This window comes from Quercus lobata, chromosome 8 (assembly GCF_001633185.2).
Source record: "Quercus lobata isolate SW786 chromosome 8, ValleyOak3.0 Primary Assembly, whole genome shotgun sequence".
Lineage (NCBI taxonomy): Eukaryota > Viridiplantae > Streptophyta > Magnoliopsida > Fagales > Fagaceae > Quercus > Quercus lobata.
Genome location: NC_044911.1, coordinates 14,345,339 through 14,417,427, shown reverse-complemented (window position 1 = coordinate 14,417,427; position 72,089 = coordinate 14,345,339). Strand labels below are relative to the sequence as shown.

The following is a 72,089-nucleotide window of genomic DNA, read 5'->3' as shown; positions in this document are numbered from 1 at the left end:
TTGATTTATGTTTAGATGCCAAGTAAATACTGAGAATGATTTTTATATTTTTAGTTTATTTTTTTTTTAGATGGAAATTATTTAATTTTATATTATTAGTTTATATATGATAAACTAAGAATGTATTGACCCCTTGTGATAAATTAACCAATTAATTAGCCAAGTGAATTAATTAAGTTAATTAACATGCAATACACGTGGTAGCACAAACAAATCACCAACTAAATTAATATGCAGCTAAAAATAAAGTTGACACGATGATTTGTTTACAAATGGGGAAAACCTTCCAGGCAAAACCCCACCAGGTGATTTTAAGGTCACCACTCTCGAGAATCCACTGTTATCACAACAAGCGGTTACAAGTAAAAGAATCCCAGTACCTTATACCAACCTACAGTTGAACCCTTACCCCAATACCCAATTGGACTTGTTCTGTAGTGACAATCTCTCATTTTTAACGCATGGTTCCCAATACGTGACTAACCAATCGATGCACGGATCTAAGTACGTGGCTAACCACCAACTTGAGAAGGATGTTGGCTGCAAAGTTCTTCAGTTCATCAACATGATGAAGATCACGAAACTCCTTGGTTACAAAACCCTACGGCGTATAAACGCAGCAACTACCTGAAGAGAAAGATGAACTAGGGAAAATTGTCTTCGGTCACAATATGCTTGTGAAAAACCTTTGCATCAAGTTACACTCACTTGCATCAGTTGTGACGGCCCTTAAAATAATCCTTATATATGTTTAGGGTTGTAAGAAAAGAAAGCCTAAACAAGCATATATGGATTGGAGTGAAATCAAAACTGAAAATCTGATTTTCTTAAATCTTGATAGATAGGTTATCTATTGAGCAGCTGTCGAGCATCGGACAAAAACTGCCTTTTAAACCTCGATAGAAGCTATCTGTCGAGCTTTAAAATGTAGCACTTCTTTACTTGTTTCTTGGACAAACTTGCATGGCTTTAACACTTGGACTTGAATTCTTGTTCCTTGAAGCATTAAATACATCCTAGATCTACCCAATTACAAGTAAAGTGCGTTTTGTCAAAGGATTAGCCAATTTTACATTGACATATGTTCCTAACATGATTCACATTTGTCCTAACAATCTTCCCCTTTGGCAATCCATGAAAAAACCACAGCAAACAAATGAACATATGAGAAAAGTCATAAATCACTCAACTCATACTCATTTGTTGAATACAATAAAATCTATCCTAACACAAACTCTTGAAAAACTTTGCAAGAAGAGAGTTCATTGCAAGAAAGATTTTGACAACCTGTATTTCTAAAATACTTTAAACAAAACTCATTACGGCATCTTAGTGTGAAACATAAATAAAAGATTGTATACAATATATAAGAAGCATGTGCACAAGGAGAGAAAATAAACAATACATGAAGAGATAGGTGAAACTATAATAATAACCTCAATATATATAAACATAAAAAATGAGTACAAGGTTTGCTATTACAATGTAAGAACAATGTATCTGAAAAGTAAAGAAAAGAAAAGATACAATAAGTCCTCACTACATCCCTCATAAAAAGAAAACACTCCTCCTAACAAAAATATCTATCTCCTATACTAACTCTCCCCCTAAGAACATGACTACTCTCATACTCAAAACTACTTCCCCTTTTTGTCATGAATGACAAAGGGCAAGTAACTCAAGCAATCATCTCGTTGTCATCGAAAGAGCTAGCATCCTCATCCTCATCATCATCATCATCATCGTCGTCAGAGTCACCATCATCGTCCTCGTCCTCAGATGCCTCTGGAGAAGAAGAGGGAGATGCCATGAAGCCACCAAGGTGAGCTTGTTGTCGAGCAATACGGTCGACAAGGGTGTTCACCTGACATAACTCATCACTGAGTTTGTTAAGGTGAGCATCCATATGCTGAAGCTGTGCCATGACCGCCTTGAGGGTCACACCACCCGCAAATGAAGATATTCGGATTATGTGAATGTTCATAACTGTGACCACTCAAATAAGTTTGCTAATGGGTTTGTACGCAAACCATCTCCTAAATACAGCTAATCAAGATTCTACAAATAACAAAATTGGGGAATTTTGTGAATTTCATTATATGGAGAGAAAAATTTGACCCTCCCCTAAATATGGTTTTTTATTTATAAGGAACGAAGAGTTGTAATAATAATTAAAAAAAAAAAACATATTTAAAAGGTGACTTATACCTTCATTGCCAAAGAAAATACACATTTGAAAGGCCACTTATATTGAAACAAACACTCTAAAATGTTGCCAATGCTCTCTTGTTGTTCTACAAAATTTTCTAGTAAACATGTTTTTTTTTTTTTTTAAGAATTGTTTCTTGAGTGAATGACCCTTCTTACTCAAGTAAATTCTTCAATAATAGAAAAAAAAATTCAACAAGGTCTTTACAGAAAGTTTGCTTGTCCTTTGTTGGAGTGGAACTTAAATCGCTTGAACAAAACTAAATTTTGCTAGAGAAAATTTAAATCTTGATCAAGTGAGATTTTGAAAATTTCAATTTAATTTTACATTAAAATATTCTTTATTCTTTTAATTACAACCATGTGTAACTTCAACGTGGTAAAGGGTAGGAAATATCTATCCAGGATAGATTATAGTATTATACAACTCTTTCATGTGATTACATAATTAGCATGCATTTGAAAATAAACAGAAGAAAATTACAAACTACATTACACTAAATTTATCATGGTCCATCCCAATAGATTTGATTACAAGGGAAGAAGTACATTGTTCATAATCAATGACAATGCAGATGCCATTGCAACAAATTCTAGAAGCAGGACTGAGTTTACTGAGAGACTCCCAGCAAGCCAACATGTGAGGCCAGTTGTGATAAACCCAACTAGTTGTCCTGATATGATAATGCTAATGAACTAAGAATATAGGCAATTTTAGTTTGTAGCATGTCACAAAGAAGTGTTGTAATGCTATGGTGTGGAACATGGTGTATTAGTTCAACAATCAGTAGCCTAGTGTTATATTTATACATGTAATCTTTTCAGTTACAACTTTGCTTATTTCTTTCCCTGATACTATCAATCATCAATTAATAAAGAAGCCATATAGCGCCTTATTGTTTCCTTGAACTCTGTTTATTGTCATGCTATTATGAGAAAGCCCACACTTCTGCACTACCAAGCTCAGGCAACAGATTGCACCTTACAGCTTCAATGTACCTGCCACATCCATTCACCTGGATGGAACAATATGATATTGATTTCCAAGTGACAGACAAATAAGACAATGAAAAGTTTCAAATTCCAAACTGTCAACAAGAAATAACTTACGCTTTATTTTTCTAAATACAACAAACATAAAAATAAACCAAACAAAAAAGTTGGGTCCCTTCCCCATGTTTCTTAATACATTATTCTTATTCATCAAACAAAAAAGTTGCATTAGTTTAACTATTGATTTAAATGTGTCTAACTTCACATATTTATTGAAATATAATAGCATAATGAAATTCAAGGTCTATTGTATTCAACAAGAAAACTTTTCAAATAATTACATCACCTTTTTTTACAATTTAAACCCCCCAAAGCGCGCACCTAGTGCAATAAAAATTAATTAGGAGAAGCAAAAGGAAAATTCTCTTGAATATACCTTTGAAAGGATTGATGAAGTGAGGAAAAAAATACACAAAATACCAAGAGAGCAACCTCTCTGGTGAAAAATGGCACAAAATTTCTTCTTTCATTTTAATTTTACAATAACATTGGAATTGGAAAATTGCAGTGAATACCAAGAGAGCAACAAGACAATGCGACACTTACTCCTCACCAATAAAATACAAAGTCCAACAACTTCATCATATCCAGTATAGGGTAACAAGCCCAATAATCACTGGCAAGGTTTTGCTTGTGTGGAATCATAGGCATGAGCCATAGGAGTCCCTCTAACTCTGCTTTCAAAAGTGATAGGTTGGAAACTACAATCACTAAATGGTGTATAACAGACTTTATAAAATGATAAATAATAATTTATCAAAAAAATCATATTATGTGAATTAGACTAATTTCAAGTAGTGAACTATAGAACAAGAATACATCTCCAGATTTAGAAATTCATCAATTTGTATATTCATAATATATATATATATATATATGTAATTTATTCATGTAAGAACTTGAAATACTAACTAAATAAATCCTATCAAAAGAACAAACACAGCAGCGCAAGACCGGGGATAAAATACAATGAAAAGCCCCAAAAAAGTTTCATCCTAAAAGAATATCATGATTTGAAACCTAAACAAAATTAGCTGGAACAAGAAATCAAGATGCTCATAATAGAAAAATCAGATTTGTTTAGGGTTGAACTTAACCACTTTGGAATCCAATCAAAACGCACCAAGGTACCAAAATACAGCAAAACCCATACCAAAGCAAGTGATTAACGTCCAAAAAAACTAACCCAAAACCATCAATATTTCGAAATCCAAACCTTGAGGTTGCAACACCACGATCACGGCGGCTTCGGCACATTTTCCAGGTTCTAGCACAAAGTCCGGTGGAGGCGTGGAGATTCGGTGCTAAGAAAAGGCGGACGACATGCGTTTGGGTATACTGTTGATTCCTCTAGAAACTGATATGCGACGTAGACGCAGTTGTGTTTTTGTTTTGAATTTGGGGATTAATCTAAGTTATTCTTGTTTGTGGTAAGGTGTATGTGGTGTTTGTTTGGTTAACGACGTGGCGTTCTCTCATTGGAGGTGTAAAACCTCACTTTTACTCTAGCTCCTGACTGGAGTCAAGCTCTATGAATGAGTATGGTTGTGTTTGTTCTTCATTGTTTTATCTGTATATGATTTAATTGTGTTTTGCCTCTTGTGATTATAATAATCTTGATTAAGAATTGAATCAATCGATTGGTAGTTCAAGTTGAACAAGTCTAAATCAGTATTTTTCATTCTCCTTTCGAATAGAAGAAGTTGCCCCAACATGGATCTTCACTATAATATTATTTATTGTTTTTTTATGGACAAGTTTAAAGAAAATAGAATCATAACTGTAATGCTCTGTTTGTTTCAATATAAAATATTTTCAGGAAAACATTTTCCAATTTTACAGTGTTTGTTTTACAATAAAATATTTGGTCAAAAGTAAAATATTTTTAGTCAACCAAATCAATCTAGGCAAATTTATGTAAAATATTTTATACTTAAAATTTTGGGAAAATATTTTACATTTGCTCAATCTTCACACCCCGATACTTATCACTCCCGCACTTTCGCGCTAAAACTCTCCTCTAGTATATCTCTCCAAAAAAATCCAGCCACCCTCTCAGATTTCTCTCCAAAAAACCCAGCCACCTTTGGCCCCCTCTCCCGCCAATCTTTGGCTCCAAGGTCCAAGGCACCATCGACCAGCTCCAGCTTCCGCTGGCCCCACCCATCGCCGGCAAAACCAGGTACTTTTCTACCTTTTTAGATTAGATTTCTCATTTTCTTTTCGTTTTTCTTCATCTCTAACCCTTCTTTGGGTTTTCTTAGGTTCGATCTAGTGTGTCGTATGGTTTTGTTTCATTTTGGCTTTTGTGCTCGCTTCTTGTTACTGGGTTTTTGGTTTTTGATTTTTAGTTAATACTATGTGCGTGCCTGTTTGAATTTTTCAATCTAAAAATGGATTGGTGATCAGTGGGGTCAGAGTACAAATAATTTAGGCAAATGGGTTTTTTTTTTTGTTTTTTGTTTTTTTGAAGCATTTATAATAGAAACATTTGCTTCCATTTATTCTTTGATTTTGTATGTTTTGTTAGCAACTAGATGTGTGTTATATAATTGGTTTTGCATTGTTCTGGGCACGGTTGTTAAACTGGATGATTGCTTGATTTTGGGTTTGCCATAAGATATAAAGCTAGTGGCTTTTGTAACAATTTTGAGATTTTGGGTTTTGCCATATGATGTATATGATTGGCCACAAGAGTAGGTTATAATTGATTTTTTCTTAACGGCATAAACTTCTCTCAACTGTGGTTTTATGTTCATTTCTTAGTAAATATTTGTGAGGTGAAGGATTCATTGGTTAAGGGTAATGTGGTTCTGATATTTTAAAGGATACAGGGCCATTACAAAAATTATATGGAATGTTTCATACTTGATTCTGATATATTTTTTCTTTTTGTGTGTGTGTGTGTGTGTCTACTTCTTTTTGCATATTTGCTTTGTGTGCCAAACCCTGGTTTTAGCCATTGATATGGTTATTAAAATATGTAGCTGCAGCAATGGTGCGAGTGAGTGTTTTGCATGGTGCTCTTAAGAGCATATACATATTTGATTTCTTATGGTTTTTCATATGGGTTTTTTGGTGTTGATTTGGTTGTGTGAGATTTATTTATTTTTTTGATGATTTTGACATTGGTAGCCTGGGGCCCTGGTTGCTGCTCTCTCTCTCTCTCTCTCTCTCTGTGGGAAATGGTTAGGTTGTTTAAGAGATTAGATTGGATTAATTAGTGTTTTTCTGATTTGATTAACTTGACCCTGGACCTGTGTATAAGGTTATATATACTTCTTATAAATGAAAAAAATAGCTGAATCTTTTTATCTTTAAATTTGATTTTGCATTTGTTATTGTTGCCTTGCTAGTGATGCATCATTTTAGCCGGAATTAACCTTTTGACATAATGTTCTTCTGATTTATATAAATTACGTTTTATGTTTTGTAATATTCAGTTTGTTATTATTTTCACCTGCTTGCTATTAGCAACCAAGACAATGTATTATCAGACAAGAATGATAATATTTAATGGGAATGTCTGCCACACTCTGTTCAAAATTATCCACACTAATCTTCCTAACTTTGTGTCTTGGTTGCTGCCTTCATTAGGATATATGTATTTTAAACTATACCAACTAATAACTACTCATTATGTAGTCAATCATTAAAAAAAAAAAAAAAAAGTAAAAATCTACAACCACTCACCTTTGATCACTTATTTGGTTGTTGCCTCTGCTTTTTGGTTGTGTGGTTGGCTTTTTCTATTTTGTTTTAGTTTTGTGTGGCTAAAGAAAAGTTAAAAGAGCCCATTATCTTGGTTTTGTTATGTAGATGGATAACCAAAAAATTCAAGCAGCAGTTCTTGCCACAGTTGCATCTTTCCTTGCTGTGGGAGCTACAATATTAGAAGACATTAGGTCTAGGAGATTTAAAATTAGGTAACCTAGTGTGAACTGGGATTATGAAAGAGAAGGTTTTATAAGTGATATTCTTCATCGAGGTGACACACGTTGCAATTTTATGATAAGAATGAGACCTATAGCTTTCTATGAATTATGTAGAATTCTTGTTGAGAGAAACTTGGTACGTGAGACTATCTACATGCCTATTACAAAGCAGGTGTTGATGTTTTTGCATACTATTGGCCATAATGTTAGGTTTCGAGTCGTTGTTGCCAAGTTCCATAGATCGATTGAGACAACATATTGATATTTTAAAATTGTCCTTAAAGCAGTTGCAATTATATAGGCATGTTGTTAGATTACCTGACAACTCTACACCCCCAGAGATAAGGAATAGTAGAAGGTTTTATCCTTACTTTAAGGTAAACTTTTCAAATTTTGTTTGTTGTTTTTTTATTTGTTAGATGATTTTTGAAATGAACATTACTTAATATTGGTCATCATTAGGATTGTGTGGGAGCAATTGATGGAACTCATGTCCATGCATCTATTCCAATTGAAATCCAAGGAAGGTTTCGTGGTCGAAAGGGGGGGACAACACAAAATGTGTTAGTTGCAATTTCGTTTGACTTAAGATTCACCTATATGTTAGCTAGTTGGGAAGGCAGTGCTCATGATTCTCGTATTTTAAATGATTCACTTAGTAGACCAAGGGGACTTAAAATTCTAGAAGGTATTATATAGATAACTAGCCTTTATGTTTGGTTTTATGCTGGATTTAAAAAAAAAAAAAAAAAAATTGATTCATAATTTGCAGGTAAATATTATCTTGGTGATGCTGGTCATGGAAATAGACCTGGAATCTTGTCTCCTTATCGAAGTGTTCGATATCATTTGAAAGAGTTTAGTGATCATCCACTTGAAAATGCAAAAGAATTATTCAACCTTCGTCATTCTTTGTTGCGAACTACCATTGAGCGAGGGTTTGGAGTCATAAAAAAAACGTTTCCGTGTCTTGGATGCAGAACCATTTTGGTCTTTTAGTACACAAGTGGATGTGGTTTTAGCATGTGGTGTTATTCACAATCACATCATGGGAGTTGATCCTAATGACCCAATTATGCAAGCTGGAACATGTGAGACAGAGTCTAGTGATCGAGTCCGTAGAGAATGGAATAATAAGAGGGATGAGATATGTCAAGCAATGTGGGCTGACTACATAGTTAGGAGACATGCATAAATTTATTTAGTCTAAGTTGTTTGGAGTTATTTGTTGATGATGTATTATAGCTTTCTAGCTAAGATTATGTGTTGTCTACTTTATTTGGCTTTGTATTTGGTTGCTAATAGAGCATAAGTGGATATCTTGTACACTTTTTAAAATGTAATTATTGAATGTTTTTGTGGGGAAATAGTTAAAATTGTTATTTGGTTCCTCAAGTTCAAGTCAACATGGCTTTGCATTGTTTTTGGATGGTGAATTTTTTGTTCCATAGTTTCAGTTTTTATTTTTGTAATAATGTTTTATATTGTTATCATCATAATGGTTGTGATTCATTAGATTGTCCTTTTGGCTATAGCAATGTCCAAGAACAAGGGGAAAGAACTAGGATCTCAACTTAGGTGGACACAACCAATGTGTGACATGTTGTTTAAAATGTTGGTTGTTGAGGCTAAACAAGGCAACAAGCCCTCAAACAAATATAAGCCTCAATCCCTTGACAAGTGGCAAAAGAAATTGGTGTGAAGTTTAATGTAGAGTGTCATGCATCACATGTGCATAACCATCTTCGTACGGTTAGAAAAGAGTGGAAACTCATTCAGGAGATTCGGAAAAAAAGTGGATTTGGTTGGGATGATAATTTGAAAATGATCACATGTGACAAGCAAACTTATGATGCTGAAGTGCTGGTATGAAATTTATATAAATGAGCTTCATTTTTTTTTTTTTTTTGAGGATCAATAATGATTTGTACATTTATTATATTAAATCATCCAATTTATTGACATTGTCATATTTCTTTGAACAGGCTCATCCCGCTCATGCGCCTTATTTAAATAAAAAAAATTGAACAGTATGATGAGATAGCTATTGTTGTTGGTAAGGACATGGCAACTAGTGGCTTTTCAAAGCAATGGAGTGAATGTTCTCCATTGGTTGAAAATGAAACCCCACAGAATGACATCCAAAATCCAGAGTTTGAAGGTGACTCTGATATGTTGCCAAAAGATGCCCATGAAGCTTCGAATGGAACTTTATCTAAGGGAAGGAGCCATAGAAAGAGAAATTATGCAGCTATGAATGAAGATGGTCCTTTTAATGAGATGACTGAACAACTCAAACAGATTGCAGTAGCTGTTACAGCTCTGAGTCATGGCCCAGTTAATACAAATGAGCTTCATAAAGTAGTGATGAATGTTGAAGGCTTTGAAGAAGACATGCTTGATGAAGCTTTTGATCATTTGGTTAATGATGAAAAGGCAGGAAGGGCCTTTATGGCTAAAAATGATAGGATGAGAAAGCTTTGGTTGGAGAAAATTTTTCAACAAAACCTTCTAACTTGAAGTTACTGGATACATTGTGTGAAACATGTTAGTGGTAACATGGTATTCTTTAGGTTATTAATAATTATGGAACAATTCCATATTTTAGAAGATTATGTGTTAATGTTAGCTATATTGTCATAGTTTTTGGGTTTTGTTATTGTAAGTGTGCTTATGGATGGTTATGCAACACTGATTGACATGTTTTGGAGTTATTATGAAATAATGTTATATTTTGGATTCATTAGTATTATGATAATGTTATATTTTGTCCAGCTATATTTTTGCAGGTTCTGCTATATTGGTTGAGAAATATTCTATAGGTTCTTTCATTTTGTTAATTCAAGGTATGCAGTTGGTTCTTTCTTTGTTGGCAAGGGCCAGAAAAAGAGAAAGCATGGTCGCTGATGTCTCAAATGCTTTATAGAATTTTTGGCTTCAATTCAGTACTCTGGACATGTTCCATGACCCAAATGGACATTTTGCTACTAGAAGAAGGCAAAATGATGTTTTGCTCTGCTGAACTCCCTGTGTAGCTGCATTAGTCATGATTATTACAACAAGTGAACTCACTAGATATTTGCATGGGGCTGGAAACTAAGGGTGCTAGCTGTGGTCTTGAATATTTGTTGTTATATATTGATTCATCTAGCACATTCTTTGACACGTTCATATATTGATATTTTGATATATTGAATCTTTGTTGTTATCAATGATTCATCTAGTACATTCTTTGACACATGTTCAATACTTGGATATGTAATTGAGTAGATGATGTGTGTATGAAGATAATACTAGAACACTTAAAATTCAACGGATGCCATTTTCCATGGTTATTAAACTCTGGATTTTAGCTCTCAGTACAATTTTAAATTTTTACCAGTTTTTTTTTTTTTTTTTTTCATTTTACATTGTGCCAAACATCAAAAAATAATTTACACAACATTTTCATATACATTGCCAAACACTGTAAAATGAAAATATTTTCTTGTAAATATTTTACATGTAAAATATTTTACTTTTACAAATATTTTACATTGAAACAAACGGAGCATTAATATTCAAACCTTTAGCATTTTGTTTTCTTATAGTCAAAGTACAACACTACATGTCAAAGTTTAGTTTTTCTATGCAAATGTAAGATCCTATTTGTTAATATGTGGCATGTGTATATATAATCCTTTTTTTTTTTTTTTGCTGAGAAGCGTATATATAATCTAGACCTTGAAACGTGGGAGAGCCCATGGAGCACGTGGATGATTTAGAATATAATTAATTTTTGGTCTTGTTTTTGGTTTCCTGGCTTAGTCTTTGCAACCTTTCTCACATGGTAGAGTCCTTTTAGTGCCATATAAAGTGGCACAGAAAAAGCCACAACTCGCCTATGTGGTGAGTTGTAGTTGGTGGAGGGGTGGGAGTGGGACACCCCTCCACCAACTAAACTCGCCACATAGGTGAGTTGTGGCTTTTTCTGTGCCCTCCACCAACTACACTCGCCACATGGGCGAGTTGTGGCTTTTTTTGTGCCACTTTATGTGACACAAGACTTTTCCCACTTGGCATCCAATAATAAATAAATAAATAAAGTAGCTTTTCTACAAGAGGTTTATTTGGGATCTGTTTATTTTACTGAAACTGAAAATATTCTTAAACCCTACTTCAAACGAAAGCAAATACCTTGGACATGTCACAACTCACAAGCAATTACTGAGTGACCATTTGAGACAAGAATCACAAGATCAAAAGAGAACACTTCGTTCTTCACATTTTTTGAAAGGCGTACAAAACCTGATACAATGTAACAAAATGATTCGTAAAAGAACATATTAAGTGCACTTGATTACACTCTAAATGTTCAGTAAGTTTTCATTGCAATGGTTAGGAATAGAATTATAAAAAAAATAGTTCAATAAATTCTCACCACAGCTAAAATCAGCTATTACCAAAGAAAGGTTGTGATCCTTTAGAGAATCAATAGCAAGCTCAATACACTTATTAAAGTAGTGTTCATTAATATATCAAATAATAATTGATTATGTTAAGTTATGGTTTTTTATATAACATTTATGCTGGCTTTATTCCATCATAAAAAGTGTTGTAATTTCATTAATTTATTTCTTTATATTTTGTGAGATTTAATTGTAATGGGTTTAGTCTTAAGTGGTGAAGATTTGATCAAGATAGTTGAAAGTCACATGAGGAACATATGTCGGAAGTTGAAGAGTCAGTGTATCTCACAACTCATCTTGTGACTAGGCCAACTTGCGAGATGACCCGTGAGATGCATTAACAGCTAGGATTTTAAGTGTAACTCTTATACTCTTCACTCATACTAAATATATCCTTATTACCCAAAAAATTGTAAGGAGGCTACTCAGAATAAAACCCTAGAGAGAGGCTTCTACAACATACCCACCATTTTAGAGAGAGCTATTCATCCTCAAGAGAGAATTCCTTTGTAATCTCTTCTCCTTCCCCTCTCCCATTGTTATACCTTGAGAGGAGATTTATACCCAAACATGACCCACACACTTTCAGAGTGTAGTGTGTATTTTGGAGCTTGGGAAGCATTGGGTATTTGCCAATATAAGTCGGTGAGTTTTGGCGGTATTGCGGGATCGGTGAGGCTAATGAAAACAAGACTCCAAGAAGTCCATTGGTAGCTGAAGCTTGGAGGGCCCATGTACTTTGTGTAGATTAGACTTGGAGGCTCATTTTGGTATCCTCATACTCCAACTTATTCACTAGTGGATCGTTTCAACTTGGAGAGCTACAGAGAGGTTTTTACGTCGAGTTCTTTAGTTTTCCTCTTCAATAACACATTTTCATGTTATCTTGAGTTTGCTATTCTTTTACCCACTGCCCTTTTCATTTTAGCATTGCACTTACTTGTTTATCCATGCAATTGTTGAATGCTTCGATTGATTAATTTGCTAATCACATATATTCCGCATTAAGTATATTAAGCATAGAATCAATCAAGTCGTAAGTTTAAAATTGGGGGTCTAAACAAGCTCTATCATTAGTAATATCGAGCTTTCAGTTTATTTATTCATTTCTCCTTCTCTTCTCTTCTCTCTCTCTCTCTCTCTCTTTACGTGAGTTTGTTATTGGAGGGTTCAAGCACATGTTGTATGCAGTTGATGCCTTGATGGAGCAGCATACCCAACTTTGCTCCAACCTATGATGGCATTGTTTCCTTGCCTTCAACTTGAAGCTCCTATCAATGGGGAAGCTTGAAAATTTTTCAGGGGGCCAAGCTAAATATATATACACACACACCCACACACACATAAAACATGTTAGTAACGTGATTTAAGAAATGTTATCTTCTTACATATAATTTTTTTTTTTCATTAAGTACTTTACATGTCTAAAAATATAACATCAATAAAAACTAAAGAATTTTTAACTCCTAACCATGAAATCAACATTTATCATTTCCCCTAAAAGAAAATAAAAATGTCCATATCTCCAAATTTCAGAATAAATAAATAAAAAATCGTAAAAAAGGTTTGTTATTGTAATTTACTTATACATTTCTAGGATATTTCATAAATACATTAAGTACACATTGATTTAATGAGTTACATATGACATAAAAGTAATTAAATGGAACAACAATGATGCATTAATCATCTATATAAATGCATTACATGTTTTTTCTAAAAATTTAGGGGGCATTGTTTAAATTAGTTGACGAATCACGTGATGTGTGGGAATATGTAATTATTTTGAAATGTGATATAATATATAATTTAATCTTAAATTTTTGTTGTAGATAATTTTTTGTCCTTAAAATTTAAACAACATATAAAAGTAATTTTATCTCTCTATTTTTACAAATATATAATTTTATTATTGTTAGTATTTTTTTGATATTATTCTTTTTTGAAGTGTGTAATATTCTTCTAATTATTGTTATTATTCATTATGATTTCCTAACTTTTTAAAGTTGAACTAAAATTTTTAAGCGTCAAATTTATTATTCAAATTTCTCATTCTCTTAAAGAGATTATCATGATAATCAAAACTTACCACATAATTACAATTTATATTAATCAAATAATTAATAGGCACATCTCAATATGTTTGGTTAAGATATCTTGACCTCGGTTAATTAAATCAATTACCTAATTTTATTAATTAGGTTCAATTGCATGAAAATTGTGGAGCCACCAACAAATCACCAAAAATACTAAATGCTGCGGAAAATAAATTTGACGTGGTGATTTGTTGACAAATGGGGAAAATCTTGCAAGGCAAAAACCCCACTAGGTGATTTTAAAGTCATCACTCCCAAAAATCCACTAATCAACAATCAAGCAGTTACAAGTATAAGAAATCTTACCAACTACCCTAGCCAATCCCGAAATAGCAAATTATAGTTGAACCTTTGCTCCAATACCCAATTGGACTTGATCTTGTAGTAGCCTTCTTTCCTTTGATGCACAAACCTCCAATTTGTGACTAATCCTTTGCACGGATCCCAGTATGTGACTAACTCCTTTACACGGATCCTAATATGTGACTAACTCCTTTGCATGAATTCCAACACATGACTAACTCTATAGCAACCCTTTGATTGTTGTAGTTGATTTGCAATAGCTTCACATAGAAACACTAGAAAGATCTTCAATGTTGGTGTTAGAGAATTTGCTTGGTTACAAAACCCAAAGGCGTATAAGAAACGCAGTAAGAACTCTTTGATTTGGTGAAATAGAGAAAATTTGGTTACAAAACCCTAATTGTAGAAACAGATTGTTTCTCTCTTTGAAAAACCTTTTAATATATGGCTTTTGATGTCCTTTAAATATCGGTTCAAACGGATCTCAATTCAGGCTTCAAACAAATAAGTTATGGGCTTTTTCACATTGCTGACTTTTGCTGTTCTATGAAGCTTAATCTATCAAGGAGCTATCGAGACTTCTTTTGAGAACAAAATATTGATCTATCGAGCTACTATCGAGGAGATAGTAAGTTTCAGCTTCTATTGAGAGGTATCGAGGAGGTGTCGAGACTTCTATCAAGGTACATGCTGAAAAAGTGTTGTAAATGTGTTTTTCTTAAACTTTTCTTGAGCAAACTTTGTGTCTTCAATTTGTTCTTCAATTACAACTTTAAGACACATCAAAACTCAATAAAAGACACATAATTTGACATTTTTGACAATACCAAAACACATGAACCTAACAATCTCCCCCTTTGTCAATCCATGACAAAACCTCAAGTACAAAAGTAAGCCCAATACAATAATAACCTGAATAAAATGAATGAACCCATATTCAAATACACTAGCCTATCTAAAAACAACCAGTCTTGAGACACCATAGCATGAATTAAAATTGACTATTTTGATTGGCTTCATGCTTGTCTTTCTTGAAAGCACATAACAAACATGTTATGCACTCTATATGGAAAACAATGACAGATAATGAACAAGGAAATTGTGTTTTATCATAGGATATTCCAATTACATAAAAATATGAACCTAACAAAATACATAGCCATGTATATCGTGTTTTGATATAAACTTAAATTCTCACATCCAAACTAATGAAGGATTAACTCAAAAAATATATCAAACTATAGCTATAAGAAAGAGGGAGTAGACATGTGATGGGGAACTCAAAAAACACAACCCCAAAAAGTATCAACCCAAAGTAGAGATATTAAAAAACATAACAATTCATCAACCTAAAATAGAATTGAAAGAAAGAATCTAAAACTAGAAAGAAAAAAAGGATCATCACTTTTTTTTTTGGGAGAGAACATAAAAGAGAATTGCAAATTTATAGAATAAAAAATATAATGAGAAGAATATTCAAAATAAAAGGTATAGTTGTAAATATCAAATTGACCGAATTGGACCAAATGAGCCGAATGGACTAAAGTGGATCGAAGTGGGCCGAAATGAACTGAAATCTACCTAAATTCACAAATTCTCTTCACCTATGTATAGGTCAAAATCATACCTCAAACTAGAAATATGAGTACAAAAATTCAATTGAGCTTGAGGAAGGTAAAAGGCACTACATAACATTTGTCTTGCAATACTACCTGATTTTGAATAACTCTTGGTGATTAGCAAATGAAAGGTAAATTAAAATATTGGCTCTTGTTTTTGGGGAGCAATGTCTATTGTTACGTATCTACATCAAGAATGATACAAATAGGTGGCATTGATGATTTTACTAGAGTGGGTGTTCAATACTTTAAGGGAAATAGGCTTTTGCAGTTATTGAAATCCTTTTTAAAAACAAATGGTGGCATTTCATGGCCTCTACTTGCATTTCTAGCTTGTTAAAAATTTAGTAACATTTTGTTATATTTTTTTGGTAAAAATCTAGTAGAGTTCCATGCCAATAGTGTGTCACGAGACATGCAACGTAATCCTTACCATGCTTTCATGGTGATGATTTGATAACATTTTGCCTTATCTTCAAGGCAAAAATATGGTAGAATTAAGGTTTAGGTGCATCATGATAAGAAACTCTACCATAGTGCACTGCATCGATAGCTTCCTATGTGGTGCATGTCGTATGTTGTCTAGGCCTCTTAAACATCAAATGAAACAAACATATTTATGCATAAAATCTTGAAAAAGGAAATTCCTTAGATCATTGCTTAACAGATTTCAAAAGTTAGGTAAGGCCATTTGTATGCACCAACTCATGAGATGTGATGCAATTGTTCTATGGATTATACACGAATAATTAGTGATCTACCATGTGAAACCCTAATTTCAAGTTCAAAAACACATAAAAAGGACATCAAAGTAATTGAGTTAGCATCTTATACTATTTAATTTGAATTAGGGGTTAGTTTTGTGGTTTATGTAATTTTTATTTTGAAATTGGTGCAATCTAGTAGATTTCAAGTGTTTTGCCATTTCTCTAGTAATTTTGGTGAGTGTAAGAGTTTTTTTCATAGTTTCAATGGAGTTTACGGTTATCTAGCATTTCTGGTGGTATTAGGGGTATATTAGTGTGATTTAGAGTTAATTTGGTCATTTGGGTTATCTTTAGGATATTTTGGTAATTTCTATGGAATTCAAGGTTAATTAAGTAAATTTTGAGGTTTTGAAAGTATTTTGGTCATTTTAGTGTTATTTAGGCTTAATTTGGTGATTTTGAATACCTAAAGGGAGTTTTGGTAATTTCCAAAGGTTCAAGGATATTTCGTAATTTCCATCAAATTGGGGTAATTTTGGTAATTTCCTTTTTTTGGGGGGGGGGGGTTGGTATTTTCTATGGTTCAGGGGTAATTAGGGGTATTTGATTATTCCCTTTAATTTAGTATCTTTTTGGTAATTTTAGTAATTGTAGAGAAATTTGTGTAATCATCCTAAAGTGTAATGACCTAAGTATGATTTTAGGAAGTGTAGGGGCTTAAGTGTAATTTCTTTGAATGATAGAGGCTTAAGTAAAATTTTGAAAAACTTAGGATTTTAGTGTGATTTTAACAAAGTTTGAGGTGTTTGTGCAATTTTCATTAAGAAGGGGTGTTTTTGTAATAAATTAAAGATGTAGGGACCATTTTGTAATTCTGAAAGGTCAGTGGTTCGGCTTTGGATTTGGGTTTGAGTTTATACTTAGGCCAAAATGGATTGTTAGAAGGTGGATTTAGGCATTTAAGTGGGTTTAGGTTTGGGCTATGTTTTAGATAGATTGGGGTCGCTATGTTCTTATTTATAAGAGAGGAGGCATAGGGGCCAAGTGGGCTTGGGGTCTTAGATTCAGTCAAATGGGGTTTCATTTTCTTTTGTTATTGCTCACACTCTGATATTCATGGCCGAATCTACCATCCCTTTTTTCCTTTCTAATTCTTAGTTCCAACCACATAATTTTTTTTTTTTGGGTTTGGTTAACGAAAGAGATTTATCAATGGACAATTTAAAAAAAAATTTGATATCACTTTCATAGAAAATATAAAAATTTGTAAGAGATAAAAAAAATCAATTTTTTTTTCTTTTCTCATAAAATTTTTCTAAAACTATTTCCTAAAACAATGCTCTTAAAGCATCCATTAAATTTTTCATTATTTTTTATTTTAATCTCACATCCTTTCTTTTCATGCCTTCAACAACGGTTCTAAGAGCATTCACACCCAGACTTGCAAATTCCATATATTGGCATATTTAGCATCAAAGCTTCATAAAGTCCCCATTACCCGGACTTGTAAACCCAAAAAAATTTACGAGTCCACTAAAGTAACGTCCCAAATATACAAGTGTACAGTAGCACAATCCCAAATCCCAAATATTATTTTTTATTCCAAATCTCTGCTCTTTCTCTCTCTTCAGTGTCTCTTCTTAGTCTTCTACGCTCCCTCTCTCCACAACAATCCAATCCAAACTCCTCTCTCTCATCACATCTCTCTTTAGCTCATAGTGGTGGGTATTTTCTGGCGTGGGCTCTAGCATGGGTCAAGTGACAGTGTGGGTTGTAGGTATGGCGGCCTGAGCTGGGTCATGGGTTTAGCGGCGTGGAGGTGGGTCGTGGCGAGGTCGTGCATGGCAAGGTGGGTCGCGGCCTCACGGCATGGATTCTGACGAGGTGGGTTGCAGACTCACAACAGAGGTGAGTGGGTTTTAATTTTGCTTCGATGGGGTTTGGGGTGGATTCTGACTCTTAATGGTGTTTGGATTTTGATTTTTTGCTATGGATTTTTTTTTTGGATTTGGATGGTTGGATTTTTTGCCATGAATTTTTGTTTTTTGGACTTTAGATTCCAATGAGGTTTGGATTTAGCACGGATTGGTTGGTTTGGTTTGGTTTGGCATGGTGGTGGTGTGGTGGTTGATATAAAATGATTCATGGTGGTGGGTGGTGTGAATGTCGCTCAGCGGAGGTGAGTGGTGACTGGGAAGCTGAACAGTGGTGGTGGTGGTGAGTGGTTGAGAGAGAGTAAGAGAAACAGAGATTAGAGAGAGAAGTGGGAAATATTCTTATATTATTTTATCTTATTTTAATATGTGGTATGGTAAAATAAAAGTTGGGATGTTAGGTGTGTTGTAAAATGGTATGGTATAAATGATAAAGTAGCTTTTGAAATGGTAAAATAGAATTTTTTGTAAATACCAAGGAAGTCAATACTATACCGGAGGGTGTACCAGTTTAGCTACCGGTACGATATATTTCGAATACCGATCAGTACCGGTGTACCGTTTCGGATTTACCGCTATTTTATATATTTAATATATATATATATATATAACTAACAATAAATGTGAATTTTTGTTTAATTGACTAGACATTTAAAAAAAATTATAAGGCAAATTCTAGATCTCTTTTTTACTCAAATCCGAAATTGTAGCACATGTACACTATACAAGCCAAGGTATACCTGCCAACATTTGTTACTACTTTTTTTAGTTTTTGTTCTCTTCCACTATTTTTAGTATCTTCTATTATTATTAATATATATATATATATATATATATATTCCTATATCTAATTGCTCCTTCCCTCGTTTTCATCACCTTCAATTAATTTTCTTTCAAACCTTTTTTTTTTTTTTTTTTTTGTTAATGCTTCACAGACAGGCGATTTGATAGCTCTTCCCATTTTGTTTTCATTTTTTCTCCCCCACATCAGAAGCTTGTCCTAGTCACCTGACACTTTCCTCCAATTTTCAAGAATGTTTTATCTTCACACGTTTAAACTTAACTCTTCAGTTTTCAAAGTTCATTCACTCATTTATTTTTACTTCTGATCTATCACCTTTAGTTTCACTTTCACCTCACCCCTCTCTCTCTAGTTTCATCTCCTCTCTCAAGTGCCACCGTCCATCACCACTCAAGATTCAATGAGAGGCCGTTGGCTTCAGGGAAAAAAGAGACGGTGAGTGCATGAGGTGATTCTAACTTCATTTTGCAAAGTTATGGTGCATTTTTCTTTCATTTTTCCCTTTCTTTTTGCTGGGTTTTATTAGCTTACTCAGATTTGCACCATCTTGTCCTTAAAAAACTACCAAAATTACCAGCAAAAAAAAAAAAAAAAAAAGCATTTCGTGTTTCGGCCCGGTATCCATTTACCGGCCGAAACAACCAGATTTCGCCGGAACGGCCAGTACGCGTCCGATACGGTCGGTATTTTTTCTAGTATAAAATAAAGGAATTATCTGTACTGGATTACTGGCCGATACGATATATACTAGCCGTACCAGTCGGTACGGTACGTAATTTACTTCCTTGGTAAATACTGGATGTGAATTCTCTAAGAGGCAGTTTGTAGGGGGTTCTACCTGTAGATGTCTTGAGTTGTGGTTGTAGTTTCAAACAGTTTCGAAGGTGTATCTGTTCATGGACTTTGGGTAACCTTGAAGGATTTGTGCTTGTTATGGGTCAAGTAAGAGAGTGTAGTGAACCGAACCAGAATTTCCGCTTGAGAGGTCAAAGTATGAATTAAAAATTTCTTGAGATTCAAGGATAATTAATATAGGCAAAAATACTATATTGGTCAATTTGATCTTTATATTTTGGTACAAACAATTTGATCTCTGTCATTTTCAACTTATAATTAATTTGGTTCTTATCATTAACTTTTTAATAGAAATAGTATATGTGGCTAATGAATTGTCCTTAAAATTTTTATTTAGTATATAAAAAATGCCACATCAGCTGCATCTAAATGAAAACAAAAAATTAATTAATTAATTTCTCAAATTTACGGATTGAAAAAAAAAAAAATCTTAAATCTTTCTTAGCCTTTGTTTGGTTGCCAAGAAAACAAAGGAAAACACCATTGAAGCCCATCTAAATCCAACCCAATCAAACTTCAAATCCAAAAAAACCAACCCCAATTGAAACCCACCAGCCACCAACACTCAATATTGGAGAACCATTTTTCAGATCCAAAACAATCGAGGAACCCATTTTGCAGATTGGTGATGTTTGGTTGCTGTGGCCGCTCCTTAAGCTTACTACCTCTGTCCACCACCACCAGTGATTGCCACCAGACGTTGTGCTTGTACCGGCCTTGTCTCTCTCTCCTTTTCTCTGTTCTCACCGAAGCATCATGACCACGACTCTAGGATCAACTTCTCTTGCCGTTAACTGCCACCACCACCGTTGATGACGATGCCTCGAATTGATTGTGTCTCTCTCTCCTTGCTTCTTTCTCTACTCGATCTGTTGCAGCCAAATCACCCCAAGCTTCTTCTCACTTTTCCATCACCATGGTCTTTAGACAACTTCGCTCGTCGCCGCCACGGTTAGCAGTGGCTCTCAGCTTTTCTACTTTGGCTCCCACGATCCCGTGGCTCTCAGCTCTAAGGAAAAATGTTGGTTTTTGATTTGGGGTTCATGAATTTTCATTGTGGAAACGTATGGGTCTTGCAATCGTGTTTTGTCATGCAAATGAGTATGTGACCGAATGGGTTTAGATGGATTTTTTTTTTTATTTGGAGTTGGAGTTAGTGTTAGATGGACTTCAATGGTGTTTACTAAATTTTTTTCATCATTTCTTGGTAACCAAACAAAGGCGGAGAAAGAATTGAGAAAATTCTGGTTTTTCATTTTTAATCTGTAAATTTGAGAAATTATTTTGTTTTTGTTTTGTTTTGTTTGTTTGTTTGTATTTTTTTTTTTTTTTTTTTTACATTTAGACATAGCTGACCGGCATTTTTTATATGTTAAATAAAATTTTTAATTATTATTTTAGTAGCTACATAGGCATGAATGTGCCATTGGTGCAATCCTTTAACCATGTATGTATTTTCTGTTATTGAGTTAACAGTAAAGACTAAATTAATAGTAACTTGAAAATAATAGAGACTAAATTGACTACTTCTAAAATGTAGAGACCAAATTGACCAAAATAGTATTTAAGATTTTAAAATTTTTGCCATTAATAATATTTTTACCATTAATATATTAAGATTTTAAAATTTTTTTAAGGTACATTTAAGATTTAAAACTAAATTAATACGTAGAAAATAAAATTAGCATGCATTTAATGTTTATAACATATAAAGAAAAGAACCGATGCAAAATAATTTTTTCTTAATAATTTCTTATCAATTACCTATTAAAATAAAACTTGAAATTATTTTAAATCTTGAAAATTGAATATGATTGATTTTGTACTAAAATTTTTGGCTAAAATATAAATTAACCCTTTAAGTTTGACTAAAATTTATTTCAGTCCTCTAATTTTGTTCAGGCATTTTGTCCAATCCCATTAAAAAAAAAAAAAAAAAAACTTATGTTAAGTATGCAATTATCTAATGAAAAAAGATATTTTGAAAAAAAAAATCTCAAATAAAAAAATCTATAAAATATTTTTATTAATTTTATAGATTTTTTTTTTGTTAAAATAATATTTTTTTAATGGAAATTAAAAAAAAAAAAAAACACTAGATAGAAGATCTTAATTAAATAAATTTGAAACTTAGAGGACTCAATTAAATTAAAGTAAAGTTAAAGGACTAAAATGAATTTCAACCAAACTGAAAGGGTGCAATTTACATTTTAGCTAAGTTTCTTCTAAGAACTTCTCTTTCAATATACATGAATCAAAGAGACATTTAGAAAATAATTTTACTTTTATTGTAAATTTTAATTTTATCAATATTTATAATTGAAAACTTTGTTTCATAGTTGTAGTAGAAACATTGTAAAAGAAAGCTCAAGTACAATCACTTTGCAAATAATTTGGTAGGATGCTAATATTCTACTCTTTACCAACCCTTTGGTACAATTAAAAAAAGAAGAAGATAAATACGAAAAACATATATGTGCTTGGAGTCCACTACCGTCTCCATTAATTTGAAGATAAAAACTAATATGGAATATATTGATAAGAAGAAAATTAATATAAAATATATTGATAAAAACAAAGAGGGGAAGCGCACGTATGCATATTCAAAAGCAAGAAATTACCTTAAATATAAATTATTCTACTCCTTACCAACCCCTGGTACAATTTAGGGAAAAATATGATAAGCAGAAAACATATATGTCCTTTAAATTCACTGCCATCTCCATAAAAATTTTGAACAAAAAACCTAATATGGAATATATTGATAAAAAAAAAAAGATAAAAAAAAGAAAGAAGAGGAAGTGCATGTATGCATATACAACAAAAAGAAATTACCTTAAAATATAAATAAATACATAAATAAAAGAATAACATTGCTTGAAAGTTGAAATTTATTAACTTCTTATATTACATGGTTTGCCCTTAATTTATCTTGATTAGGAAATAATGTTTTGTTTACCAAAGGATTAATAGCATAAAACAACAAAACCGTATAAATAATAATAATTTTAAAAAAAAATTTAGAAGTTTTTTTGGGAGATGGTCCACACATCATGGACCAATAAACTAAACCTATAAAATGAGGTATTGCAAAACTCCAAAAAGACTGCGATAGGTAGAAGTGTTTAAAAGTGGTTCACCATAAGAGCCAGTAATTAAGGTAGGGAGTAGAGCATGGCTTTGTATTGAACTTATTGTATTTGATGAGTAGATCTATAGTGCATTTGGGTAAGGTAGAGACTTGAATCAGAATGTGTTATTTGAGTGCGTCAATGGACTCGCAAAATGAGGAAACCACCAACAGCAAGTTTTGACTATATATGACACTTGCCATACTTTTGTGTATCCATGTTATATAAGAGACATGCTCGGCCTAAGGAGTAATAGACGGTGTGCCCGATGGCTGAATTTAGCTATTGATGTATGAACAATGTTTATTAAGTAAATAAAATCTCTGTTTTCTACCCAAAAAAAAAAGCTTAATGAGCCAAGGCTTTTGACTTCAAATCCAGAGCTTAAGGATTTGTTGAGGTAATCAATAAAGATGATATTATTTATAGTGATGACAATGTGGAATAGGTATTTTGGAATGTTTTGATCATGTGTTTACACCCCATTTACCAACCTCCGATTAACATAATCAAGGGCAAAATTGTCATTTCACAACTCGAGGTTAAAATTGAAATTTGACCATTGGATTTCCTAAAACTTCACATAAAACAAATCTAGAAAATGTAATGATCAAAACAATGTGTCATGTTGTTCAATCGGACCATCATATTAAAAGTTATAGCTAAATCAAGTTTTAACGATTAATATATATCTTTATTTACAATTAGAACTGGACATGTTCAATTATGGTTAATTAACTATAACTGGTACTATTAATTATAACTGTCAAATCTCATTACAATACCCTCTGCTCCCTCTATAAAGAGAGGGGGGATTCACAGTTCAAAGAACCTCGTTCTCCTAAAGTTCAAGAGTAAGGACTTGAGTATAATCATTGTGCAACTAGTGATCCTTAATTTAGTTTATGACCAAGTCTTTCATTGCCTATTCTCTAGAACTCTAGTGAAATTTCTTCCCTTTTTATGCACGTATTATTGTTAGTGTCATTCTTTGTGTGATTGTTTTGTTATATTGGATTGCTAGTTAAATGAACATGTTTTGTTGTGATGATATGGGATAATTAGGATTGAAGCATATTGGATTTTAGAAATAAATCAAATGATGGTCACATGCTTATTACATAATGTTCTTGCAATAATCCATTTGTTCTTATGAAGTTCATGAATAATCACATGTTAGATCTTAAATTCTCATTGATAATATTGCAATCACAAGTTTAATACATTCAAATTAAAATTATAATTCATTACAACAATAAAACCTAGGGCATGTCTAGTACGTTGTAATGATGATTACATAATTTACATTGTAATATAAAAAGATGTAATGAAATAATTATTCTTTTACATCTATTTGGTGATATGATATGATAAGGTAGTAGAATGACATTATATTTTTGTCAAAATATGTAAAATACCCTTATGTACGTAATTATATATTTACATTTTTTTTTAAGTCTCATTAATTTAATAATATAATATATCATACCAATGGGACCATATTAGGCCTAAAAAACCATGTATTATTATTATAAAGTTTCAACCTATGGCATCTGCTTTTGATGATTCTGTTCTTTATCATCAGATCAAGATAGTAAGACATTTTTGGTGTAGGAAGGGATTGAACCCTAGATATCTTATTTAACTATTAGAGACTTTGTTAGTAGAGCTAACTTGAACAAAACCATTGAATTATTAGATATTAAGAACTATATATTACTTAAAAGTATATATATTAATGTGGGGGGTAAAAGACCAGGAGGTCCATGTCAATGTCAACATTGGGCCAAGGGTCCAGTCCAAGGAAAAACCCCTCCTCGGCCATGGGAAGAACCCTCCTCGGCATGGACGTAGCCGAGGACAAAGGGGGCAACCTGCCACTGATAGTGACACTCCAGATCATTCCACGGAACAGGAAAAGTACTAAAGCAGAAAAGGACAACAGAGAAAATGGAAATGTCTGAGGGAAAGGCTGCCATTATTGCATTCAGTGCCTGGTGCCTGACATAGCCATGCTTTTCTGCCTTTACAACCACTCCCAACAACTAGAGGAAAGGGTTGATGGGACAAGTACCTCCCCTAGGAACCCCATTTAGGAGGAAGGAAACTACTATAAAAAGGGAGTGGAGGGAGACAGAAATGGGGGCTGAGACCCCTCAACACACCAGAGGCACCAGAAAAAGCTTCTCAGACCGTGCTGAGGACCAATCCTCTATGATAAACTCAGTCCATCTCAGCTTGATCGTGAAGAACATCGTGTTAACCGTTGTCCATACACTAAGGCCTAACTCTTCGATCCACTCTCAACAAATTCATTATAACGAGCTCACTGGTCTAAGGTCCCATACATCTTGGGCCTGGGCTGAAAAACGTGACCCCACAATTGGCGCCGTCTGTGGGAAGAGTTTGTGTGTTGGAGAATGCAACTGTTAATCATAGTGGGATCAAGCTTCTATCAGCAAGAGTCCCTCAAGAAGACCATTTTGGCAGTGGTACAAGCTATACGAAAGCCTCCCCATTATCTCCAAGAACACACCGTCATTGTCATAACTTAGCTTCCACTTAGGTCTACACTTCGAAGCGTTGATTACGCGGGAAGGATTGCTAAACGAAGCGCGGTTCTAGGGGCTTCTGACGTCAGATGTGTGCCCCGTGCACTTGTCAAGGGGCTAATTCTCGCGGGTCTAGTAGTCCGGTTTGCTGAATTCCCTTCAGAGAAAAAAGTCGAGGGCCAAACCGGAATCTTTTGAAGCGGTTAAACAGAACCTTAGCTATGTCGGGTTCTCGAACCTCCGGCTTTGGGAAATTAATGCGCACTGACAACTTTCTAAATGACTAAGTACTAGACAGAACCAAGGTCTTGCATGGTCCTCGGACTCAAACCTATGGGAAAACTAGCTACTTCAAGAAGATCAAAGTACTAGACAGAACCAAGGTCTTGCATGGTCCTCGGACTCAAACCTATGGGAAAACTAGCTACTTCAAGAAGATCAAAGTACTAGACAGAACCAAGGTCTTGCATGGTCCTCGGACTCAAACCTATGGGAAAACTAGCTACTTCAAGAAGATCAAAGTACTAGACAAACCAAGGTCTTGCATGGTCCTCGGACTCAAACCTATGGGAAAACTAGCTACTTCAAGAAGATCAAAGTACTAGACAGAACCAAGGTCTTGCATGGTCCTCGGACTCAAACCTATGGGAAACAAGCTACTTCAAGAACATCTAAGTACTAGACAAAACCAAGGTCTTGTATGGTCCTCGGACTCAAACTTATGGGGAAACTAGCTACTTCAAGAAAACTCAAGTACTAGACAGAACCAAGGTCTTGCATGGTCCTCGAACTCAAACCTATGGGGAAACTAGCTACTTCAAGAAAATCTAAGTAATAGATAGAGAAGATCTTGCCAAGATCTTGCATGGTCCTCGGACTCAAACTTATGGGGAAACTAGCTACTTCAAGAAAATCTAAGTACTACACAGAACCAAGGTCTTGCATGGTCTTCGGACTCAAACTTATAGGGAAACTAGCTACTTCAAGAAAATCTAAGTACTAGACAGAATCAAGGTCTTGCATGGTCCTCGGACTCAAACCTATGGGGAAGCTAGCTACTTCAAGAAGGTCCAAGTACTAGACAGAACCAAGGTCTTGCATGGTCCTCGGACTCAAACCTATGGGTATAGAACCAAGGTCTTGCATGGTCCTCGGACTCAAACCTATGGGGAAACTAGCTACTTCAATAAATCCCAAGTACTAGATAGAACCAAGGTCTTGCATGGTCCTCGGACTCAAACCTATGGGGAAACTAGCTACTTCAAGAAAATCCAAGTACTAGACAGAACCAAGGTCTTGCATGGTCCTCGGACTCAAATCTATGGGAAAACTAGCTACTTCAAGAAGATCTAAGTACTAGACAGAACCAAGGTCTTGCATGGTCCTCGGACTCAAACTTATGGGGAAACTAGCTACTTCAAGAACATTTAAGTATTAGACAGAACCAAGGTCTTGCATGGTCCTCGGACTCAAACCTATGGGGAAACTAGCTACTTCAAGAAGGTCCAAGTACTAGATAGAACCAAGGTCTTGCATGGTCCTCGGACTTAAACTTATTGGGAAACTAGCTACTTCAAGAAGGTCTAAGTACTAGACAGAACCAAGGTCTTGCATGGTTCTCGGACTCAAACCTATGGGGAAACTAGCTACTTCAAGAAAAACCTAAGTCCTAGACGGAACAAAGGTCTTACGTAGTCCTCGGACCTCCGGCTTTGTGGAAACTAACACGCGATGGTACCTTTCTAAGCGTTTAAGCTGAGTTCAATCATGCCTCTTTCCTCGGACCAGACGCCTAAAGCATGTTAAAGCTGTAAATATCATCGGAAACATAGAAAAGAACCCTAATACCCGGTGATCCGCTCGGACAGTTTACCTTAGCTTACACGTCCTTGGGCGGTCACCCTGTTCGCAATGCAGAACATGCGGTTGTTTTCCTGGTTAGTCTTATATAGTTAACTTATTTAAAGTCTGCATTGTTGTGCCCGTCAGTTTTGATAAGCTCAGGGTGACAACTCCTTACCATCAACGGCGTCAGTTCTAAGTACTATTCAAAAGAAAAGATACCAGCACGCCCATTCATAAAATAATTATTGCGGAAAAGAAAAGGTACGCAAAATGAAATAAAATCGTCTTTTTATTAGATAAAGAAGAAGTACAATGTACATAAAAGGGCTTGGACAAGCCAATATCAGAAGCTAACTACAAAAAGTAGTACACTGGAACGATAAATCCTCAATCTTGCTCCAGCAGTAATCGAGCAAGTATGGATGGCACCGGCGGTGGAAGAGAAGAAGAAGCAGAGATGCCCGATCCACCATCTTGCTCTAGCAGCAATCAAGCAAGTATGGATGGCACCGGCGGTGGAAGAGAAGAAGAAGCAGGAACGCCAAATTCACATACTTGTTCTAGCAACAATTGAGCAAGTATGGATGGTACCGGCGATGAGAAATCCAAACCCGCACACGCGTGACATACGACGTTGGATGAAAATCCAAGTTTTGTCGCACCAAAAATCTGATGCGACCTATGCCTGCTTCAGATTTTGGCTGAAGGAAGAGAGACTTTCTTCTTGTCCAGTCGAGAGGGAGGAACATCTTTGGCCTCTGTCTCCCTTGCCCTGACTGGGTCATTCTAAATCTCGGAGACACCCGAGGCTTCTGAAAAGGGTTTGGTTCCTCCACCCTCACCTTATCCTTGACCATTTCACTCCCTAAATCTCAATCACTATCATTGGGGACTTTGGGAACATTTGGAGAGTTAGAGGCCTGAAAAACTCAAGGGTCTGCGAATAAAGGAGAATGATCCCCCCATGTGTCTTATATAGGGGGCAAACCTGATGGCAATCAATTCACCCAAATCTCCAAGAACGAATTACAAACGAGATAAATCTCGCTCAATTTTCAAAGCAGTCTTCAGCCGTTGGATTTGTGTCACCTCGTGAAGAGACCTTAATGAAAGCGCGCCTCGTGCACCGAAACGGCAGGAACGCGGCTTGGATAAACTAAAAGAATGTCTCACAGCCAGGAACGTGCCTCAGGCAAGCGAAGAGGCTCTGGCATTAATGGAGGACAAGATTTGGCAAGCCATGACAAAGGCCCGATGTCACCAAAACCCTTCTCTTCGTCCGAGGAGTCGGACAGCAGGATTTTGAGGGGCTATTGTGGGGGGTAAAAGACCAAGAGGTCCATGTCAATGTCCACATTGGGCCAAGGGCCCAGTCCAAGGAAAAACCCCTCCTCGGCCATGGGAAGAACCCTCATCGGCATGGATGTAGTCGAGGACAAAGGGGGCAACCTGCCACTGGTAGTGACACTTCAGATTATTCCACGGAACAAGAAAAGTACTAAAGCAGAAAAGAACAATGGAGAAAATGGAAATTTCTGAGGGAAAGGCTGCTATTATTGCATTTAGTGCCTGTTGCCTGACATAGCCATGCTTTTCTGCCTTTACAACCACTCCCAACAACTGGAGGGAAGGGCTGATGGGACAAGTACCTACCCTAGGAACCCCATTTAGGAGGAAAAAAACTACTATAAAAAGGGAGTGGAGGGAGACAGAAAGGGGGGCTGAGACCCCCCAACACACTAGAGGCACCAGAAAAAGCTCCTCAGACCGTGCCGAGGACCAATCCTCTCTGGTAAACTCAGTCCATCTCAGCTTGATCGTGAAGAACACCGTGTTAACTGTTGTCCATACACTAAGGCCTAACTCTTTGACTCACTCTCTACAAATTCATTGTAACGGGCTCACTGGTCTAAGGTCTTATGCATCTTGGGCCTGGGCTGAAAAACGTGACCCCACAATTAAAAATAAGGGAAATGATATTAAACTCACCTATGCTTATTTTAATAGTGCCTACATGTGGTTTGGACTTTATCACTTTACCCACCTCATTAGTTACCCCTCCCCCCCTTAGAGCATTCATACTGGAGATGCTGAAACCACTTAGCTATTTTAGCATCTCCAATCATAAAACTTATACTACACTGGTGGTGCTATATCTAAAAAGATTTGACAGTAATCTACAATAAGATTTGTTAGTAGAGCTACTTGAACAAAACCATTGAATTATTAGATATTAAGAACTGTATATTACTTAAAAGTATATATATATTAAAAATAAGAGAAATGATATTAAACTCACCTATGCTTATTTTAATAGTGCCTACATGTGGTTTGGACTTTATTACTTTACCCACCTCATTAGTTAACCCTCCCCCCCTTAGAACATTCATATTGGAGATGCTGAAACCACTTAGCTATTTTAGCATCTCCAATCATAAAACTTATACTACACTGGTGGTGCTATATCTAAAAAGATTTGACATTAATCTACAATAAACTCTTATAAATAAGAGTTCACTGTAGCAACTCTTATTTGTTTTTATTGTCTCTCTCATCTTAGTCTCAATCTCCACTAGAAGAAAAAAGACTTAATACAACGTAAAAGGTTGTTGCAATAACAACTAATGTCATTATAATAGGTGTTATTGCAACAACAAAAAAGGCGATGCAAGCCGTTGTAACAAACTCCGAGGCAATAGGTTATGCAACACTAAATTTTTGTTGTAATAAATTCCACATATTGCAATGATTTACTTTGAAAATCTCGTTGCAATAGTTTGATTTTTTAATTAAATTTTTTTTAATTTAAAAATAAATAAATCATTTTTTTAAATAATTATTTTTTCATTAACCTATTTTGCAATTCAAAAACCATTTCTAGGAACTATACTAACAAATTAAAGATATGCATAAAAGATGAAAAATTTGAAATACTTTATTTCAATATGTATGTCAAAAAATACAAATATATACAAAACTTGTTGAGTTTACATTCAATCACATAGTTTCAAAAAGTATGCAAAAATCAATACAACATGAAAGAAAAGTTTCTTCTCGAAGGTGTTATCCAAGCATACTTCGCGAGCATTTCATTGACTTACCACCTATTTTGGAAAAAAAATAATAAAATAATTATAAAGTTGAAAAACATCATTTATACAACACAATGACACCAATATACACCATCATTGATTCTAAAAAAAAAAAAAAAACACATATAAAACAATACTACTTGAAGACTGTTCAATTAAATAAAGAAAAATCAAATTAAAATTTAAAGAGAACCAAAAGATTACTTGAAAGTTAGAGGGAAAATCTTTAAACTGAGAAAGAGTCTCTCCAAAAAGACTATGAATTAAGAGAGATTGAAAGTTGAGAGAGAAAATTTAGAGTTAGTAGATATGAGAGTGAGATGGAAATTTGAGAGATAAGTTTTGTAGTTAGTAGATAAATTTGAATTTTGAGATACGCTTAAGAGAAAGAGGGAACATGAAATGAGGAAAAAAAAAGGAAAAAAAGAAGAAGAGACAGACGTGGGGGGGGGGGGGAGAGAGAGAGAGAGAGAATTGAGATAAGAAAAACATGGAGATAAATGTGGGTGAGAGAAAGAGGGAAACTAAGATGAAAAAAAAATGAGGTAGGTGTGAGATAGGGAGAGAGAATTTGAGATTTAAAAAAAAAAAAAAAAAAAAAAAAAAAAGGAGATAGAGGTGGGTGAGATAAAGAGGGAAACTAAGATGAAAAAAAAATGAAAAAATAAAATAAAGAGTTGGGCGTGTGTGTGAGTGTGATTTAAATTTGAGATGAGAAAAAAATAGGAAGATAGATGTGGTGAGAGAAAGTGGGAAATTGAGATGAGGAAAAAAGGAAGACGTGTGGGTGAGAGAGAAATATTGAGACGAGAAAAAAAAAAGGGATAGACATGGGTGGGAGAGAGGAAATTAATAAAAAAAAAAAAATAGCACCAATTTCCCAAATTTTCCCGCTACTCAATTACTCACCTCTATTACATCAACAAAATTTATTGTGAAATAAAGATTTAACCTATTACAACAAGATAGTTCGATGTGAAATAAAAAATTACCCATTGCAACAACATATCTCAATGTAAAAAAAGAGTTACCTATTATAACAACATATTTCGATGTAACATAATAATTATTGCTACAAGCTCATATTGGTGTAATAAATTTAAGTTACTATTACCAAAAAAAAAAAAAAAAAAAACAACAACAACAACCTAGAGATGCAATAGTATATATATTACATCCATTATTATTATTATTATTATTATTATTTTGCAATAATACTTGTTGTATTATGTCTTTTTTTCTTGTAGTGCTCACTCCCTCTCCTCTCTTAGACTTCCTCTTGTACATCTCTCTCTCTCTCTCTCTTCTTGACTCTACCTCTCTCTTTGATCGAATCTGTGGGTTTCGTTTGTGTTGTTTGTTGCCGTTAGTGGGTTTCAATTGTAGTCATGGGTTGTTGTGTATAGGGGTGTTCGCCCACCCGCAACCAATTCGAGAGTTTCGACAGTTGGCGGCGGGTTTCAGACTTTAAAAACTGACTTCGATGGGTCGATTGGTAGGTTCTCTTCTCTTAAACCCAACTCACTGGATCCAACCATAAAACCTAACAAAATTTGGAAACTCCAAGCATTGTCTGGCTAGTATTTGGTGAAAATTCATCAGATCCGCCTAGATTTTTGTCGGATTTGGCAAGATCTCACTAGATTCGATGAGATAGAAAAGTAGGAGGATTAATTTTCTCTCATGTGTTTGGTTGCGAGGAAAGAAAAGTAGAGAGATGAAAAATTAAGAAAAATAAAGTTGGTATAAATTTAAAATTACGTTCATATTAAATAAAAAAAAAAGTAAAACATTTTTTATACTCATTTGTTATTAACAAAAATGTATATAAACACTTTGCTTCTTTTTTTTTTTTTTTTTTTTTTTTTTTTTTTCACAATCCAAAAGGATCCAAAACAAATAATAAAAAAGAGAAAAAAAAAAAGGAAAAAAAAAAAGAATGGAAGAAACGGATAAAAACAAAAGAAATTAACAAAAAAGACAAAAAGTGAAATGAGCACCACCAAAAAAAAAAAAGAACCTTTGCTTGTTGGTGGTGAAGCAAAATTTTGTCAAAATCATAGTTTCTCATTTTCACTTCCATTTTCTCCCTAATTTAGGGAGATCAAGTTTTGGTGGGCTTGAAGAGAAAATAGTCGGGCCTTATCATTTCTCTACCCCATCCCATCTCACCCATTCTCTCTCATATTTTCCACTCTCATTTTTTCATCATTTTCAAAATTATCCCAACCAAACATACCTTTAGATAAGAGAGAGACAAAGAAGAAGAGAAAGAAAGAGATATAGAGGAAAAATAAAGAAAGATTAAAAAAATAATATTTAAATAAAGTGGTAAAAAAATAAAATATTTGATATTGGATATATTATAAAGTGAAATATTAAAATAGATCTTTTAGTTGCTCTTACTCCCTGCATAACTCCTCAAATTCTCACCATTAAAAAAAAAAAAAGCAAATAGATGAAGATTAAATAAGATTTTGTAGAAATCTAGAACACAAACTACATATCCCATTTCCATCCTTTTTGTCGGTCTCTCTTTCAAATCTCATATAAGAGCATTAGTACCCGCACTGCTATATGCCATATGTTGGCATATTTTAGCATCAAAGCACAAGAAACATGCTTTTTCCAGGCTTCTATTGTAAATTTTTTTACAATACTACTACAGTACCATCTTATATATAAGATGGTACTGTAGCAGGCTTGTATAAATTTTTTACTAATTTATTCTCTCCTTCATTAGCTGTCTCCCACTTTGTCTCTCTGTCTCCCGCATATCTCTCTCTCATTTCTCTGGTTCTCTCTTTGTTGCAGTGTAGCCTTAGTCCCACTTTGTCTCTCCATCTCCCTCATGTCTATCTTTCTCTCATTTCTCTAGTTCTCTCTCTATAGCAGTGTAGCCTCAGTCCTCACTCGTGTGTCTGAGATTGGCATGGTGGCGAGGCGGGTGGCGTGGTTGACATCAGTGTGGCGGCATGGAGGATAGCGCGTTAGAGATCGGCGTGGAGACCGATGTGGAGACTAACGTGGAGATCGGCATAGAGATCGGTGTCAAGAGTGTGTTTTTTTTGTGGTTGGTGTGGCCAGTGTTTGGGTTTGGCTATTGTGTGGTTTCTAGGTTTGGTGGTGGCATGGTGGCTTGTTGCTTGTGGTTGTTGTGGAGGTTTCTTGGTGGTTCTTGCTGTGGCTGTAGTGTTTAGTGGGTGTCCATCTAGATATGGTGTGGTGCGTTTTGATTTGGGTTTGATTTTGTCCTTTGATTCTCACCATGGCTGACTGGTGTTTGGTGGGTTTTTTAGTGGTGGCTTTGTGGGTTTTGTAGGTGAAGGTGGTGGTGGATTTTATGGGTTTTGTTCCAGGTGGTAGGGTGGGTTTTTTTCACGGTGGTGGTGGTGGGTTTCTTGTGGCAGATGTAGTGGTGATGGGTGGTTGAAAGAGAGAGATAGTGAGGAAAAGATAATCAGAGTGAAGGGGGAGATGAGAGAGAGAGATTAGATTATATTATTTTATTAGGTAGTATATATTATTTTAAAGGATTGAATAGGAAAATAAAAGTTAGGATGTTAGGTGTGTTGTAAAATGGTATGGTATAATAGATAAAGTAACTTTTAAGATGGTAAAATGAATATTTTTGAAGAAACTATATGTGAATGCTCTAAACACGGAAAAATAAAGCGACACACAAATACTTTGAGCCTATACCCCAACATGCTTTTTGATCAGCAAATTTGGACGCTTTCGCCTTCTTCTTCTTCTCTCTTTAAAATTAACATTTTAGTTCCTATAGAGCGTTCTTTTAGATCTCCAGAAGTCGAATCCAAAGAACGTTCTTGTGATGATACCTCATTGTTAACACATATTTAGATCTCTAATGGCGGAATCAATATACTAACATATTTTAAGATACTTCATTCATTTTTTCTTAAGATGATACCTCATTTTTACTGACTCTTGGTGATTAGAAAATGGAAGGTAAATTAAAATATTGGCTCTCGTTTTGAGGAGTAATGTCCATTGTTGTGTATCTGCATCAAGAATGATACAAATAGGTGGCATTGATGGTTTTACCACAGTGGGTGTTCAATTCTTTAAGGGAAATAGGCTTTTGCAACTTTTGAAATTATTTTAAAAAACAAATGATGGCATTTCATGGCCTCTAGTTGCATTTCTAATTTGTTGAAAATTTAGTAACATTTCGTTTTATTTTTTGGTAAAAGTCTATTAGAGTTCCATAACAAGTGTGTCACGAGACATGCAACGTGATCCTTACTACGCTTTCATGGTGATGATTTGACAACATTTGGTCTTATCTTCATGGCAAAAATTTGGTAGAATTAAGCTTTAGGTGCACCGTGATAAGAAACTTTGCCATAGTGCATTTATAGCTCCCTATGTGGTGCGTGTCATACGTTGTCTAGGCCTCTTAAACATCAAATGAAACAAACATATTTAAGTATAAAATCTTGAAAAAGAAAATTCTTTAGATTAAATATGACTGACCTAGATCATTACTTAACAGATTTGAAAAGTTCGGTAAGGCCACTTGTATGCACCAACTCATGAGATGTGATGTGATTGCTCTATGGTATATACGGATAATTAGTGACCTACCATCTGAAACCCTAATTTTAGGTTCAAAAATACATAAGAAAGACATTAAAGTAATTAAGTTAGCATCTTATACTGTTTAATTTGATTCAGGGGTCAATTTTGTGGTTTATGTAATTTTTATTGTGAAATAGGTGCAATCTAGTAAATTTCGAGTGTTTTGCTATTTTTTCTAGTAATTTTGGTGAATGTAAGAGATTTTTTTTTTTTTTTCATAATTTCAATGGAGTTTAGGGTTTATCTAGCATTTCTGGTGGTATTAGGGGTATATTAGTGTGATTTAGGGTTAATTTGGTCATTTGGATTATATTTGGGATATTTTGGTAATTTCTATGGAATTCAAGATTAATTAAGTAAAGTTTGAGGTTTTGAAGGTATTCAAGTCATTCTAGTGTTATTTAGGCTTAATTTGGCGATTTTGAATACTTAAAGGGAGTTTTGATAATTTCCTAGGGTTCAAGGATATTTCATAATTTCCATCAAATTAGGGGAATTTTGATAATTTCTTTAGTAGTTTTTTGGTAATTTTATTAATTTTAGAGAAATCTGTGTAATCATCCTAAAGTGTAATGACCTAAGTGTGATTTAGGAAGTGTAGGGGCTTAAGTGTAATTTCATTGAATTATAGAGCTTAAGTAAAATTTTGAAAAACTTAGGGGTTTTAGTGTGATTTTAACAAAGTTTGAGGTGTTTGTACAATTTTCATTAGGAATGGGTGTTTTCGTAATAAATTAAAGATGTAAGGACTATTTTGTAATTCTGAAAGGTTAGTGGTTTGGTTTTGGATTTGGGTTTGAGTTTATACTTAGGCCGAAATGGATTGTTAGAAGGTGGATTTAGGCATTTAAAAGCAAAAGGTTGGGCTCCATTTATGTGGGTTTAGGTTTTGGCTATGTTTTAGATAGATTGGGGTCGCTATGTTCTTAGTTATAAGAGAGGAGGCATACAGGCCAAGTTGGCTTGGGGTCTTAGATTCAATCAAGCGGGGTTTCATTTTCTTTTGTTTTTCTCACACTCTGATCTTCTTGCTTGAATCTACCATCCCTTTTTTCCTTCTTTTTTCTCTCTTTTCCTTTCTAATTCTTAGTTCTAGCCCTATTTTCTTTTTTTGATCCAGTTAACAGAAGAGAATTTATCAATTGACAATTTAAAAAAAAAAAAATTGATATTACTTTTATGAGAAATATAAAAAGTTGTAAGAGATCAAAAAAATTAATTTTTTTTTCTTTTCTCATAAAAATTTTCTAAGACTATTTCCTAAAACAATACTCTTGAGTGCTTTTGGGGTGTAAGGGGCAAAGGCTGGGGTTCAAGTCTTAAGAAGGGAGCTTCACACACATATACACTTAGATTATGCTAGAACATAATTTTTATCTTGTATCCAAAAAAAAAAAGCATCCATTAAATTTTTCTTTATTTTTTATTTTAATTTCACATCCTTTCTTTTCATGCCTTCACCAACGGTTCTAAGAGGAAGTTTGTAGGGGCTTCTACCCGTAGATGTCTTCAATTGTGGTTGTTGTTTCAAACAGTTTCGAATGTGTATTTGTTCATGGACTTTGGGTAATCTTGGAGGATTTATGCTTGTTATAGGTCAAGTAAGAAAGAGTGCAATGGACTGAACCAAAATTTCAGCTAGATGGGTCAAAGTATGAATTAAAAATTTCTTGAAATTCAAGGATAATTAATATATTAAGATTTTTAAAATTTTCAGGGTACATTTAAGATTTAAAACTAAATTAATACATAGAAAATAAAATTAGCATGCATTCAATGTTAATAACATATAGAGAAAAGAAGCTTTTCTTAATAATTTCTTATCAATTACCTATTAAAATAAAACTTGACATTATTTTAAATCTTGAAAATCGAATATGATTGATTTTGTACTAAAATTTTTGGTTAAAATATAAATTAACCCTTTAAGTTTGACTAAAATTTATTTCAGTCCTCTAACTTTGTTTTTATTCAATTGAGTTCTCTAAATTTCAAATTTATTTATTTCAGACCTTTTGTCCAACCCCATTAAAAAAAAAAAAAAAAATTGCTGTTAAATATGCAATTAACTAATGAAAAAAGATATTTTGAAAAAAAAATCTCACATAAAAAATTCTATAAAATATTTTTATTAATTTTATAGATTTTTTTTTCTTGTGAAAATAATATTTTTTTAATGGCAATTAAAAAAAAAAAAAACTAAATAGAAGATCTTAATTGAATAAATTTGAAACTTAGAGAACTCAATTAAATTAAAGTAAAGTTAAAGGACTAAAATGAATTTCAACCAAACTTAAAGGGTGCAATTTACATTTTAGTAAAATTTTTTCTAAGAACTTCTTTTTCAATATACATGAATCAAAGAGATATTTAGAAAATAATTTTACTTATATTGTGAATTTTAATTTTTTCAATATTCATAATTGAAAATTTTGTTTCATAGTTGCAGTAGAAACATTGTAAAAGAAAGCTCAAGTACAATCACTTCGCAAATAATTTTGTAGGATGCTAATATTCTACTCCTTACCAACCCTTTGGTAGTTTTTTTATTTTTATTTATTTTTATTTTAAAAAAGAAAGATAAATACAAAAAACATATATGTGCTTGGAGTCCACTACCATCTCCATTAATTTGAGGATAAAAATTAATATGAAATATATTGATAAAATGAAAATGAATATGAAATATATTGATAAAAATAAAGAGGGTAGGCGCACGTATGCATATTCGAAAGTAAGAAATTACCTTAAATATAAATTATTCTACTCCTTACCAACCCTTGGTACAATTTAGGAAAGAAGAGGTGGTACAATTTAGGGAAAAATATGATAAATAGAAAACATATATGTGCTTTAAATTCACTGCCATCTCCGTTAAAATTTTGAAAAAAAAAAAAAAAAAACCTTATATGGAATATATAGATAAAAAAAATAGAAGAAGAGTAAGTGCACATGTGCATATACAACAACAAGAAATTACCTTAAAATATAAATAAATAAAAGAATAACATTGCTTGAAAGTTGAAAGTTATTAACTTCTTATATTTCATGGTTTGCCTTTAATTTATCTTAATTAGGAAATAATGTTTTGTTTACCAAAGGATTAATAGCATAAAACACCAAAACCATATAAATAATAATATTTTTTTAAAAAAAATTAATTATTATTATTTTTTTTTTTGGAGATGGTCCACACATTATGGACCAATAAACTAAACCTATAAAATGAGGTATTGCAAAACTCCAAAAAGACTGCAATAGGTAGAAGGGTTTAAAAGTGGTTCACCATAAGAGCTAGTAATTAAGGTAGGGAGTAGAGCATGGCCTTGTATTGAACTTATTGTATTTGATAAGTAGATCTATAGTGCATTTGGGTAAGGTAGCGACCTAAATCAAAATGTGTTATTTGAAGACCAAGAAAAGGGTAATTCTATTGTACTCCCCCTTTTTTTGGGGGTACAGTATCCACTAGTAGATAACCTGTTATACTGGGTTATCAAAATATCACATTTGATAATACCAATCTCACATTGTGTAGTACTAACATCACATATGACTGTATTTTTGTCACATTTGGTGATTCCCTTATTTTTTCTAACATTCGATGGTACTATCCTCACATTATGTAGTACCAACATCACATGTGACTGTACTTTTGTCACATTCGATGGTTCCCTTATTTTTTTTTTCCACATTTGATGGAACTATCCTCACATTGTGCGATACCAATATCACATGTAACTGTACTTTTGTCACATTCGATGATTCCCTTATTTGTTTTCTCACATTTGATGGTACCATCCTCACATTGTGCGGTAACAACATCACATGTGACTGTACTTTTGTCACATTCGATGATTCCCTTATTTTTTTTTCTCACATTTGATGGTACAATCCTTACATTATGCAATATCAACATCACATGTGACTGTACTTTTGTCACATTCAGTAGTTCTCTTATTTTTTTTCTTCACATTTGATGATTCTATTATCACATTGGGCAGTATTAAAATCACACTTGATTGTACCTTTCTCACATTCTGTGGTATTTCAATTTTTTCCTCACATTTAACAGTTCCATTGTCACATTGAGCATTACCAACATCACATGTGACTGTACTTTTGTCACATTCGGTAGTTTCCTTATTTGTTTCTCACATTTAATGATTCCATTGTTATATTGGGCAGTACTAACATTACATTTGACTGTACTTTTGTCACATTCGATTTTACTTGTATTTTTTCTCACATTTGATAGTACTATCCTCAAATTGTGCAGTACCAATATCACATGTAACTCTACTTTTGTCACATCAGTGGTTCCCTTATTTTTTTTCTCTCACATTTGATGGTTCCATTGTTACATTGAGTAGTATTAACATTTTATTTGACTGTACTTTTTCTCACATTTTATAGTACTTTAATTTTTACTCACATTTGACAGTTACATCATCACATTAGGTAGTATCAACATCACATGTGACTGTACTTTTGTCACATTCAATAGTTCCCCTATTTTTTTTTCTCTCACATTTGATGGTTCCATTATCACATTAAGTAGTATTAACATCACATATGACAATATTTTTACCACATTTAGTTGTACTTGTATTTTTTTTGACATTTGATGATACCATCTTCAAATTGTGTAATACCAAAATCACATGTGATTGCACTTTTGTCATGTTTGATGGTTCAATTTTTCTTTTCTTGCAAATGATGGTTCTATTGTCACATTAGGCAGTACCAACATCACATTTGACCATACTTTTCTCACATTTGGTTGTACTTTAATTTAGTTTTTCTCACGTTTTACAGTGTTGTCCTCACATTATATAGTACCAACATTAAATGTGACTGTACTTTTGTCACATTTGATGATTCCATTATTTTTTTCTCACATTTGATGGTACCATTGTCACATAAGTCAATACCAATATCACATTAAACTGTACATTTCTCACATTTGGTGGTACTTTTGTCACATTTGATGGTTCTATTTTTTTTTTTCACCAACTACCATAATACCCCTAAAACCTAAAAAATTACCAAAATACTTTTAGGACCTAAAAAATGACAAAATAACCCTAAAACTTAAAAAATTACCAAATAACCCAAAATAAATTATTGAAATAACCACAAAACCTAAAAAATGATCGAAATACCCTTAAAAAAAACCAAATAACCTTGAAACTTAAAAAAAAGAGACCAAAATTACCATAAAACCTAAAAATGACCGAAATAACAATGATACCTAAGAAAATGACCAAAATACCCCTAGGACAAAAAAAAATTACCAAATGTCCTTGAAACTTAAAAAATGACCAAAATTACCATAAAACCTAAAAATAACTAAAATAACCACGAAACCTAAAATATGACCAAAATACGCTTAGAAAAGAAAATGACTGTAATGGCCCCTATACGTAGAGAATATCTAAAAATATCTTAGAAACTTGATAAAGACTGAAATATCCTTAGTTAGGGGTGTGCATGGGTCAAGTTGGGTTAGGTTGAGAAATTCTTCCAACCGAACCCACCATGGTAGGTTAAAAAAATCCAACCCAACCCATCATAAGGTTCAACCCAACCTAACCCAACCCAACCCATGTGGATTGGGTTGGGTCAGTTGGACCCATGGGTTGGACAATTTTTATTTATTTATTATTATTATTAATAGTGCCATGGAACCACTGCTCTCTCTCTCTCTTTCCCTCTCCCTCTCTTAGGTTTCTTTTAGTTTCTGCAAACTCTTCATTCTAAGGCCTTAATGTATTTGTTCTTATAAAATACCGGAAAGCCTAATTTTAACATAATTGACTATTAAAATGTCAATTTTCATCTCTCTACTTTGTTCATTCACATGGGTGGCTGATAGTAGCCCACATTAACTCCTTAGTGTAAGCAAGACTTATTTACTAGGATTTGAAACTAAGCCATATAATTTATGGCCTTGTCTTCGGTATATATATATATATATATATATAAGCTCTTATTAGAATGGACACTGAGAAATAGAGAAAATCAATAATAAAGAAAAAAAACATAGAAACCTTGAAAATGACCGAAACGACAGTGAAACCCAAAAGGTAAATTAAGCGTATTAGATAGGGGAAGAATGCTAAAATAAGAATTTAAAGGAACATAACATTGTACTTGTCATGCCCCAAACTCAGAAGGGTCCAAAGCATGAGAAATACAACCCAAAGGTACCTGTAGATTTTTCCTTTTTTACAATTCAATCCAAATAATTCATACCAAGTACCAATATCAAGAATTTTCATAATAATTTCATTATAGATACTCCCAAAATAAGTCAAAACTTTATACAATAATTACAAGGACTATTAGCCAAAAAAGAATAGAGGTCCGAGTAAATATAATTACATATCATCAGCTTGTCCCATCAATAAGAATAAAAGTCATCACCACTATTAAATACAAAAGAATGAGTCAAGCCAAATTTAGGATGTATATCATCTAAATATCACCATCACAGAAGTCTAGTCTTTATCAGTAGTAAGTCTATACTTCAGAACTTCTCTTAGTTCTTGTCTTCTATTTGTCTTCACAACCTCACAATTTTATTTCTTGCTTGTGATCACATATTACAACAATTGAAACACATTTGAGAAGCAAATCGTTTGAAAAAGAAGCAATTCGAAACTCAATACTAGAAAAGCATGCTATGAATTACCAACCCACTAGCGTATCAAAAACTTGCTACTTAGTTCAAGTAACACACTTTACAGATATTCTCATATTAATCAAATCAATTACTTATTACTTTACAACTTATAGACAGTTCATAGTACCATTTCATCAAACACATAATTTGCATTACAAACCCACAAATGAAAACAAAAATAAAAAATAAAGACAAACTCAAAACAGACAACATGGTGCTAATCCAACTAGTAAACGATTAAATATACCAAATAGCATCAGTAAGACCATAAAATGCACTAGGAAATGAATTTCATGGGGGATGAACAAGAAAAAAGTTTAAGCAATAACACCCTATGAATTTTAAAAATAGATTGTGTTAATCCCTCAAGCAAACTGGGAATGAAACATACTTCAAATTATAATTTTTTTTCCCAAACCACTACTCAGCATCATGGATATTGTGTAGCTATTCTAACAATGCAGGATCATGCATTTGTGCAAAGTTTGGTCATACAGGGTTTCAGCTAAACAATTCTTTCGTCACTTGTGTAATTGGCTTAGCTAGTCCCTTTCACATATCAATTGCATGAAATTTTTGAGAAGTAATTACATGTTACATTTTATACCTCTACAAGTAGTTATATAAAAAAAAAGGGAACCATACTATATTTTCATGCTACCGAACATCTAATCATCATCATCATCAGGTTAATGCAAAGCCTGACTCTTATTTACGATATCAACCACAGGAAACACAACATGAGGTAGACATTGCAAAGCCTGACTCTTGTTTGCAGTGTATAAAGCTATGAAAAATTAGTTCCTAATCTCTCATGGACTTGAATTTTTTTCCTTGTACTGAATGTACATCAATGACTGTGTAAAGTAGCTCAAAACCTCAGCCTAAAACTCTTGCAGTTAAATAGATAGCTCATAGAGGCATTTCATCAAATAGTTAATTGCATTTCAATTAGAGCCGCCTTGAATTGTAAAAAACATAAAATATCTGAAAATATCTATACAAAACTAAATGTGAATACCCCATCTCTTTGGGCAAATCAAACCTCCCTCCCCATGTATTACTAGTGAAATTGTGTATGTCAACATGAGAGTGCACCTACAAGACATAAACATAGGCATAAGCAAAGATCATCAATATCAATGATTTGAAATTGTCTAAAATAAATTCCAATATCTGACTGATTTACATTTTATATATTCTGGTGATGCCTCAATAAGGGTCAAAGAAGTACAGTCATAGTTTAAAAACAAAAGGATTCAACCTGCCAATGATGTCCTATTGAAGCATAAACTAGCATTGAACTTGAATATGGAACAATCAAAATATTCAGATATTGTTAGATTCTCACATGGTCAAGTGTGCGATATCCTGCAAACACATATAAAAGTTTTTTAATCTGTATGGATGCTTCATCAAGATGAGGTACCAGTGCTGGTGGCGTCTCCACCCATTGTAATTCAGGTGCAGGTAAATCAGCAAAAGTAAAAATCTCTCAGGTGTGCGTTCTTTTCTACCTTTAACATCTTCTCTCTACAAAATATAAGACCATTCAGAATTCAATTGTACTAATCCACAACGAGACCTCACTTCACTTGTAAAAATGTGATTATAGAGAGGGGCCAACCCTGAAAATCCAGACAAAACTAACAAATCTACTACTACACTAGACAATCAATAGACTAGAATGGAGCACCTCACAAAAACTTCAATGAAGAACTTAACACTACCAGCTTATGAAAAAACAGAAAATAAAGTTGGGTGGGCAACCATATTGGGAATCAGAGATATCCATTGCCAAGAACTAAAACCAAAATCAAAATCTCTGTAAGTTTCACATTATACATTTGCTAAAGGATATTTTAGGGGGCAAATTTCACATAGATTACAATTGGGGGGAAATTGAAGAAAATGGTTTTGTTTTCAATTGGAATCTGCTGAATAGGAAATTTCAGTTAAGATTTCACAAATTTGCCAATGTTAGTGCTCCAAAATTCCTAGATGAAAGAAAATCTCTCAAATCGGCCCAACATAAATAATAGAGAAAAAAATGGTTAAACCCACCATTCAAAAGCACAAACCTACAGGGTAAAATTCAGGAAGAATGATGAAAAATGATTACTTGAGAGTTCAGGGCAAACGTGGTGAAGATTGGAAGGAAAAATTTAGGAAAAATGATGAAAATGGTTAGCTGAGAGTTTGGGCAGACGTGGTGAAGATTGGCGAAGAGGAGCAGAGTTGAGAGAGAGAGAGAGAGAGAGAGAGAGTTTTTTTTTTTTTTTTTTTACCCTAACCTTTTCTACCGGTGAATGGTAACCCACTTAAATTATTTAAATGGTTAAGATTAAAAGCATTAGAATGTATGATTCAGACTTAGGTGGATACCGTACCCCTAAAATAAATGAGGGTACTGTAGAATGACCCCCAAGAATATAGCTTAATGAGCCAAGACTTTTGACTTCAAATCCAGAATTTAAGGATTTGTTGAGGTAATCAATAAAGGTGATAGTATTATTTACAGTGATGACAATGTGTAATAGGTAATTTGCAATGTTCTGATTACATGCTTACACCCTATTTACCAACCTCCTATTAACATAATCAAGGGTAAAATTGTCATTTCACAACTCGAGGTTAAAAAGTGATGACAATGTGTAATAGGTAGTTTGCAATGTTCTGATCACATGCTTACACCATATTTACCAACCTCCAATTAACATAATCAAGGGCAAAATTGTCATTTCACAACTCAAGGTTAAAATTGAAATTTGATCATTGGATTTCCTAAAACTTCACATAAAACAAATCTAGAAAATGTAACGATCAAAACAATGTGTCATGTTGTTCAATTGGACCATCATATTAAAAGTTGTAGTTGAATCAAGTTTTAACAATTAATATATGTCTTTAGTTACAATTAGAACTAGACATATTCAATTATGGTTAATTTATTATGACTGGTACTATTTATTATAACTAATAGTGTGTCAAATCTCATCACAATACCCTCTACTCCCTCTATAAAGAGAGGGGGGATTCACAATTCAAAGAACCTCATTCTCCTAAAGCTCAAGAGGAAGGAACTAAGTAAAATCATTGTGCAACTAGTGATCCTTAATTTAGTTTAGGTCCAAGTCTTTCATTACCTATTCTCTAGAACTCTAGTGAAATTTCTTCCCTTTTTATGCAAGTATTATTGTTAGTGTCATTCTTTGCATAATTGTTTTGTTATATTGGATTGCTGGTTAAATGAACATGTTTTGTTATGATGAAATGGGACAATTAGGATTGAAGCATACTAGATTTTAGAAATAAATCAAATGATGTTCACATGTTTATTACATAATGTTCTTGCAATAATCCATTTGTTCTTATGAAGTTCATGATAATCGCATGTTAGTCTTAAATTCTCATTGGTAACATTGCAATTACAAGTTTAATACTTTCAAATTAAAAATATAATTCATTACAACAATAAAACCTAGGGCATGTTGAGTACGCTGTAATGATGATTACATAATTTACATAGTAATATAAAAAGCTGTAATGGAATAATTATTCTTATACATCTATTTGGTGATATGATATGATAAGGTAACGACATTATATTTTTGTCAAAATTTCTAAAATACCCTTATGTAGGTAATTATATATTTACAATTTTTTTTTTTCCAGTCTCATTAATTTAATACTATAATGATATCATACCAATGGGTCCATATTAGGCCTAAAAAACCATTTATTATTATTAAAAAGTTTCAACCTATAGCATCCGCTTTTGATGATTCTACTCTTTATCATCAGATCAAGACACCAAGACCTTTTTGGTGTAGGCAGGGATTGAACCCAAGATCTCTTATTCAACTATTAGAAACTTTACTAATAGAGCTAACTTAAACAAAACCATTGAAATATTAGATATGAAGAAGTATATATATTATAAATAAGGGAAATTATATTAAACTCACCATTGATTATGCTTATTTTAATAGTGCCTACATGTGGTTTAGACTTTATCACTTTACCCACCTCATTAGTTACCCACACCCCCCCCCCCCCTTAGAACATTCATATTGGAGATGCTAAAACTAATTAGCTATTTTAGCATCTCCAATCATAAAAATTATACTACACTGGTGGTGCTATGTCTAAAAAACATTGACATTAAACTACAAAAAACTCTTATAAATAAGAGTTCACTGTAGCAACTCTTATTTGTTTTTATTGTCTGTCTCATCTCTTGGACTCAATCTCGCTTCCTTTCCTCTCTTTGACTCCCTTTTGTTCGTCTCTCTCTCTTTCTCTTGACTCTACCTCTCTCTTTGATTGAATCTCGGGCTTCGTTTATGTTGTTTGTTGCCATTGGTGGGTTTTAGTTGTGGCCATGCTTTGTTGTGTATAGGGGTGTCCACCCACCCGTAACCAATTCGAGAGCTTCGACAATTGGCGGTGGGTTTCGGACTTTAAAAATTGACTCTGATGGGTCGATTGGCAAGTTCTCTACTCTTAAACTTGACTCACTGGACCCAACCATAAAACCCAACAAACTCTAGAAACTCCAAACATTTTTTGGTAAGTATTTGGTGAAAATTCATCAAATCCGCCTAGATTTTTGCTAGATTTGACTAGATCTCATCAAATTCGACGAGATAGAAAAGTAGGAGGATTAATTTTCTCTCATATGTTTTTGGTTGGGAGGAAAGAAAAGAAGAGAGATGAAAAATTATGAAAAATAAAGTTGGTATAAATTTATAATTATGTTCATATTAAATAAAAAAAAAAAGTAAAACATTTTTTATACTCATTTGTTATTAAAAAAAAGTGTATAAACACTTCGCTTTTTTTTTTCACAAGCCAAACGGATACAAAAAAAAAGAGAAAAAAAAAGGAAAAACAAAAAAAGAGAATGGAAGAAATAGATAAAAACAAAAGAAATTAACAAAAGGATAAAAAGTAAGATGAGCAGCCCCCCCCCCCAAAAAAAAAAAAAAAAAAGAAGAAGAAGAAGAAGAAGAAGAAACCTAAAACCAACTAATGGAATAAGAAGAACCAGAAAAGAAAAAGTAGAAAAAAAAAATTGCTTGTTGGTGGCAAAGGAAAATTTTGTCAAAATCAAGTTTTGGTGGGTTTTGAGAGAAAGTAGCCGGGCCCTATCATTTCTCTACCTCCCTCCCCTCTCACTCATTTTTTCTCATATTTTCCACTCTTTTTTTTTCATCATTTTCAAAATTATCCCAACCAGACATACCTTTAGATAAGAGAGAGACAGAGAATTTTCAAAATTATCCCAATCAGACACACCTTTAGATAAGAGAGAGACAAAGAAGAAGAGAAAGAAAGAGATGTAGAGGAAAAATAATGAAAGATTAAAAAAAATCATATTTAAATAGAATGGTAAAAAAATAAAATATTTGATATTAGATATATGGTAAATCTTTTAGTTGCTCTTACTCCTGTGTAACCCCTCAAATTCTCACCATTAAAGTGATCAAATAAGATTTCCATCCTTTTTGTCAGTTTCTCTTTCAAATCTCATATAGACACGGAAAGAGAAAGCGACACATATGCTTTGAGCCTGTACCCCAAGACGCTTTTTGATCAGCAAATTTTGACACTTTCGCCTTCTTCTTCTCTCTTGAGTTTTCTTCTCTCATGATTGTTTTTGTTGACCGAGCTTATTCCCCACCTTTGCCACCACCATTTCCTTTCCAGTAGAAGAGTCCTTCGGCTGCCACTTCCCCCAACAACATTTCCAGTCTTTCATCCTCCTATGATAGAACTAATCTGTAATTGCTGATGCTTTCCAAAATAGGACTTTGGGTAACAAATTGAACTTCCATTTGGGTAGGTAACATAGAGAGAGAGAAGGATGCATCTATTTCTATCGAAGATGATCACTCATTGCTTCAAGCATCATTACTTGGTAAAGCTTGAACTCGAAAGAATGAAAAGGAAACGGTCTCAGCATAACAGAAAAAGAAGTTGTGAGTCTTACAACCAAACCCAGTTCAAAGATTGGTTATGGACCCCGTATGGTGTGGAAGGAGATATTGATTGCTCTCTCTAGCCTTTTCTGCTCTAGAGGTAAATTTGCTATTGGATTTTCCTTGTGTTTGGACTTTGGATTGAGGTTTTTTCATGTGGGTCTTTCATTGTTTATGTTTATTATTGCTCTTTTTTGTTAACTGAGCTCATTCTCCACCTCTACCCATAGATGTCTTGAGTTGTGGTTGAATGATACAAGCTTGATAAATTGCTAATTTTTTTAGCATGATGTATTTTGAAGATGAGTTATAGATATATGAGATTTGAAGAGAGACAAGAGAGGGGATGGCATAGGGATATAGTTTGTGTGATTTTTGCAAAAGTCTAGAGCCCGTTTGGTACATGTGTTTAAACACATGTTTTTAGTTTTTAAATAACATTACATGTATTTTTACACATTTTTTGACTTACACGTATTTCCAAAAAACTGAAAACTGTTGTTTAAACACACATACGAAATGAGGCCTTAATGTTTCGATCTTTTTTTTATTGTATTTTTTTTTTCTTTTGAGGTAGTTTAAAGAGTTTATATATATATATATATATATATATATATATAATGGTTTAAAGAGGTCTAACGGAGGGTATTTCACGTTTTTAGATAAAAAAGTGATAAAGTCAAAATAAACTTAGCTAGCCACAAATGGGTTTATAGTTTACTATAATTTCTCCTTATAAAGTAATTAAAACAAAATATTTAAATGTAAACCAAATCAATCCAGTGATATTCAACAGAAAATAAAAATCAAGATTACCCTGATTTCCTTGACTACGTATATGAGATAACCTATATGGCATAAACACAACACAAGGAAAGAAAGGGGAAAAAAATTCAATGTTCAAGCTAGAGAGATTGTTAATGACAAAGCCCTGGGAAAAAAAAATCAAGGTTTTCATTATCAGGTTCCATTCATTGATGATTCTAAAGAAAAGAAGATGGTTGAATTCGTAGATGCAAGCTTGATGGCATAAACAAAACCCAGGAGGATAATTGTTGTACGCAATTTCTCTTTTTATTTTTATTTTTATTTTTGATATGTTGTGGCACACTATTTAAAAATGATTATTTGAATTTTACTTGTTGAAGTTGTTATGTAGATTAAAGAATAACTATTAATTAAGGAGTTTTAATAAGGAATAATTCTTTTTCATTTTAAATAATAATTATTCATAAGAAGAAAAAAAAATTATTCTTTGTAATAAAAATGCAACAAGTTGGTTATTCATAAAGAATGACCTCTCAATTGTGTTTGCAAAGAGCTTCCTTAACCTCTCAATTACCCTCGCTTCCTTACAGGTTATAATAAATGGTAGCATAGGGAAGCAAAAGATAACAACTTGATAATTTTTAAGATAAACTTTACGTACCCAACCCCACTAGAATGGCACAATAATTATAATCTCCCACAAAAATGTACCAACAGTAAATCCCATCATCATTATAAATATAGTGCTAAGTATTAAATAAGAAACTAGTAGTTTATCAGGAAAAAAAAAAAAAAGCAAAGATTTTCCTCTTATCTTCAGTATAAATGGGCCCTATATATATTAGAATATCAACAGACTTGGATCCTATTCAAGTCTTTTATTCTTTATGAAGATACTTATTTTGTTACCCCATTTATATTGGTATTGGGTCAATAAGCACTAATGCAACATTATCTTTCATCTCTTTTCCAACGTGAGTGTAGCCATCCCCTTCCTTGTAAATGACATCTATTACTCGTGCAAGATTAAGAACACGCATAAGTAGAGGCATGGGAACAATAGTAGGTCTTATGCACTCCTCATTAATGTCCTTCCATGCATTAGCAACTTGCCTGTTGAGTTCATCATGGACTACTTGCTCTGAGACACCATGTTGCTTCATGTAACATTCGACTGCTGAGGCAGCGTGCCCTCTCTCTTGCTCAAACTACAGACAGTTTTTCAAAAGGGTAAGTAGAAAGTTGGCAACACATGAAATAGACCTCACACACTAGCTTGTGAAACTTGCTAAGATTTTTTGATTGCATACCTTATGTGACTTCATGTCATCCATGAGTCTACCAATTACAGATGAAGCTTTAATCATCTTGGGGTTGCTGAAGATCCAATCAAATGCCTCTTTTGTAACGATGTCACCCATGCCAAGGAAAGAGATAGCTGTGAGCATAGGGTAACCGGAGGTTTTAAGTGCAACATGCATATACTCCTCCATTGTTGGGATGTAATTTTGGTGGAACCATTTGGCTTCGTCAAAGTAGGCCCGAACCAAACGTTTCATCTAAGGTTTAAAAAACATGAACGAAATAAGTATGTAGCATGAAAAAGTAGACAAAAAAAAAAAAAACCATGAAAAGTTAAGTTGCTTGACGCTTACAGCATCTTTTGCATAGCTAACACGGTATGATCTTTCTTTCTTGGCCAACTCATTTTCAATTGCTTCGAATACATCAAAGAGTGCACGATAACATATTTGCATGTATTTTGGAAGTTGATCTATGCAGCTAATATCCCACCTGAAAATATCATGTACCAATTACAGAAGTTAGACTAACATTATACATCATAGTCTTAACATATATATTAATTAATTCAATCTATAAACCTCTCAATTGCTTCAGTGAAGGGCTCGAGTTCTTCAAGTGTGCCATAAACATCATATATATCGTCTAGAATGGATGTCATGGAAATAACTTTGGTTAGTATTTTTCTTGCAAGTGAATATTGGGGCTCAAAGTAGACTGCGACTATCCAAAAGTAGCACTCGACAACTCTATCTCTTGCAAAAGGTAGCTTCGTTGCAAAATCTAAATCTTTCCACCACCTACAATTTGAATATAACAATTAATATTAATTGATTGTAAGTAATCAAAAATATATAACAAAATGCTAGGGTTGCTTTAAATTTTACTACAAAAAATTAATAAATTGTTGTTATCAAGAATATGATTACTACTATATACCACTTCAACAATCTAATAAATGAAGTTTGAATTAATTTTTTTATTATTATTTGTAACATGTTATTTTACAAGGTTTTTATAGTAAAATCTATAGTATTCCCTTCACCATGTCCGAAAATATTCGTACTTTGTCTTTTTGGATAGATCATAGTTTTAGAACTAATTACCTTGTGATATCACTAAGTTCCTCTTTGTGCAATGATTGCACTAGATTAAAATCTAATATTGAAATCTTGAGCAAAACTTTGTTATGTGAAGCATCCTGTTCATAGACAGAAATGTATCGCCGAGCCTCTAGTCGTGGTATGCCCTTGTACAAGGGTTGCTTTAGGGCACGAGTTATTTGTGCTGCCAACGGATTGCCTATAAGGGATGCTGTGGACTTAAGGTGAGTGGTAGTGAACTCAAGGGCCTCATCAAGAATGTCTTCTCCATGCACCCTCAGATGTGTAGCTTCATAGAAGGCTAGCATGCCTTCAACATTGCTTGTCAAGCTTTCCTTGAATTGACCATCTTCGTCTTTGAACTTGTTGAAGACATCTGTTTAGAAAAACATAAACTTTTTAAATAAAAAAACGTCGCTAACTCCCTATTACATGAAGAAATCAATCATACTCGGGTCTTACCACATGAAACCTTAAATCCTTCTTGGCGTAGCAGTCGAAAATTGAGGGAAACTTTGTAGAGATCATCAACATCATTTTTGTCATTAAAAGTAGTGTATATATGTTCTAGAGCTTCTTGGATTTCTCTCTCAAAGTGGTAAGCGATGCCTAGGCGCTGGAGTGCATCAATTAAGCCCAACTGTTGTGAAAGATGACCCGTAGAGGCAAAGAACTCGTTTCTCATCTCATCTTTCAGCTCTTCAACTTCACGTACTTTATGTAAAAGAATATCCTACACCATGAATTGCATGAACAAATAATTATATTGTAACAAAAAATGCTAAAAATATTATAAATTTTACTACATAATCTTCATAAACTAGGGTAGTAAATAATCATGTTACCTTATCATCTGAAGTATTGTCGATGAAACGGTCACCCCAAATGCTTGGATGGAAATTTGCTGTTCGGCGAACAACCTCTGATTTGCCATTTTGGGATGAACCCCCTGAAACTTGGGTAGACATATTTTTTCTAAGTTCAAGGATGAGTCTATGTTTTGAGTGATAAGGTATGATGGGATTTGTTCTCTGTGAACTTCTTGAGCGAGATGTAGAATGCCTTCAAGGCCACGGTATTTATAAGCAATGGAGAGAAAGGTAGGTACGGTGAATAAAGTATAATTTTATTAATTAGAATAGTCAGTAGAGTATAATTTTTTTATACACGTTTAAGTATGATGAAACATGTCCCTGGAATAACCATTTGAGTATAACTTTTTGACTAACAACTAAATGTGTTGAATCGCGCATATGTCTCAATTGAACAGAGATAATGGACATTGCCCATATTCTACATGTCATAATGCACTTCATGGAGACGGTGGGGGAGGGTGGTAGCTGTATTGATATGACTCAAGATTTTGAAAAGTCTACTTATTCCAAAAATAAATAAGTTTAATTAGTAATTTTTTCTTTTTACTTTGAAAAGTCTATTTATCCTAAAAATAAATTATTAATTTCCTTTTACCTAATTACGAGCTATCCCTCTCCCTTACATGAAAGAAAAGAAGGAAATTTTATATCCCTTTTATTCAAATATAATCAAAAGTTAAGAAAAAAAATATATATATAAGCAAAAGTTTAGATATTTAAAAAATGTAAACAATTATCTCATAAAATAATTATAAACATATTATAGAAATAAGACTTTGTTAATGTTTAATTTTAATTCAATCTTTCTATATTAAAGTTAGATATTTAACTTTATCATGCTAAGAAGTTTAGAAGAGAAAATTGATAATCTCAAAATTTGAAGTTTTCACTTATGTTGTAGATGCATTTTTATGTGTGTACGTGTCCCTTCTGAGCAATTTTTTTTTTTTTTTTGGGGGGGTTCTACACTTGCGAATGCTTATTTCTATTTATATAAGTGAATTGGAGTAATCTAATTTAGGTGACAAGGTATACATAAGAAAAAGTTTACCTTAAAACTGGTTTCGAAGAAAATTTTTCAAACTTACTATGTGATAATTGATAAGGTCATTTGTGTATATTTTTAGTTACATAACTTATTTAATAAGTTTTGTGACTCTGTTTAAATAATGCACATATATATGGTTTTATGAGTCATCATGTAGGCTGGTGAAAATTTCTCCAAGCCGTCATGGGAGAAAAGTTTTTCCATGTGTAAATTATTAATATTTTTTAAAAATCATGTATAATACACATTTACATATCTGTTTATTAGAAAAAAAGAAGAAGAAAAAAGTGTTATTTGACGCAATAAAAGTTGGTGGTATTATCAAGAGCCTTATAGCTCAATTGGCTAGTATTTTCTAGTGTTTTCAACAGAGATATTCAGAGTTTTAATCCCTCCTCTTACAGCTATTGATTTATAAAAATAAAAAATAAAAAATAAAATAAAAGTAGTAGTATGGGCTATTTAGTTAGATCACTTTTGATTCCATTGCTAATTGAAAATGATTTTGTATTAGCTATGGTTTCATATACATTTCTTCCCATTTAGACAGTAAATTAAGTAGTATTCAAAACTGTGTACAATTTTTGGAGTAAAATCTAATTAAAATAAATTGGATAAATGTACTAAATTATAAACAAAAAATTGAAAGATTCAATGGTGTAGAGAACTTTCAATTATGACTGCCTTGTAACTTAAATTAGGTTTAAATATGTGATTTGGAGGTGCTAAATATAATCCTAGGAAGTTTCTCCATATATGCATGCATGCATGAGGGATGAAGCTTTCTATGACATAAACACGTGCATGAGGCCGCGTGCTGGGAAGGGTGTTACTTATTCTTCAGGAGAAAACAAGATTGTCAGACTTTGTCTCCTTTCGCAGCAAAATATGAATCTATGGATAGACCATACTCCTTTCTTTTGTCTACTTTTTCTATACTATTCTCTTATTTTATACGTCATATTAATAAGTCTTACCACGTTTTTTTTTTTTTTCTCCAAAATAAGAAAAATGAGGCTGATCAAAATGACACTTGACACAGAATAAAAAAGACAGTATAGCTCCAAATTTTTGGAGCTATTTTCTACAATCTACCATATAATGATTTATAAGATTAGTTATAAGGATTATTTACATAAATTACATGATTTATTATAAAATTCACGCGCGATCAAAATTAAATATAGGTGATTTCTTTATCAATCGTCACAAAGTAGGTGAGAGCAGGGATGAACCCAGGATTTCAAGCTGGGGGGGGGCCGGAGATAGACGAAAAAAAAAAAAATTCAAATACACATCCATATAGTCACTGGCGGAGCCAAGAAATTTTCTTAGGAGGAGCAAGTTAGTTATGCCTACATTATGTTAATAGGTTAAGCCTATGTTGGCTCAAAATGTAAAACACTCAAGTTAATTTGGCCCAAATTGTTGCCAAAATTAAATTACTTATTTCATAAACTAACTTTAAGTAAACTTGTGCCTACATTTTTTTCACTGTACTAAATTTTTTGTACTTAGGTTAATAGGTTTGAACTTACCTTTTTACATTTTAGAGCTTTTCTAAGGAGTTACATCTAATGTTTCAGCATTTAGGATAAAAAGTTGATTAATAGGTATGAAATTTTGAAGATTTATACAATAATTTTTGTTAAAAAAAGTGTGAACAATGAAGTGCAAATTACTATTTAAGTGCAATTAGATCAAATCAAACAATTAAACAATTATTTGTCCTACTATTATCACATATAAATAGATAATCTAATATTCTAATATAAACCACATTATTATATATTATATTATTATTATTATTATTAATTGTAGTGTACTGTGTAAATAACATTAAATCACCGAAACAAAAGTAATATACCTTATCCCAATCAAAAAAAAAAAAGTAATATACCTTATTATAAATAAAAAAATAAAGAAAGACAAAAGTATTATATGTGAAATGCTGTACAGCTGTACAGCACTTCATTACTCAGTCTAGAAGCTTTCTAGTCGGTCAAAGTGAACTGCTTCAACGGTTTTGGAGTCTTGTTGTGCTGGGTTTTCTTTTCTTTTCTTTTTTACATTTTATTTTTTTAAGGTTTTCATGGCTTTTGAAAACTACTGGGCTGGCCGACTGGGGGGGCCTGAGCTAAAAACCAAGGGGGGCCCAAGCTAAAAACCAAGGGGCCCAAGCCTTTTTTTTGAAAATTTTACCTACTAATTTTTTTTTTTTTTTGGACCCAGGGGGGGCCCGGGCCCCCTTTGGCCCCTTCCTGGGTCCGTCCCTGGGTGAGAGGAAGATAACTATAAACCGATTTTGAGTTAAACTTCTTCCAAATCAAACATCATTATAACTTAATGAAAATCCTTATTATTGGTCTTCTTTTTTTTTTTTTTTTGGTAGTCAAAACTCAAAATTGCTAACATTTGCATTAATTATCTGCCTGGGGGTATTCCCGTTCCATTACGTGAGCTGCGTAGAAGATCTTTCTATCACGAAGGTAAAAAGATTTTCTTTCCAAAGGACAAATATTCCTTGTGCTTAATTCTTCAAGAATATACAATAAGAATATCTGGGAAATTGCTAGTCCATCTTGATGATTCTTGACCCATTCAGCGTTATGACTCTCTGCACCTGATCGAGGAATATTATACGCTATATCTAAAACTCATCAATCCACATTATTTCAAACGTTATCGAATGGTCAGTGCATCCGCATCAGTTTACATAAGACAGCAACCATGCATGAGAGGAAGCTTCACTTTTATTTATATGCGTCTATGTGCTATTCTTCTATATGTTTATTATTCTTGTTAAAACTTTTTTTTTTCAAGATAGTTACAACTACTAATCTTGTTCCCACCGTTGGAACTTTTTCCCTCCTTAGCTATTTCTATGAAAACATAAAAATTCATTATTGGGTGACTTGTGACTATGAATTTGATTGGTTAAGTAAACACTTAACATATTATTAATGTATAAATCGGTGTAGCTATGTGAGTTAATAATTAATATAAAGCTAGTATGTTGAGTTTTGTAATTTAGTTTAAAGTACTTTTATAAAAACAATGACAAATAGATAATGAAAATTGCATAAAAAAATGTTATACAAACTTATTAAAATAAAATGGATAATGAAATATAATTTAACGATTTCAAAATATAAAAAATTGTATAATTTTTTTTTGGTAAAAGTTCACGTATTTTTTTAATTCGATATATTCAAATTTTTTTTTATTTTGTATTAAATTTTCTTTAGTTTAAATTTCTTAATTCTATATAAAAAAATAAATAAATAAATTCATCGAGCAGCCAGGGAAATAGTGGCCAGCTGGATGGTTGAAAGACAGAAAGAGTAGTATTCATCGATCATAGTAAATACTTACATTAAAAAAAAAAAAAAAAACATATTTCGTCATTACATTTATACAATTATACTGCCGAAGCTTTAGACTAATCTCTAGTCTTTTAATCTCTAGTCTTTACGAACAGGTTCTGGTCAGGAGGAGACAAGAGTGGCTGCAAAAATTCTATCAACCGTAATTAAGGGACCCTACAGTAGTCTTCAACGTTGTCAACTGTTTGAAAAATCAGGCGAATAATACTACACATTTTCCAATCTTTGAAAAATCAAGGCCACCATATACTGTTTAGTACATTATTTTAAACACATGTGTTCAGTTTTCAAACAATATTACACTTATTTTCACATACTATTTCACACACATATTTTCAAAAAAACTGAAAATTGTTGTTTAAACATACGTACCAAACGAGCTCTTATTGTATAAGTTATGGACTCCCTTGATATAGAAAACTTATGATGTTAACTCTTTCTTTTAATTGACAACTTGAGTGTGTATTATGATAGGCATAGTGTTGGTGTGTGCCCTATGACTAGACTATTTAGTTTCTAAACCAATCCTTATTTTCCTGACCTCTAAGTTCAAAATGGATCAAAATTCTCTCATAATTTTATCATCGCTATTTTTTTTGTGTTTTGATGTGATCTCATAATTTTACACGTGTTTAAAAAAAATCCTTACAAAATGAAATGTTTTCAATACAATAATTTTATCTCCTTTTTTTTTTTTTTTTTTCCTGCTAAATTTTATCTCATCTTGAATGTTTTATTTTATACTTCATGAATATTATAATATGATATGTGTCAGACTTTTTTCTAATTTGGTAGAGCATAAAGTAAAACATTTTTTTTAAAGGGAAATACAGTAAAACACTTGAATTATAAAGTTTGATTTTTTTTTCTTCTTTTTTATCTAGATATATTCCTATAACGTGTTCGACCAAATTCCCAAACATTTTGTGTTACCTGGCCGGTTCAAAAAAAATAAAATAAAATAAGAAGGAGATTTTTTTTATAGGGGTAGCTTAGTAATTTTGATATTATGGTTAGCAGTATATATATATTTATATACCTTATGTTAAAAACCCTAGCCACCGTAAAAACACATTTGTGGTCTTATATTAGAAAGGGTAGGGAGAAGGTTGCATGGTTTATGATAGGACCAACAAACCTTCTTGTCCAGCTGAACCCATCATATACCTTCGTCTATCTTGCCATGTCATGGGCGAAGGAACGCAAGCCATTAAATGGAGTATTCAGTACCTCGAATAGTTACAAAACAATCTGTCAAACTGTTGGAAGCCCACCAAAACCTACATTACTGAGCCCAAAGGCATTACAAAAGTTGTACTAAAGCCACAATAAAAGCCACAATGGCTAGAAGCAATGGAACCAGATATAAACATTCCTCAAAACCAAATAAGGTACACATTTTGATATACAAATACGCCATAGCTCTGATATTCTAAGCTCTCATATTTTCTTAAAGCTTTTATACGCTGACTTTATCATTGGAAATTCTATGGTAGGCACCACACCGGTGACCACCTAATGAGGGCTCCATACCAATGTCACTTGTGTTATTCGATCCTCCTTTGTGCATGTAGATAGGTTGTCCTGCCTTCAATTGTGTTGTGTAATCATTGATAGTCCATCGAAGGTTTGAAATTAAAACCTACCTTAGTTAACAGGAAACGACAAGTAGTCCCTCTTTGACACCAAGCTAGCAATTAAACGACATCGCTAATCTGTCTTAGGCAGAACTTAACGACATGCTATTTTTTTCTCGCTTTGTTTCACTCTCTCTCTCGCAGACACACAGTCTCAGTAAACGAACTGCTGAAACGAGCTGAACATGGCCTTAATCAAATCAAAGCTACGTTTACCTCACTCTCTTTCTCACTCCAAAATACTCAAAACCCTGTCATTCTCTTCTTCAACTTCAGAACCAACTCTTCAAGAAGATGACACCGACAATAATAATTCCAAAACTACCCATACCACTACCTTAAACCCTGAAGAAAACCTAATCGCCGAAAAATTCCACGCCCTAATCAAAGACCACCACCGCAAAAACCCAAACCTTTGTTATAGAAATAATCTCATAAAATAATTATTAACATGTTATAGAAATAAGACTTTGTAAATGTTTAATTTTAATTCAATCTTTCTATATTAAATTTAGAAATTTAACTTTATCATGCTAAGAATTTTAGAAGAGAAAATTGATAATCTCAAAATTTGAAGTTTTCACTTATGTTGTAGATGCATTTTTATGTGTGTACGTGTCCCTTCTGAGCAATTGTTTTTGGTTCTACACTTGGCAATGCTTATTTCTATTTATACAAGTGAATTGGAGTAATCTAATTTAAGTGACAAAGTATACATAAGAAAAAGTTTACTTTCAAACTGGTTTAGTGACAATTGATAAAATCATTTGTGTATATTTTTAGTTACATAACTTATTTAATAAGTTTTGTGACTTTGTTTAAATAATGTACATAGATGGTTTTATGAGTCATCATGTAGGCTGGTAAAAATTTCTCCAAGCCGTCATGGAAGAAAACTTTTTCTAAGCGCAAATTATTATTATTATTTTTTAAAATCATGCATAATACATATTTGTTTATTATTAAAAAAGAAGAAGAAAAAAGTGTTATTTGATTCAATAAAAGTAGGTGGTATTATCAAAAGTCTTATAACTCAATTGGCTAGCATTTTCTAGCGTTTTCAATGGAGATATTCAGAGTTTTAATCCTTCCTCTCACAACAATTGATTTATAAAAATAAAAAATAAAAAATAAAATAAAAGTAGTAGTATTGGTTATTTAGTTAGATCACTTCCGATCCAATTGCTAATTGAAAATGATTTTGTATTAGCTATGGTTTCATATACATTTCTCCCCATATAGACAGTAAATTAAGTAGTATTCAAAATTGTGTACAATTTTTGGAGTAAAATCTAATTAGAATAAATTGGATAAATGTACTAAATTATAAAAAAAAAAATTGAAAGATTCAATGGTGTAGAGAACTTTCAATTATCACTGCCCTGTAACTTAAATTAGGTTTAAATATGTGATTTGGAGGTGCTAAATATAATCCTGGAATGATGATATGACGTAGCTCTTGGATTGCAATGGAGTTAGTGGTAGGAAGTTTCTCCATATATGCATGCCTGCATGAGGGATGAAGCTTTCTATGATATAAACTCGTGCATGAGGCCGCGTGCTGGGAAGGGTGTTACTTATTCTTCAGGAGAAAACAAGATTGTCAGACTTTGTCTCCTTTCGCAGCAAAATATGAATCTATGGATAGACCATACTCCTTTCTTTTGGCTCCTTTTTCTATACTATTCTCTTATTTTATACCTCATACTAATAAGTCCTACCACATTTTTTTTTTCTCCAAAATAAGAAAAGTGAGGCTGATCAAAATGACACTTGACACAGGATAAAAAAGACAAAGTATAGCTCCAAAAATTTGGAGCTATCTTCCCTGATCTACTATATAATGATTTATAAGATTAGTCATAAGGATTATTCACATAAATTACATGATTTATTATAAAATTCACGCGGGATCAAAATTAAATGTAGGTGATCTCTTTATCAATTGTCACATAATAGATGAGAGGAAGATAACTCTAAACCGATTTTGAGTTAAACTTCTTCCAAATCAAACATCATTATAACTTAATGAAAATCCTTATTATTGGTCTTTTTTTTTTTTTTTTTTTCCTTTGGTAGTCAAAACTGCTAACATGTGCATCAATTATCTGCCTGGGGGTATTCCCGTTCCATTACGTGAGCTGCGTAGAAGATCTTTCTATCACGAAGTAAAAAGATTTTCGTTCCAAAGGACAAATATTCCTTGTGCTTAATTCTTCCAGAATATACAATAAGAATATCTGGGAAATTGCTAGTCCATCTTGATGATTCTTGACCCATTCAACATTATGACTCTCTGCACCTGATCGAGGAATATTAAACGCTATATCTAAAACTCATCAATCCACATTATTTCAAACATTATCGAATGGTCAGTGCATCCGCATCAGTGTACATATGACAGCAACCATGCATGTGAGGAAGCTTCACTTATATACAAGGACGAACCAGGATTTGTACTTGGGGGGCAAAGTTTAAAACCAAAAAAATAAAAAAAATAAAATAAAAATTTATGAAAATAAAAAATAACATCTATTTTATATTCAACAAAATACTATATACAAAATAAGTATTTCTTAAACATTTCATATAATAAAACACATCAACAAAGTATAACATACAAAAATAAATGTTTCTTATTTTGGGTGCGATTTTTGTTTTGTCCATATTTATTTTTTTATTTTGTTTCTGTAGTTAAAGAGGCATGAATTTTATTTATTTATTTCTTTTCTTGTAGGTCAATATCTAAATATTTTAGAGGAAGAGAGACAAATATATATATATATATATATATATATATAAAAGGCCAAATCTTAATTTTTTTATACTAGTATTTTTTTTTTTTAAAATGGGGTGGTGGGGGGCATGGCCCCCCTCTTCCTTAGTGTAGGTCCGTCCCTGCTTTTATATATATATATATGAGTCTATGTGCGATTCTTCTATATGTTTATTATTCTTGTTAAAACTTTTTTTTTTCAAGATAATTACAACTGCTAATCTTGTTCCCACCGTTGCAACTTTTTCCCTTCTTAGCTTATTTCTATTAAAACATAAAAATTTATTATTGGGTGACTTGTGACTATGAATTTGATTGGTTAAGTAAACACTTAATATATTATTAATGTATAAATTAGTGTGGCTATGTGAGTTAATAATTAATATAAAGCTAGTATGTTGAGTTTTGTAATTTAGTTTAAAGTACTTCTATACAAACAATGACGAATAGATAATGAAAATTGCATAAAAAAATGTTATACAAACTTATTAAAATAAAATGGATAATGAAATATAATTTAACGATTTCAAAATATGAAAAATTATATAAAATAAATTTGTAAAAGTTCATGTATTTTTTTAATTCGATATATTCATTTTTTTTATATTAAATTTTGTTTAGTTTAAATTTCTTAATTCTATTTAAAAAAAAAAAAAAAAAATCATCGAGCAGCCAGGGAAATAGTGGCCAACTGGATGGTTGAAAGATTAGTATTCATCGATCATAGTAAAAAAGAAAAAAAAGAAAAAAAAAAAGTAAAACATATTTCGTCATTACATTTATACAATTATACTGCCGACGCATAGACTGATCTCTAGTCTTTACGAACAGGTTCTGGTCTTGGTATATTCAACTATTCAAGGAGGAGATAAGAGTGACTGCAAAAATTCTACAAACAGTAAATCCGTAATCAAGGGACCCTACAGTAGTCTTCAACGTTGTCGACTGTTTGAAAAATCAGGCGAATAATTATAATACTACACATTTTCCAATCTTTGAAAAATCAAGGCCCACCATTTATTGTGTGAGTTATGGACTCCCTTGATATAGAACACTTATGATGTTAACTCTTTCTTTTAATTGACAACTTGAGTATGTATTATGATAGGCATAGTGTTAGTGTGTGCCTTATGACTAGACTATTTAGTTTCTAAACCAATCCTTATTTTCCTGACCTCTAAGTTCAAAATGGATCAAAATTCTCTCATAATTTTATCATCGCTACTTTTTCTTATGTGTTTTATGAGATCTCATAATTTTACATGTCTGCTTAAAAAAAAATCCTTACAAAATGAAATGTTTCCAATACAATAATTTTATCTCACCTTTTTTTTTTTTTTTTTTTTTTTGCTGCTAAACTTTATCTCATCTTGAATGTTTTGTTTTATACTTCATGAATAATTCTAATATGATATGTGTCAGACTTTTTTTCTAATTTGGTAGAGTATAAAGTAAAACATTTTTTTTTTTAAAAGGGAAATATAGTAAAAAACTTGAATTATAAAGTTTGATTTTTTTTTTCTTCTTTTTTATCTAGATATATTCCTATAATGTGTTCGACCAAAGCCGGTTAAAAAAAAAAAAAAAGGTAGATTTTTTTTTTATAAGGGCAGCTTAGTAATTTTGATATTGTGGTTAGTAGTGTGTGTGTATAGATATATATATATATATATATATATATTAGTGATAATTACGACATGCTGGAGAAAGAGGAAGAGAAGGTGGAAGCCCTAGAAACTATGGAGCTGGTAGATGGAGAGCCAATGAAGACTACAAGGGTAGGGGTGACCCTGAGTACAGAGATGAGGAAGAAACTAGTCCAATTCCTCAAGGAGAACCTGCATGTCTTCGCATGGAGCCACGGGGATATGCTAGGCATATCCATAGAGATCATCCAACACAAGCTAAATGTAGATCTCGAGAGAAAGCCCGTTCGGCAAAGACGACGAGTCTTTGCTCTAGAACGAAACCAGGCAATCATGGACAAGATCAACAAACTGCTAGCAACAAACTTCATCTGTGAAGTCTATTACCCGAACTGGCTAGCCAACGTCGTCCTGGTAAAAAAGGCAAATGGAAAATGGAGGATGTGCATAAACTTCACGGACCTAAACAAGGCCTGCCTAAAGGATAACTTTCCACAGCCAAGGATAGATCAGCTGGTGGATTCCACAGCAGGACATAAACTCCTGACATTCATGGACGCATTCTCAAGGTATAACCAGATAAAAATGGCAGAAGAAGACCAGGACTAAACTGCCTTCATCACAAGCCAAGGGCTCTACTGCTACAAGGTAATGCCCTTCAGACTGATAAATGCAGGAGTAACCTATCAGAGGTTAGTAAAAAAAATGTTCAACAGACAAATCGGAAGGAACATGGAAGTGTATGTGGATGACATGCTCGTCAAGAGTAAGGAAGATTCTACTCACCTAGACAACCTCCAAGAGATGTTCACTACTTTTAGGCAGTATCAAATGAAGTTGAATCCCAGCAAGTGTGCCCTTGGGGTAGCGTCAGGGAAGTTCTTAGGGTTCATGGAGTCGTAGAGAGGAATAAAAACAAACCTAGAGAAGGTGCGAGCCATAGTAGAGATGACGCCACCCAAGACTATGAAGGAAGTCCAGAAGCTCACAGGAAGGATAGCAGCACTCAACAGATTCATCTCTAAAGCAATGGACAAATGCTTGCCCTCCTTAAAGATGCTGAAGCATGCTTTCACCTTGACGGAAGAGTGTGAAAAAGCCTTCTAGGAGCTCAAATAATATCTGAGCAATCTACCCCTTCTGAGCCCGTCCAAAGAGGGAGAAGACCTGTATTTATACTTGGCGGTGTCAGCTATAGCCGTGAGCGCAGCCTTGATTTGAGAGGAAGATGGAATGTAACTCCCAGTTTACTACGTCAGTCAAGCCTTCCAAGGAACTGAAGCAAAGTACCCATGGATCAAGAAGATTGCATTTGTCCTGATTGTAGCTACACGAAAGCTGTGCCTTTACTTCCAGGCAAATCTATCCTAGTGATGATGGACCAACCCATAAAGAAGTCCATGAATAAGCTTGAGGCTGCAGGAATGATGATTCAATGGGTAATCGAGTTTAGCCAGTTTGACATTGAGTCCCACCCCAGAACAGCAATCAAGGCACAGACACTAGCAAACTTCATTGCCAAATTCACAGTTCTAGATGAGGATGGGGCATCGAATGAAGTAGAAAGATGGATGATCTAGACTGACGGTTTGTCAGCTCGGAATAAGGGTGGAGTAGGGGTCATTATCATCACCCTAGAAGGAGAGACACTAAAATAAAGAGTTTAGCTAAAGTTCCCAGCCACCAACAACGAAGTTGAATACGAAGGAATACTGACAGGATTAAGGGTCGGAAAGGTGTTAGGAGCCAAAAACTTGCTCCTCCTGAGCGATTCAAAGCTAGTTGTGGGGTAGGTAAAGGGGGAGTATGAAGCAAAGGAGGAAAGAATGCAAAAATACCTAAGGCTGACGAAGTATTTGGATTTGGCATAGAAGTTTGATTGGGTAGAATTCACATATGTCCCTAGAAGCCAGAATATGAGGGCAGACGAGCTAGCGAAGCAAGCATCGTCAGAAGCAGGACCAACGAGTACAGACTTAAAGATAGAAGCCCAAAAATGTCCTTGCATTGAAGAGGTCCTTACCTTCGCAATCCAGAATGAAAGCAGCTAAATGACCCTAACCTTGTCCTACCTCCAGGATGGATGGCTTCCACAAGATGTTGAGGAGGCCAAGAAAGTCAAGAAGAGGGTAGCCAGGTTCATAATCCTTAATGACACCCTGTATAAAAGAGGTTTCTCCATGCCTTACCTAAAGTGCGTCGACGAGGGTGAAGCCGAATACATTCTAGAAGAGAACCATGAAGGAATATGTGGAGACCATGTAGGCCCATGGTCCTTGGTAAGCAAGATTATCAAAACAGGTTACTTTCAGCCTACTCTGCAGAAGGACGCAAGGGAGTTCGTCAAGAGATGAGACAAATGCCAAAAGTTTGGAAATTTTCAATGCATCCTAGTAGAGAGACTAACACCAATAGCCTCCCCATGGCCATTTGCCCAATGGGGAATTGACATCGTCAGTCCATTACCCCAAGGTAAGAGACAAGTAAAATTGTTATTGGTCGCTATTGACTATTTCACAAAGTGGGTTGAAGCAAAAGTGCTATCAACCATCACGATGGCAAAGATCCAGAATTTCATGTGGAAGAACATAGTTTGCATATTTAGGATACTAGGGACGATCATATCAAACAACGAGCGACAGTTTGACAGTCAAAACTTTAGGGACTTTTGCTCAGGGATAGGGATCAAGAACTAATTCTTGTCCCTAGGTCACCCACAAGCAAATGGTCAAGCGGAAGTAACGAACTGGACACTGCTCAAGATCATCAAAGCTCAGTTGGAAGATGCTAAGGGCGCTTGGCTAGAGGAGTTGCCCAATGTCCTATGGGCATACAGGACTATAGCAAGAACCTCGACAGGAGAAAACCCCCTTCAAACTCACCTATGGCTCCAATGCAGTAATCTCAATCGAAGTGGGAATCACTAGCATGAGATGAGAAGTCTTCCATGAAGGCAGCAATGATGATCATCTGAGAGTTAACCTGGATTGCTTGGATAAAGTCAAAGACAAAGCATCCTATTAGATGACGAGGTACCTGCAGAAGATGGCTGAGCACTACAATAAGAGAGCGAAGCTCAAACGACTTAACATAGGAGACCTCGTCTTGCGCAAAGTCACACCTGCTACCAAGAACCCAATCCAAGGGAAGCTTGGCCCAACCTGGGAAGGGCCTTACAAGGTCACCCATTATTCCAGGCGAGGTAGCTATCACCTGTAAACGTTGGATGGGAAGAAACTACCACGACCATGGAATATTGAGCATTTGAAGAGGTACCACCAATAAATGTAACAGATGATTGTATTTGTGTTTTGAAATAAAGCAATAAAAGTACTATTCAGTTAACATTTCAATGTACTGTATACAAGTCAAAGACTAAAAAAAAAAAAGAATTTTTTTTTTTTGGCTAAGTTATGAGATTCCGCCTAGACGGATGTAAATTACTAACAGAGCCAAATGACAAGATCCCTTAAATAGGTGTAAGTCACCTAAAAATTGGCTAAGTAATAAGATTCCACCTAGATGGATGTAAATTACTGACGAAACCAAGTGACAATCCCTTAAATGGGTGTAAGTCACCTAAAAATTGGCTAAGTAATAAGATTCTGCCAAGATAGATGTAAGTTACTGACGTGGCCAAGTGACAATCCCTTAAATGGGTGTTAGTCACCTAAAAATTGGCTAAGTAATAAGATTCTGCCTAGATGGATGTAAATTACTGACGAAACCAAGTGACAATCCCTTAAACGGGTGTAAGTCACCTAAAAATTGGCTAAGTAATAAGATTCTGCCTAGACAGATGTAAATTACTGACAAGGTCAAGTGACAATCTCTTAAATGGGTATAAGTCACCTAAAAGTGGCTAAATAATGAAATTCCGCCTAGACGGATGTAAGCCTAATCTAAGGATAAACAGGCAAAGATGTAGGCAAAAAGCATGAACCATGTACAAATAAAAAGTGTTAAGCATAACGAAGAACAAACCAATGGAAGAAGGAAAGTAAGTAGGTAAACATGAATATATTCTATTTGAATTAAAAGCCCAAAAACACCAAGTAACAAATATTGTTATGGAGATAGAATTAAAAGCTGAAAATGTTCGTCTCTCTCTCTCTCTCTCTCTCTCTCTCTCTCTTTTTGACTCTACCTCACTCTTTGATCAAATCTATGGGTTTGGTTTGTGTTGTTTGTTGTCGTTGGTGGGTTTTAGTTACGGCCATGGGTTGTTGTGTATAGGGGTGTCCACCAACCCGTAACTAATTTGAGAGCTTTGATAGTTGGCAGTGAGTTTTAGACTTTAAAAATTGACTCCGATGGGTGGATTGACAGGTTCTCTTCTCTTAAACTCGACTCACTAGACCCAACCATAAAACCCAACAAAATCTAGAAACTCCAAGCATTTTTGGTAAGTATTTGGTGAAAATTCACCAGATCCACCTAGATTTTTGTCGGATTTGGCGAGATCTCACTAGATTCGACGAGATAGAAAAGTAGGAGGATTAATTTTCTCTCATATATGTTTGATTGGGAGGAAAGAAAAGTAGAGAGATGAAAAATTATGAAAAATAAAGTTGGTATAAATTTATAATTATGTTCATATTAAATAAAACAAAAGGTAAAACATTTTTTATACTCATTTTTTATTAAAAAAAAATGTGTATAAACACTTTGCTTTTTTTTTTTTTTTTAATCACAAGTCAAAAGGATCCAAAAAAAAAAAAAAAAAAAAAAAAAAAGAGAAAAGAAGGGGAAAAAAAATGAGAATGGAAGAAACAGATAAAAACAAAAGAAATTAACAAAAGACAAAAAGTGAGATGAGCGCCCTTACAAAAAAAGAAAAAGAAAAAAAAAAAAAAAACCTTTGCTTGTTGGTGGCAAAGGAAAATTTTGTCAAAATCATAGTTTCTCATTTTCATTTCCATTTTCTCTCTAATTTGGGGAGATCAAGTTTTGGTGGGCTTTCAGAGAAAGTAGCCGGACCCTATCATTTCTCTATCTCCCTCCCCTTTCACTCATTCTTCTCATATGAAACCACTCTCATTTTTTCATCATTTTCAAAATTATCCCAACCAGACATACCTTTAGATAAGAGAGAGACAAAGAATTTTCAAAATTATCCCAATCAAACATAACTTTAGATAAGAGAGACAGAGAAGAAGAGAAAGAAAGAGATATAGAGGAAAAATAAAGAAAGATTAAAAAAATAATATTTAAATAAAATGGTAAAAAATAAAGTATTTGATATTAGATATATTGTAAAGTGAGATATTGAAATAAATCTTTTGGTTGCTCTTAATCCCACGTAACCCCTCAAATTCTCACCATTTAAGTGATCAGATAAGATTTCCATCCTTTTTGTCGGTCTCTCTTTCAAATCTCATATAGACAAGGAAAAAGAAAGCAGCACACATATGCTTTGAGCCTGTACCCCAAGACCCTTTTTGATTAGCAAATTTGGACACTTTTGCCTTCTTCTTCTCCCTTGATTTTTCTTCTCTCATGATTGTTTTGGTTGACTGAGCTTATTCCCCACCTCTGCCTCCACCATTTCCTTTCCAACAGAAGAATCCTTCGGCTGCCACTTCACCAATAACATTTCCAGTCTTTTATCCTCCTATGATAGAACCAATATGTAATTGCCAATACTTTCCATAATAGGACTTTGGGTAACAAATTGAACTTCCATTTGGGTAGGTAACACAAAGAGAGAAAGAAAGATGCATCTATTTTTGTCGAAGATGACCACTCACTGGTTCAAGCATCATTAACTGGTAAAGCTTGAACTCGAAAGAATGAAAAGGAAAAGACGGTCTTAGGATAATAGAAAAAGAAGCTATGAGTCTTACAACCAAACCTAGTTTAGAGATTGGTTGTGGGTCTCGTATGGTGTGGAAGGAGATATTGATTGCTCTCTCTAGCATTTTTTGCTCTAGAGGTAAATTTAATATTGGATTTTCCTTGTGTTTGGACTTTGGATTGAGGTTATTTCATGTGGGTCTTTGATTGTTTATGTTTACTATTGCTCTTTTTTGTTAACCGAGCTCATTCTCCACCTCTACCCGTAGATGTCTTGAGTTGTGGTTGAATGATACAAGCTTGATAAATAACTAATTTTTTAGCATGATGTGTTTTGAAGATGAGTTATAGATATATGAGATTTGAAGAGAGACAAGAGAGGGGATGGCATAGGGATATAGTTTGTGTGATTTTTACAAAACTCTAATGTTTCGATCTTTTTATTTTTATTTTATTTTTATGTATTTTTTATTTTGAGGTGATTGAAAGAGGTTTTTGTTTTTTTGTTTTTATATATATAATGGTTTAAACTTTAAAGAGGTCTAATCGAGGGTATTTCACACTGTTAGATAAAAAAGTGATAAAGTCAAAATAAACCTAGCCACAAATGGGTTTATAGTTTACTATAATTTCTCCTTATAAAATAATTAAAAAAAATATTTAAATGTAAACAAAACCAATCTAGTGATATTCAGCAAAAAATAAAAATCAAGATTACCGTGATTTCCTTGACTATGTATATGAGATAACTTGTGTGGCATAAATACAACACATGGAAAGAAAGGGGAAACAAATTCAATGTTCAAGAGAGAGAGATTGTTAATGACAAAGCCAGCGGAAAAAAAAAAAAAAAAAATCAAGGTTTTCATTATCAGGTTCCATTCGTTGATGATTCTAAAGAAAAGAAGATGGTTGCATTCGTAGATGCAAACTTGATGGCATAAATAGAACCCAAGATGATAATGGTTGTATGCAATTTATTTTTTTATTTTTTTTTTATTTTTGATATGATGCGGCACACTATTTAAAAATGATTATTTGAATTTTATTTGTTGAAGTTGTTATGTAGATTAAAGAATAACTATTAATTAAGGAGTTTTTAATAAGGAATAATTATTTTTCATTTTAAATAATAATTATTCATAAGAAGAAAAAAAATGATTCTTTGTAATAAAAATGCAACTAGTTGGTAGAATAACCTTTCAATTGTGTTTACAAAGAGCTTCCTTTTCCTTAACCTCACAGTTACCCTCGCTTCCTTACAGTATATAATAAATGGTTTTGTAGGGAAGCAAAAGATAACAACGTGATAAATTTAAAGATAAAATTTACATGCCCAACCCCACTAGAATGGCACAATAATTATAATCTCCCACAAAATATACCGATAGTAAATCCCATCACCATTATAAAAATAGTGCTACATTATTAAACAAGAAACCAATAGTTTATCGGGAAAAAAAATGCAAAGATTTTTCTTTTATCTTCAATATAAATGGGCCCTATATATATTAGAATATCAACAGACTTGGATCCTATTCAAGTCCTTTATTCTTTATGAAAAAACTTATTTTGTCACCGATTTATATTGGTATTGGGTCTATAAGTACTAATGCAACATTATCTTTCATCTCTTTTCCAACATGAGTGTAGCCATCCCCTTCCTTGTAAATGACATCTATTACTCGTGCAAGATTAAGAACACGCATAAGTAGAGGCATGGGAACAATAGTAGGTCTTATACACTCCTCATTAATGTCCTTCCATGCATTAGCAACATGCCTGTTGAGTTCATCATGGACTACTTGCTCTGAGACACCATGTTGCTTCATGTAACATTCGATTGCTGAGGCGGCATGCCCTCTCTCTTGTTCAAACTACATGCAAAGTTTTTCAAAAGGGTAAGTAGAAAGTTGGCAACACAAATGAAATAGACCTCGCACACTAGCTTGTGAAACTTGATTAGATTTTTTGATTGCCTACCTTATGTGACTTCATGTCATCCATGAGTCTACCAATTACAGATGAAGCTGTAATAATCTTGGGGTTGCTGAAGATCCAATCAAATGCCTCTTTTGTAACGATGTCACCCATGCCAAGGAAAGAGATAGCTGTAAGCATAGGGTAACCAGAGGTTTTAAGTGCAACATGCATATACTCCTCCATTGTTGGGATGTAATTTTGGTGGAACCATTTGGCTTCGTCAAAGTAGGCCCGAACCAAACGTTTCATCTAAGGTTTAAGCAACATGAATGAAATAAGTATGTAGCATGAAAAAGTAGACCAAAAAAAAACATGAAAAGTTAAGTTGCTTGACGCTTACAACATCTTTTGCATAGCTAACACGGTATGATCTTTCTTTCTTGGCCAACTCATTTTCAATTGCTTCGAATACATCAAAGAGTGCACGATAACATATTTGCATGTATTCTGGAAGTTGATCTATGCAGCTAATATCCCACCTGAAAATATCATGTACCAATTATAGAAGTTAGATTGACATTATACATCATAGTCTTAACATATATATTAATTAATTCAATCTATAAACCTCTCAATTGCTTCAGTGAAGGGCTCGAGTTCTTCAAGTGTGCCATAAACATCATATATATCGTCTAGAATGGATGTCATGGAAATAACTTTGGTTAGTATTTTTCTTGCAAGTGAATATTGGGGCTCAAAGTAGACCGCGACTATCCAAAAGTAGCACTCGACAACTCTATCTCTTGCAAAAGGTAGCTTCGTTGCAAAATCTAAATCTTTCCACCACCTACAATTTGAATATAACAATTAATATTAATTGATTGTAAGTAATCAAAAATATATAACAAAATGCTAGGGTTGCTTTAAATTTTACTAAAAAAATTAATAAATAGTTGTTATCAAGAATATGATTACTACTATATACCACTTCAACAATCTAATAAATAGAGTTTGTATTAATTTTTTTATATTTTATTTGTAACACGTTATTTTGCAAGGTTTATATAGTAAAATCTATAATATTCCCTTCACCATGTCCAAAAATATTTGTGCTTTGTCTTTTTGGAACATGGTTTTAGAACTAATTACCTTGTGATATCACTAAGTTCCTCTTTGTGCAATGATTGCACTAGATTAAAATCTAATATTGAAAGTTTGAGCAAAACTTTGTTATGTGAAGCATCCTGTTCATAGACAGAAATGTATCGCCGAGCCTCTAGCCGTGGTATGCCCTTGTGCAAGGGTTGCTTTAGGGCACGAGTTATTTGTGCTGCCAACAGATTGCCTATAAGGGATGCTGTCAACTTAAGGTGAGTGGTAGTGAACTCAAGGGCCTCATCAAGAATGTCTTCTCCATGCACCCTGAGATGTGTAGCTTCATAGAAGGCTAGCATGCCTTCAACGTTGCTGGTCAAGCATTCCTTGAATTGACCATCTTCGTCTTTGAACTTGTTGAAGACATCTGTTTAGAAAAAACCAAACTTGTTTAGTAAAAAATGTCGCTAACTCGCTATTACATGAAGAAATCAATCATACTCGGGTCTTACCACATGAAACCTTAAATCCTTCTTGGCGTAGCAGTCGAAAACTGAGGGAAACTTTGTAGAGATCATCAACATCATTTTTGTTGTTAAAAGTAGTGTATATATGTTCTAGAGCCTCTTGGATTTCTCTCTCAAAGTGGTAAGCGACGCCTAGGCGTTGGACTGCATCAATTAAGCCTAGTTGTTGTGAAAGATGATCCGTAATGGCAAAGAGCTCGTTTCTCACCTTATCTTTCAGCTCTACAAGTTCACGTACTTTACGTAAATGAATGTCCTACACCATGAATTGCATGAACAAATAATTATATTGTAACAAAAAATGAAAAAAATATTACAAATTCTACTACATAATCTTCATAAATAATCAT

General features: G+C 33.4%; 2 protein-coding genes and 1 long non-coding RNA gene across 3 annotated transcripts in view; all 3 read right to left on the bottom strand.

Moving 5' to 3' along the window:
- Positions 1–41,497: 41,497 nt before the first annotated feature.
- Positions 41,498–44,131, bottom strand: LOC115957846. The gene is made up of 3 exons (XR_004084413.1): positions 43,938–44,131; positions 43,225–43,406; positions 41,498–42,971 (listed from the first exon to the last, which is right to left on the bottom strand). It is a non-coding gene; the product is annotated as an uncharacterized LOC115957846 (long non-coding RNA).
- A 5,408-nt stretch (positions 44,132–49,539) lies between these two features.
- Positions 49,540–52,034, bottom strand: LOC115958093 ((-)-germacrene D synthase-like). The gene is made up of 7 exons (XM_031076455.1): positions 51,876–52,034; positions 51,493–51,763; positions 51,034–51,406; positions 50,509–50,727; positions 50,281–50,419; positions 49,936–50,184; positions 49,540–49,833 (listed from the first exon to the last, which is right to left on the bottom strand). Exons 1-7 carry the CDS (start codon positions 51,996–51,998, stop codon positions 49,540–49,542), a joined length of 1,668 nt encoding a protein of 555 aa, XP_030932315.1. The 5' UTR covers positions 51,999–52,034.
- Positions 52,035–69,777: 17,743 nt separating this feature from the next.
- Positions 69,778–72,089, bottom strand: part of LOC115958046 ((-)-germacrene D synthase-like) — a 2,440-nt gene continuing 128 nt past the window's right edge. The window contains exons 2-7 of the mRNA XM_031076408.1: positions 71,725–71,995; positions 71,267–71,639; positions 70,746–70,964; positions 70,518–70,656; positions 70,178–70,426; positions 69,778–70,071 (exon numbers count right to left, since the gene is read on the bottom strand). Of these exons, the coding sequence (XP_030932268.1) occupies positions 69,778–70,071; positions 70,178–70,426; positions 70,518–70,656; positions 70,746–70,964; positions 71,267–71,639; positions 71,725–71,995 (1,545 nt within the window). The remainder of the gene's footprint in view (positions 70,072–70,177; positions 70,427–70,517; positions 70,657–70,745; positions 70,965–71,266; positions 71,640–71,724; positions 71,996–72,089) is intronic.

Excerpts from the sequence above, each read along its gene's own strand:
- LOC115958093 (XM_031076455.1), bottom strand. The coding sequence starts at position 51,998 with ATGTCTACCCAAGTTTCAGGGGGTTCATCCCAAAATGGCAAATCAGAG. Across the intron at positions 50,728-51,033 it reads GAACTTAGTGATATCACAAG|GTGGTGGAAAGATTTAGATT; the intron begins GTAATTAGTTCT and ends TTCAAATTGTAG. Across the intron at positions 50,420-50,508 it reads TTCACTGAAGCAATTGAGAG|GTGGGATATTAGCTGCATAG; the intron begins GTTTATAGATTG and ends TGATATTTTCAG.